General features: G+C 45.6%; 1 protein-coding gene across 1 annotated transcript; it reads right to left on the bottom strand.

The window, feature by feature from the left end:
• Positions 1 to 18,032: 18,032 nt before the first annotated feature.
• On the bottom strand, positions 18,033 to 66,373 carry mpx (myeloid-specific peroxidase; the record flags this gene model as incomplete). Its single annotated transcript, XM_084325038.1, has 15 exons — positions 18,033 to 18,047; positions 18,482 to 18,517; positions 18,810 to 18,847; positions 23,437 to 23,660; positions 25,759 to 25,996; positions 27,151 to 27,324; positions 28,131 to 28,389; positions 31,839 to 31,999; positions 32,656 to 33,019; positions 33,365 to 33,571; positions 54,711 to 54,840; positions 55,033 to 55,165; positions 63,525 to 63,700; positions 63,891 to 63,978; positions 66,298 to 66,373. 15 exons carry the CDS (start codon positions 66,371 to 66,373, stop codon positions 18,033 to 18,035), a joined length of 2,319 nt encoding a protein of 772 aa, XP_084181164.1.
• Positions 66,374 to 72,089: the final 5,716 nt, after the last annotated feature.

Raw genomic sequence — 72,089 nt, 5'->3', positions numbered from 1 at the left:
ACTACCTGTCTGTGCCGTTCCGTTTGAGGTCGGTTACAAACCATAACATGATTAGGACCTGAGTTCACTGCCCATGACATATCTTTCTTCTGCATCAAAATAATTTATAAAAATGGAAAGATATTAAATTAAAACATCTTGCCCCAGTCAGCCTTTCTGTTACGTTCTATGGTAGCTGTTGGAGGGTGAGTGATCTGCACGTAGACAAAAATACTCATAACTCGCTGAAATATTGACGGATTTACAAACGGTTTGGTTTATTACAAGCATTATTAACGTGGCTATGATTCATAAGGGCTGCAAACTAGTCAGCTTTAGGTTACCATTTTTTCCCAAAATGTGGCAATGAAGTGAATTGTGTAAAATGTGGAGTGTTGCTCTGGGAGGATTCACTATTTTCACCCTATAGCGTGTTTGCATCCCTGATTTCTTGTGTACTGTTTTGGCAGGATCATCATAGTAATACAATATTTGCGTTTGAAGGTTCCTCTCTATCCTGGGCTTCATCATCAACATTGACATGTTGATGTTGATGGTTCCTGATCTGCTTGAGGGACAGCGATATGTCCTGACGTACAGGTTCAGCCAGGACCACTTGGAACTTCTCTTTAACTCCATCAGAGCGGGGGGGCAGGTGGCGCACGGAGATTACGTTCGTCACCAACACCGGGAGACACTAGGATTCACCTGTTCGAATCCAGCTCCCGGCGTTGCTATCAGCTTGGCTGGCCTCTCACACTGATACAATTGGCTGTATCAGGGGGTGGGAAAGCTGAAGGGTGGGTCCTGGGCGTTGTGGACAGCGACCCCCACAGTTCGGTCGGGGCGCCTGCTCAGCGAGGGTTGGAACTGAGGAGAGATAGTGTGGCCTCCCACACGCTACACTCTCCCCGGTGAGAACCTGCACGCAGGGCCGCCTCAGGGGGTGTGCGAGCAGTGCGGTCGCACAGGGCCTCGCGGGAAGGGGGGCCTTGCAATTTTTTTCTTTTTTTTTTCTTTTTTAATTTTTTTGCGAGGCCCCCCTTCCCGCAAGGCCCTTTTTCATCACAGACCTAAAATCTAGTTTTGCTTATATGCTTATATATTTCACATTAGACACGTTTGTAGAATGTGTCTGACTTCCTGCCTCTGCGGCTCTGCAGACTGCAGTTTTCCGGTTTCTGCGGATTTGCTGCTCTACAGATTTTAGGATAGTGTTTCCGGCCCGTCCGCCGACCGCCGTAATACCAAATAGAAGAAGAAGACACACGAGGTAGATAATTCAGCGCTATTCAGAGGAGCGAGGCGAGTGGATGTCTTTTCAAAAGAAGGAGAAGAGAACTTGTGAGCAGATAAATCTGTTAGGCAGCAATACGCCGAAAGGTGTCCAGTCTGCCGGAAAGTACTCGAAGAAGAAGAAGAAGAAATTACACCGTGGGCCAAGAAAGTCTCCTTCCAACTTTACCATTGGCGCCGCGTTGATACTGCGTTATGGTGAGTCAACCTATGATTATATTCCCGCCGTGGACCTGACCTATCTCTCTTTCTCTCTCTCTGGAGCCAAACTGGTCGACTAGCTAATATAGTACTACTAGTAGCTAACGGTGTGTGCCTGGTGAGAGCACCTGGCTGTATGTAGCCGCATAGCTTGCAGAACGCAGAAGCAAGCTATGCGGCTACATACAGCCAGGTGCCTGATTGAGCTAACTGTTAGCCAGTTAGCTGTTTAGCGTCAGCTGGGAACGTTCGTTTGATGCTATCAGTTAGCCTTGAGAATAGCAGGCCCTGGCACTCTGACTACGACATCATCTTTGACAGAAGATGTAGTCGGGCCTGCACCATGACAAGGCTCTGGCCATAGCTTATTTGTCCCGACAGCAAGAGGCCTTTCGTCAACGTGGAGACCTGTGTTGCGGCCTTTCGCCCTGCGTTCCTCGTGCAGGTAAGATTAATGAAAATGTCATGACATTACCCCACTCTTCCTTCCTTCCCCTCCCGAATGTTTTGTTAATAACGATGTTTTTTTCCAGGCAAAACATATGCTACTTCACAACATTTGGAGATACGACATGTGCTGTGTGTGAATGGTCGTTTGTGTAGCTTGGGTAGCGTTGGGCCGTTGGCCAAAGCTGTGTGTGGCCTGGTGTCACAGTACCTGGCTAGCCTATTTAGCTGATGTCGGCCATTGGCTCCTTGCTGCTTTGGTTTCTCTGGTATAGACCCTCTTCTTGTTGGATTTAAGTGTTGATCTTTGTCTTTTTGGATCTCTCATACATGCTCTAGTCTCTCTCTAACACACACACACATGACAAACACACATGTTCTCTCTCTCTCTCTCTCTCTTTCTAACACACACAGTCTGCCTATGGCGGCCTTTCTCGATGGCTAGGCTGTGCTCAAGGATCTTCAGTCACAGTGCTCAGGTATTCTGCCACTGTGTACTCTCTGTTTAGGGCCAAATAGCATTTCAATTTCTTTCCAATGTGTCTCTCTCTCTCTCTCTCTCTCTCTCTCTCTCTCTCTCTCTCTCTCTCTCTCTCTCTCTCTCTTGGATTTAAGTGTTGATCTTTGTCCTTTTGAATCTCTCATACATGCTCTAGTCTCTCTCTAACACACACACACACACATGACAAACACAAATGTTCTCTCTCTCTCTCTCTCTCTCTTTCTAACACACACAGTCTGCCTATGGCGGCCTTTCTCGATGGCTAGGCTGTGCTCAAGGATCTTCAGTCACAGTGCTCAGGTATTCTGCCACTGTGTACTCTCTGTTTAGGGCCAAATAGCATTTCAATTTCTTTCCAATGTGTCTCTCTCTCTCTCTCTCTCTCTGTACACTGTATATTGACTGTAGAATGGGAGCTCTCTCTCGCTCTCTCTTTTGCTATATGTTGACTGTATCATGCCCCGCCTCGGGCAGCGCTATTATTTAAGAATATGTTGACTGTATAAAAAAAAAAAAAAAAAAATATATATATATATATTTTTTTTTTAACCTTTTGGGGGGGGGGGGGGGGGGGGGGGGGGGGGCTCGCGTTAAATCTCGCACAGGGCCTCGCATTTCTCCCAGGCGGCCCTGCCTGCGCGGCCAGGTTGGCCTGCCCCAGGCTGCACATGCGTCGGAGGAAAGCATGTGACAGTCTCCGGTCTCCCGGACCAACAGTAGGGGAAAGTACGCAACAACCAGGAAGGGTGGGATGGGAGAAAAATCGGGAAAAAGGAGGGGAAGAAAGATGAAAAAAAAAAAAAAAAATAATCCATCAGAGCATCCGGTAGGGTACATATTTACCAGCCATAATACCAAGTGACACGAAGTGTCAGCATATGTTTGTATTATTTTCAGTTTGTCTGTCCATATGTTTTTTTTTCTCAAGAAATGCGATTCTGAAGACCATTTTGAGTATTCAGAAAAATTTGTTTGTCTATCTGTTTGCAGAATTTGTCACCACTGTGATACAGACTGAATTGTATGATAATGTCATTCAACTTAATTTACCTGGAAGAATATCATTCAGGGGTGGCAATCTTTTATTTTTTATTTTTTTTGATGCTCGATTGTTGTACAAAATGGCGGCCTCGCTGTGCCACCACCGTCCAGGTAGCAAGATGGCGTTGAACGCTCTCGTCGCGGGCGCTAGCAAGCGGGGCTGGAGCAGAGGGGCAGTAGCTGGCTGAGAGCGTGTGCTGGGTGATGGCGACCTCTGCTGGACGGAAGAACTCCCGTGCTTGGCTGTCGACCGCCGGTGCAGAGCAGACGTTGACACGCCGGTGAAAGCTGGTTGTTGTCGGCCGGCGCTGAGTCGACGCGCATCCATACACTTGCCCTACCTTTGTTAGGGTTTGTAACCGACCTCAAACGCAACGGCACAGAGAGGGAGTTCAGAGTTAGCCAAAGCAAGGGCGTATTTATTTACAGAGTCACAAGATGGAATGAAGTTGAGCAATTGAACAAACGGGGAATCTGGCATGTGAAGATTGTTGCGGCTCTGCAGATACTCCCAGTAGGTAGTGGCGAGGAATTGGCTAGTGACGTTGAAGCGGCTCTGCAGATCCTCCCAGCTTTCACTCCCGGTGGAAACGGAGAGAGAGAGAAATCAGAGTTAGCCCAGCGCACACACAGAGGCAGAGAGGTGACTGATCCAGTATAAATCCAAGTGACTTGATCTTCGGTGTACCACACACAAGTTAGCAGAGTCCAGAGAAAAAACAATACGGTATCTTCAGTGTTAATCTAACACAAAAATTAGGTGAGTCCAGTACAAACAAAAACGGGATTTCTTCGGTGTTCACCAAACACACAAAAAACTGATAATCCAAAAGATAGTTTCCAAAAACTCACCAGAGCGCAACGCGAGAAGCGGGCAGATTACGAGGCATAGCTCCGAACGGGGAACCAGGTTCTCCACAGCAGTTCTCCACAAAAGATCCTGGAGAGCAAAAAGACAGCAACAGCGACGGGGAAGGCAGGTGTATGCAGGTGTAATTAAAAACGACCCAACACCGATAGTAAGGGGTTCTGAGCATATAAAGCCTTCAAGGGCGCTAATTACAAGCTGTGACAGCTGCGGGATGAGATTGATACTTGCTCTAAAAGCGTGTGGCGGGGAAAGCACCAATCAAACACGGCAGGTTAAAGGAACGGAGCGCGTGACGGGGAATGCATTAATCACATAGTACCTTAAAGGAACGGAGCGTGTGGCAGGGAGCGGACCAAAACCTCACAGTACCCCCCCCTCCACGGGAGCCACCCGGCGACCAGCCCGACCCGGCTCGCACGATGGAAGTCGGTGATCAGGCCGGGATCCACGATGAGCTGGCGGGAGACCGAGCTCCGTTCCTCCGGACCGTACCCCTCCCAGTCCACCAGGTACTGGAACCCCCGACCCCGCCGTCGAACGCCAATCAACCGGCGGACCTGCCACTGGGGGTGACCGTCCACCATCTCGGGAGGAGGTGGTTCCGGAGCTGGAGGCATCAGGGGACTGAGAGAGACAGGCTTAACCCGGGACACATGGAAAACGGGGTGAATGTGCATGGACGCAGGAAGCTTAAGACTCACCGCCGCCGGACTGAGTACCTTCAGAACCTCAAAAGGACAGACGAAACGGGGGTTAAGCTTCTTGGCCGAGGACCGAAGTGGAAGGTCCCTTGCGGAAAGCCACACCCTCTGCCCAGGGCGGTAAGCCGGCGCAGGAACCCGGCGCCGGTCAGCCCCACGACTGGCGCGCTCCGATGACCGGAGCAGCGCGGTCCTGGTTATCTCCCAGACCCGACGGCACCGGTCGAGGTGGTCCTGTACGGAGGGAACTGCCACCTCCGACTCCTGTGCAGGGAAAAGAGGGGGTTGGTAGCCCAGGGATACCTCAAAGGGCGAGAGGCCGGTGGCGGAACTGACCATGGAGTTGATGGAGTACTCGACCCAGGGAAGGAAACGGCTCCAAGAAGCTGGTCTCTCGGCAGCCACACACCGAAGAGCAGACTCCACACTCTGGTTCATCCTCTCCGTTTGTCCGTTAGTCTGGGGATGATAACCAGAGGAAAGACTGACCGTTGCCCCCAATCCCTTGCAAAAGGCCCGCCATACCTGGGAAGTGAACTGGGGCCCCCGGTCCGAGACTGGAGTCTCTCAACGTGGTTACCAGCAATGGTGAGCAGGACAGGGCAGGTGCGTTGAGTGATGTCAGCCAGGCGGTGTTGGTCCAATGCGAATACCTCCAATGGCCTCACTAGGTCCTCAAGTGGAATGTTGGCCCGGGTAGCAAACTCGAAGTCTAGGAAACTCTCGTCAGCCCCCGAGTTAATGAGTGCCTCCACCGTGGCCCGTTGGTCCGCCCAGGCCAGGGTGACGCTCATCAGACGGCTAGGTGGTGCACGTCTCTGGGAACGAGAAAAACGGCTCACCAGGATCTCCCGGGGTCCCGGCGAGCCTGGTCTTTTGGCCGGGTGGGGCAGTTGGCGATACGGTGTCCATCCCGACCGCAGTAGAGGCAAAGGCCGGACCTGAACCTCGCCTCCCGTTCAGCTTGGCTAAGATGAGAACGTCCCAGCTGCATGGGTTCCTCCCCGGGCACCGAACGGGAGGGAAAAGAGCCACCAGTCGTGTTGGGAGCAGGGCGACCCGCAGTACCGTCACGAGTACGGGGGGTCTGGAGTACCTCTGGAGGTCCCTGTCGGATTCTCTCACGTCTTCTCTCCTGGAGGCGTCCGTCGATGCGAATGGCGAGGCTGAACAGGTCCTCGAGGGACTCAGGTTCCTCACGGGTCGCGAGCTGGTCCCTGACAGCGTCGTTGAGCCCCCTCATGAAGGTGAGACGAAGTGCTTGATCGTTCCAACCGCTCTCCGTTGCCGCCAGTCTGAACTCCAGCACGTAGTCGGTGACCCCGCCACTGCCCTGCCGGAAGGTACCCAACCGGGCTCCAGGGTCCTGGCCACGGGACACTGAAGCTATTCTCTGGGTCCCCAAACAGCCCACCTGCTACACGGTTATACTGTGGCGGAACGTGGTTGACTATACCACCGGTCTTCTTCAGCGCCTCGCGCTCGGGGTACACTGGAGTCAATATAGCCGTTAGCAGCATGCTACTTATACCGTCACACTGCTACTATAACCCGCTACCTATGGACGTTAGTCTTTGGGTTCAGTTTCTCTTACCCACGCACTATCACGGATACTTCTAGAATAACCCGTCACTAGCAAGTATGTCTCGTCACCCGTCGCTCGCTCCGGCAGGGCTCTCTGGTGGTTCTTTAACGGGACTATTCCAAAGCACCTCCCGTTGTAGCTGCGACCGTTCACGGCTACATCCCAAGCTGAAGAGGTCTTCCGGTTCTCCACACCTCCAGGTGATTCCCTCTTCCTCGTTGCCTGCCTCTCTCTCGTACACTCTCTGCCTGCCACCGCCCCCTGCTGGTACCGCCAACTAGTCACACAGGGAAAAGGATGGTAGAATATGATCCAGTAATACTGTTTATAATCCATATTCCAGCTGGTAGAAGGAGGAGCCCGCGTCATTGTTCGTGAGAATATCAATGGAAACTAGTCAACATGTCTTTGTGCACAAAGGGGAGATAAAAGGCAAGTCAGCACTTCTGAATAATAGCCATATTTTCAGGGTGCTACATATGGTTATTTAAATAGTACATGCACCATAGACATTAATGTTATCAGTAGCTGAGCTGCCTGGGGCAAGATGGCCGCCCTACAACGACGTCGCTCTCCATTGGCCGGCAGCGTGGGTAAGCTATCTAGTGTTCTATATATATCTATGGGTAGCAACCCTAGCTCATGTGGGAATGTGGGTACTGAGTGGGGGTGTTTAGCTGTCAATCACTCATGGCCCACTCAGCTTGGGGCTCCTTGTGGACTTGACCAAGGTGCCCTGGGGTTGGTGGGCCCATGCCCATGGTGAGGGGCGGGTCTAAGGGGATGAGAGAGTGGTGCGGTCTCTCTCTTCTTCTTGGTGTCTTTCTGACAGAGAACGGAGCAACATGCATCTTAGCGTAGCTACGCGGTATGCGTCTATACTTTTACCAACGGATTTCCAGTTCCGCGTTCGCGTTCTGCGATCTGATTGGCCACTGACGTTTCTCTCTGCGCCAATCCGTTTCCATTAATTTGTACTAAGCCGCCAGGCTATCTTGCAGTGGAACAGTCTTCTCCAGAGTCAGACAATAAGATACAAATGTCATCTCTTCTGCGTTCAGTAGAAAGCTTATCCACTGCAAGATAGCCTGGCGGCTTAGTACAAATTAATGGAAGCGGATTGGCGCAGAGAGAAACGTCAGTGGCCAATCAGATCGCAGAACGCGAACGCGGAACTGGGAATCCGTTGGTAAAAGAATAGACGCAACCGGTATTGTGTTGATTGATTGATTGATTGAAAACTTTATTAACAGATTGCAGAATGGGTACAATACAGTACGGCTCAATACACACAATTGTTAAGGGGATGCAGACCAGAAAAATACTTTCCTCTTGTTTACATCAGGGTCCCCCATTTTCAATTCATCCAGACATTTATGACATACAAGATATACAAATATACAGTACTGTTTAAGAGAAAGAGATCATAAAAGGATGATTAGATCTTCACTTTCACACACTACAGGAGATGGCATATGTGAAAGACCTAAAGGTGGAAGTCAAACACAGAAAAGAAAGATTTCAGATGCTGATAAAGACAAAGTTAGGGAGCACATCAAGTCCTTTCATACTATAGAAAGTCATTATTGTCGCAAAGAGGGGTTATGCTAAGGATGGCACCAGTGTGTCAACAAGCCAAGCAGGGGCGGATTTAGGATTGTAGGAGATCCGGGGCTTAGCCTAGATAGGTGCCCGCGGTAGCGGGCACAGATTCTTTTTACTTCGACACCACAACCTTTAACTTATACCACCACCTTAAAGCGGACAAAAGGCACTAGAGAACACTTAAATTCACACCCTTTAATTAATGAAGCAAACTATAATAATTTATAATAATAATAATAATAATAATAATAATAATAATAATAATAATAATAATAATAATAATAATAATAATAATAATAATAATAATAATAATATAATAATAATAATAATAATAATAATAATAATAATAATAATAATAATAATAATAATAATAATAATAATAATAATAATACACTGTGTTTGTATAGCACCTTTCATACAAGAATTGCAGCTCAAAGTGCTTCACAGCAGTACAAAAAGACAGGCAGAAAATTAGCACAACATTGGCAGATCAAGAGCAATGCATAAAGTGCAGACATAAAGCATAAAATAGATAGCAGTAAAATAGACAAAGTCAAGGTAAGACATAGAACATTAAATCACATCGTTTTTCATATTAGGATCTAAGATCTAGGGTTAACTCGCCGAACGTTGAGCGCCAGGACCCCCGAAAACCAGAGTATAGTCGGGTTTTCATCGTTGTTTCTTTTATTCGATATTTCCATTCATAAAGACATGCCGGCAGCCTGTGTTATCACTGGGGATGGGTCTGAGATCTCAAAAGTCCAATACCGCCGCCTAACACCTTGCAGCCGCTATTGCACTCCATTTGAAACGATGTGGCTTGGTGTCTGTCATTTTGGAAATGACACCAGACCACCCTGAAACTACACTCATATTCCTGACGGTATAAAACGGAAATGTATGGATGGAAAAATGATCTGTTTTTTGCATCTTGACCGGAAGAAACTCAATGACAATCGACTATATTATTAGATCCATAGCTATAATATATAATATAGCTTTAGGCCTGCAAACACAGCCACGTATCCCCATGTTAAAAGGCGCTGGCCTTTCAACAGTAACAGTAAACAGCGCCATCTGGCGCTGAAAGTGTTAATATGCGTCTTTGTTTACGGTTTGATTATCACTGATACAAAGTAAAATAGTGCAGTGCAATAAAATAGTTAGTAAAATAGAAAAAAATAATGCAATAGTGCATTGCAATAAAATAGTTATCATCGTATTTTTTCGGGAGGCCGGTAAGGAGTGCATTACAGTAGTTGAGTCGGCTTGAGATAAAGGCATGGATCTGGTTTTCAGCGTCCTTTTGATTGGAGCGTAACAGTAAGAAGCATTTTGTATAAAAGTATTCTGTACTTCTGTATGACAACTATTAAAGAAACTTGAAACTTGAACTTGAAACTTATAAATGGCCGTACTTTAGCTATGTTTCTAAGGTGGAAGAATTATGTTTTTGTCAACTTGTTGATTGTGATTTAAAGCTTAGGTCTGAGTCTACCATAACACCAAGACTTAACTCACTCAAATACAGTTAGCAGCTGGATAGACTACAGATGGAAATTAGCTTCTGCTAAATCTGGTGCAAACATATTTTCATGTAACAATGATTAATTGTCCAATTGTCTTTTTTTTTTTAAATAGATTCGGGGCTTTTCAGAAAACATTCAGGGCTTGAGCCCAAGTAGCCACCCCCTAGCCCCGCCCCTGAAGCCAAGATGTTAGGCACGGCCAAAGTCTTTTCACATGTTTTCAGCAACTATTTTCTAAACATGTAGAATGTGTTGGAAACAAATGTCAGATTTTGCTTCACCCAGACTTTAAAGGTGCTATATAGATAACATCCACTAGATGCACTAGAGCACCAGCATCTCATTTATCCAATCAGGTGCATTCCATATGGGAAATGAGAAGTAGGGAGAAGATACATGCAGGCAACATGTAAACAACATTAATTTTGGACCCACACATTTTCTTTTAATTATACATTAATTAACCAATATTTATTTTGAGGGAAAAGCAATATTCTTATGCCATACCTTTTCGAAAATCTCTGTGGATGGATTATTTAGGGGGGGAAATATTATATTAAAATGTTATCTATAGCACCTTTTAAGTTGATAATAGCCATAGATTAAACATCTTATATCTGTTGATATATGGTTCTGAAAATGATACTTGTACTATTTACCAGTCCTTCAAGGATAAGAGATGCAGCTTTGACCAAATCAATAGTCCGCTGTGTGCAATTTTGGCCAATTGTTGCCCCCTGCATCAGTTTAATTGTATATATTCTGTAATGTTGTTTCTGTTCATGCATATCATATTGCATAGCTGTTCATTTCTATTTACCAGTAATGGTATTAATCAACCAGAGGTTTGACTAGCCAAAAGTATGGTATGATAACTGCATTCAGAGTTGATCAATTAACCCAGAACTCTGTTCTCAACCTCAATATTAGAATAAGAACATATGAGGACATACACACACAGGAAAAGTCGGGCATTACATGCAAACATTAGGCGTTGTGAATATGAGAGAGATGTAGATGGTTTTGTATTGTTGTGTTAAGAGAGAGATCTGTGCAAAGGAATTCAAGTAGAAGTTGCAAAGGAGAGTAAGGGAGAGAGAAAGATAAGCTGATTAACAGAAAAACACACCCCATTACAATGTCTGCAAGACAAAGTGCCTTTGGTCCCTTCCCCTGTCTCCCCCCCTAATTGTGCCATACCGTAGTTTTTGCTGAAACAACACCACTGGTCACATCTCAAAAAGACCCACTTCTCACATGGTGACTGATGTTACGGCTCTTTTAGACTTGGATCAGAGGTGCCATGACCACATACATACACTACACATACACACTGTACATAGTTTAATATCTGATACGTCCCCTACCCGGGGACCATATATTAAATAGATTTTTGGAACAGGGAGATGGAATAGGGGCTTGCTCCGTCCACTCCACGCATCGACCTGGTCTTGCAGTATCTCCAGGAAGTTCTGACTGGGAACATCACTGCCTGGTTTGGAAACAGCACGGCACAGGACAGGAAGGCCCTACAGAGAGTGGTGTGCTCAGCAGAGTGTACTACTGTCACAATCACGGCGAGAGCCTCCATCTCTCCGCCTGCTTCCACGCCCTTATATGGGCAGCTGCCGACTCATCCCCACGCTGTCATCTGGCAACAATCAGCTCAGCTGAGAGTCGTCAGCTCATCACCAGCCTGGATATCAACCCTGATCATCTCAGTGTTATCCTATCAACCTATAGGTACGAGGATGTACCCCACCTTGCTGCTCTGTCTGTACTGCCTGCCTTGTCCTAACCTCTGTTCGCCCTGTGCCCAGGACCGTCACTCTCGGCCGACGCTGTCTCCTGACGTACCACCCGCCCGGACGTTCCTGAGAACCTCAAGCAAGAGTCACTACTTGTCCAAAGTCGCACATTCTTGTATATTCTCTATTGCCTTGTCTGCTTGGTACCCAAAGGAATTAAAACCTACCTAAAACGCTCCATTCTCTCTCTCCCTGTGTTCTGCTATTGGGCTCCGCCACCGCTCCCCTAACAACTACGGGTATTGCACTAACACCCCTGCAGGACTTATACAATAGGAGGTGCAAATCCAGAGCCTGCAGAATAATGAAGGACCCTCACCACCCCCCCCCCCCCCACACACACACACACACACACTAACACTGAACCTCTCCTCCCAAATGTCAATTCACACTAACTTCAGAACATCCTGAACAAGGGCTCCTAGTCAGATTTGTGAAAATACCAAATAATTAAGCCCACAGTGCATCAAAACGTTTCACTGTAGGCCTATAGTATTGTACAGTTACTGGAAATTATTCTTGAGCGAAGTAGGCATAGGTATAGGCAGGGGCGTAGCTGGGGGGGGGTAGCTTAGGATGATTCCAAGGGCCCAGCACTGGGGGGGGGGGCCCAAAAAAAAAAAAAAAAAATTTGTTTTACTAGACATCACTCAGGTGTATTATTGATGCTCTCATTGATACTATGTTTGTTTCTGAAGTGTGTGTGTGTGTGTGTGTGTGTGTGTGTGTGTGTGTGTGTGTGTGTGTGTGTGTGTGTGTGTGTGTGTGTGTGTGAGATATATAGAGAGAGAGGGGGGGCTTTGGTAGACTATTGCATTGGTCCATTCATTGAAGATGAACGCAATGCGACATCCTTTACTAGGCTCACCCACCAACAGTGCAGGTGCTGAACTGCTGATCCGAATGTATAGGTAAAAACCATATTATGCGTTTTCATCAATAAAAAAATGGCCAAAAAAAATCTGCTTGCGCGCTTACGTGCGCTCGCATTCACTGGGGGCCTACAAATACATTCTTTCATGGGGCCCAGAATCTGGAGCTACATCCCTGGGTATAGGCAACAGAGTACAGACTTTGTACAGTATGAATAGAGTATAGACCATGAGAGCCTAGAGTATAGAGTATAGACCATGAGAGCCTAGAGTATAGAGTATAGACCATGAGTGCCTAGAGTATAGAGTATAGACCATGAGAGCCTAGAGTATAGAGTATAGACCATGAGAGCCTAGAGTATAGAGTATAGACCATGAGAGCCTAGAGTATAGAGTATAGACCATGAGTGCCTAGAGTATAGAGTATAGACCATGAGAGCCTAGAGTATAGAGTATAGACCATGAGAGCCTAGAGTATAGAGTATAGACCATGAGAGCCTAGAGTATAGAGTATAGACCATGAGAGCCTAGAGTATAGAGTATAGACCATGAGAGCCTAGAGTATAGAGTATAGACCATGAGAGCCTAGAGTATAGAGTATAGACCATGAGAGCCTAGAGTATAGAGTATAGACCATGAGAGCCTAGAGTATAGAGTATAGACCATGAGAGCCTAGAGTATGACTCTAGCAAACCAGGTTAATGTTGCAGATGCACATCTGGAGAGTGTCTCTTGAGGCAACTAAAAAGGAAAGGAGAGGACAGTGAGGAGTTCAACTTGTTTTAATTAATCATTTTGTCCTCAACATTAAACGTGAAATAACAACAGATTTAGAAAGGCTTACAACAATGTGTGTGAAACAATACAAAACAGCTTTTACAAACATGGCCTAAAGCACAAACAATTCAACATTTTACATACAGTGCCCTTAATATTTATTCAGAACAATAAAGTCTGATTTTTAGCTCCTGGTAAAAGGCACCATCCATTACAGAGTAACTGAGGATGTAACAGTCAGATATCTTATAGTGATGGGATATAGAAGTTGACACAATAATATTTCACATTCAGTTGTTAATATTTCAAAAACGTGGCATAACAAAAATATTTAAATGAGGAAATATATTAAGAAAAGTGTGAAGTGGCTTTGAGTACCTTGAAAAGTGCTTTACAAATCAAATGTATAATTTATAAATTTGTATTTGATAAAAATTCTGTAATCGGCACACCTTTTTTGAATAGCAAAAAAGTGTAATCGTAATAGTACAAAAGTTGGCATATGAAGAAGATGATTATTATAAGACAGAGTGGTGGCTATAACAGGTCAGACCCAGCAGCCAGGCAGCCAATCAGGGTGTTGGTTTGGGGGGAGGGAGGGAGGGGCAGTCAGCCAATAGGGTGCTTATTTGGGAATGTTGTCAGCCAATCAGGTTGCTGGTTTGGAGTGGTGAGGTGGAGTGAAATTTGTTCCGTTTCATATACAAATGATAAATTATTATTTATCCATTCTAGTTCCACTGATCAATGTTCAGCAGGAATAGTAGTATATAATATATAGTACAGCATAGTATATAGTACAGAATAGTACAGCATAATAGTATACTATAGTATAGTTTAGTATAGTATAATATGATATTGTATAGTATATAGTATAATATAGTATAATATACTATAGTATAGTACAGCATAATATAGTATAGTATGTAGTATATAGAAGAACACATTTCACATCCAAAGCACAGTCAGTACGCTGTTTTTGGGAGATTGTCATCCAATCATAGTCTTGGTTATAGGCGGCAGTCAGACAGTCAGGTGGTGGTTTTGTGGTCAGCAGGAACTCTGAGCCTGTGTCCCTGCGCCAGGTGCAGCACTGTCTCCGCTGGCTGCAGCACTATAATAATAATAATAATAATAATAATAATACATTTAATTTATAGAGAGAAGCGCCTTTCTCAGACTCAAGGACACTTTACAAGAGAGAGAAGCTATATAAAAGAGGGGGTAAAAATACAGGAAAAATAAAACAAATGAAAGAAAAACAATAATAATAATAATAATAATAATAATAATAATAATAATAATAATAATAATAATAATAATAATAATAATAATAATAAGGAGGCAAGGTGCTGTTCAATTGGACGAAACAGTAACAGAAAAAATAAAGAAAAAACAAAAACAACGGGATCAGTAGCTTAAAAGAGTCAGGGGGGAAGGGGGTGGGCTACTTGGGAGCAGGGCCGTGTTGCGCGAAGGCAAGTGTGAACAGGTGTGTTTTTAGGTGGGTTTTGGAGATTTTTCTCCCATCCCACTGTTAGTCGTTATGCCAATTCCCAACTCCCTTCCTGGTTGTTGCGCACCCCCCCTACTGTTGGTCCGGGAGGCCGGAGACTATCACATGCTATCCTCCGACACATGCGCAGCCAGCCGGCAGCCAGCCTGGCAGCTCAGATTCTCACTGGGAGAGTGTAACGTGTGGAAGGTCACACTACCTCCCTCCAGATCCTTCCTTCGCTGAGCAGGCGCCCCGACCGAACTGTAGGAGTATTTTTCTGTTTACAACGCCCAGGACCCACCCATCAGCTTTCCCACCCTCTAATACTGCCAATTGTATTAGTACGGACGACCAGCCAAACTGAAAACAATGTGGAGAGCTGGGATCGAACACGCGAACCCAGCGTCTCCAGCATTGGTGGTGTGTGCCTTGCCCACTGCACCACCTGGCCGCCCTGGGTTTTGAAGAGGTTGATGGTGTCAGAGCCTCGGATGGAGGGGGAGAGGAAGTTCCACAGCCTGGGGGCAGCTACAGAGAAAGCTCGGTCTCCCAGTTGCTGTTGAGTTGGAGGAAGTTAGTGGTCATCCATGTTTTTATGTCCTGGAAGCAGACAGTGAGGGATGGGGGAGGGAGGGGAGCAGAGGGTTTGGTGTGGAGGTAAAGCTGCGTGTCATCTGCGTAGGAGTGGAAGTGGAGGCCATGTTTCCTTATGATCTCACAGAGTGGGAGGAGGTAAATAGTAAAAAGGAGAAGACCTAGCACCGAACCCTGGGGAACACCCTGTTTAACAGGTGCTGGAGCTGACCTGGACCCCCCAGAGGGAAACATACTGCCACCTGTTGGTTAGGTAGGATGAGAACCAGGACGGGGGGTACCAGTGATGCCAAGGACACTTTCCAGACGGTCTAGGAGGCTTGAGTGTGAGATGGTGTCAAAAGCAGCTGAAAGGTCTAGGAGGATGATGATATTGATGTTGCCAGCATCAGCAGCCATGAGGAGGTCATTAGTTACCTTGATCAGGGCGGTCTTGGTGCTGTGTTTAACCCTGAACCCAGACTGGAGCGGTTCGAACGGGTCATGGTGTGCCATGTGACCCTGTAGCTGGGCGGCTACTGCACGCTCGAGGACCTTACTGAGGAAGGGGAGGTTGGAAATGGGGCCAGTGCAGCACTGTGTGTCTGTTGGCTGCAGCACTGTGTGTCTGTTGGCTGCAGCACTGTGTGTCTGTTGGCTGCAGCACTGTGTGTCTGTTGGCTGCAGCACTGTGTCTGTTGGCTGCAGCACTGTGTGTCTGTTGGCTGCAGCACTGTGTGTCTGTTGGCTGCAGCACTGTGTGTCTGTTGGCTGCAGCACTGTGTGTCTGTTGGCTGCAGCACTGTGTCTGTTGGCGGCAGCACTGTGTGTCTGTTGGCTGCAGCACTGTGTGTCTGTTGGCTGCAGCACTGTGTCTGTTGGCTGCAGCACTGTGTGTCTGTTGGCTGCAGCACTGTGTGTCTGTTGGCTGCAGCACTGTGTCTGTTGGCTGCAGCACTGTGTCTGTTGGCTGCAGCACTGTGTGTCTGTTGGCTGCAGCACTGTGTCTGTTGGCTGCAGCACTGTGTCTGTTGGCTGCAGCACTGTGTCTGTTGGCTGCAGCACTGTGTCTGTTGGCTGCAGCACTGTGTGTCTGTTGGCTGCAGCACTGTGTGTCTGTTGGCTGCAGCACTGTGTGTCTGTTGGCTGCAGCACTGTGTCTGTTGGCTGCAGCACTGTGTGTCTGTTGGCTGCAGCACTGTGTGTCTGTTGGCTGCAGCACTGTGTCTGTTGGCTGCAGCACTGTGTCTGTTGGCTGCAGCACTGTGTGTCTGTTGGCTGCAGCACTGTGTGTCTGTTGGCTGCAGCACTGTGTGTCTGTTGGCTGCAGCACTGTGTGTCTGTTGGCTGCAGCACTGTGTGTCTGTTGGCTGCAGCACTGTGTCTGTTGGCTGCAGCACTGTGTGTCTGTTGGCTGCAGCACTGTGTCTGTTGGCTGCAGCACTGTGTGTCTGTTGGCTGCAGCACTGTGTGTCTGTTGGCTGCAGCACTGTGTGTCTGTTGGCTGCAGCACTGTGTGTCTGTTGGCTGCATATATCGGTATCGGTTGATATCGGTTGATATCGGTATCGGAAATTAAGAGTTGGACAATATCGGTATATCGGTATCGGTAAAAAAGCCAATATTGAGCATCCCTAGTTGTAATGGTTCTGTTTGTTATAAACCTCCTGACTGAGGGTTGTAATGTTTCTGTTTGTTATAAACCTCCTGACTGAGGGCTGTAATGGTTCTGTTTGTTATAAACCTCCTGACTGAAGGCTGTAATGGTTCTGTTTGTTATAAACCTCCTGACTGAAGGCTGTAATGGTTCTGTTTGTTATAAACCTCCTGACTGAAGGCTGTAATGGTTCTGTTTGTTATAAACCTCCTGACTGAAGGCTGTAATGGTTCTGTTTGTTATAAACCTCCTGACTGAAGGCTGTAATGGTTCTGTTTGTTATAAACCTCCTGACTGAAGGCTGTAATGGTTCTGTTTGTTATAAACCTCCTGACTGAAGGCTGTAATGGTTCTGTCCGTTATAAACCTCCTGACTGAGGGTTGTAATGGTTCTGTTTGTTATAAACTTCCTGACTGAGGGTTGTAATGGTTCTGTTTGTTATAAACCTCCTGACTGAGGGTTGTAATGGTTCTGTTTGTTATAAACTTCCTGACTGAGGGTTGTAATGGTTCTGTTTGTTATAAACCTCCTGAATGAAGGCTGTAATGGTTCTGTTTGTTATAAACCTCCTGACTGAAGGCTGTAATGGTTCTGTTTGTTATAAACCTCCTGACTGAAGGCTGTAATGGTTCTGTTTGTTATAAACCTCCTGACTGAAGGCTGTAATGGTTCTGTTTGTTATAAACCTCCTGACTGAAGGCTGTAATGGTTCTGTTTGTTATAAACCTCCTGACTGAAGGCTGTAATGGTTCTGTTTGTTATAAACCTCCTGACTGAAGGCTGTAATGGTTCTGTTTGTTATAAACCTCCTGACTGAAGGCTGTAATGGTTCTGTTTGTTATAAACCTCCTGACTGAAGGCTGTAATGGTTCTGTTTGTTATAAACCTCCTGACTGAAGGCTGTAATGGTTCTGTTTGTTATAAACCTCCTGACTGAAGGCTGTAATGGTTCTGTTTGTTATAAACCTCCTGACTGAGGGTTGTAATGGTTCTGTTTGTTATAAACCATGCTTGTGTCTGAAGAAGGGTTGAAATCAACCAGGCGCACAGATGAGGCACAGCATGGCTGGAGGGCCATCGGGCCCCTTACACCTGGGGGACCTAATGAGGGGCACAGAGATCAGAGTGAGAGTAAGAGCTAAGCACAAGAAATAACACTTGTGGTGCTTCGGCCCTGGTCTGTTCCCAGCTTTTAGACCAATGTTGTTTCAATATAATAACAACAAATAAAAATAAATATGTTTAGTGAGACATAATGAGGATTTAAAATGCAGGCTAAAAGTACAACTGCTTTTAAAATTGGTGAAAACTGCCAACATTTTCTTAAAAATGTCCAACAAAGTCTACCTCTGTCAGAGTTTATAGTCATAGTCTACTTCATGCTAAGGTGCATCTGTTGGACTCAGGTTGGCCCAATGCTTGCTAGGGTACTTTTCAAAACCATTCACCAAAGCTTTACACTTACAACTATTTTTTTTAAATGAGATGGTTTCATCTCAAGGGGATATTCCCAATAAAGAAATTTCAATAGTTACCTTGTTCTCCTGGTGGTCCTGTGGGTCCTGGGGGTCCTGGGTGAGTGGAGGAGACAGTTCAAGGACTCAGGTTATATTTTAGAATGATTAGATACAAGCTCAGATTTATAATAAAACACAAGATACTTGTGCCCCAATGATAAGGATAAACGCTCAATGAAGAAACCCACTCCCCCGTACCAAACATTTACATCCAATCAGGTCCCTTCTGGTGTTAAGTCCCACCCCCCAACATCCTGTTTAATTCAGAAAACATTAAAATCTCAGTGGGCTCTCGAACGGACAGTTAAGATTAACCACTAGCAGTGTAATGTTGCAGGAATCTGACCTCATTTGTGTTGATTTCAGCACAGTTGTCACCTGAACCTGCAAAAAAAAGGTGGAGGGCATGTTATTATTAGACAGAGAAGAGGGCATGTTATTATTAGACAGAGAAGAGGGCATGTTATTATTAGACAGAGAAGAGTGCATGTTATTATTAGACGGAGAAGACGGCATGTTATTATTAGACAGAGAAGAGGGCATGTTATTATTAGACAGAGAAGAGGGCATGTTATTATTAGACAGAGAAGAGGGCATGTTATTATTAGACAGAGAAGAGGGCATGTTATTATTAGACGGAGAAGAGGGCATGTTATTATTAGACAGAGAAGAGGGCATGTTATTATTAGACAGAGAAGAGGGCATGTTATTATTAGACGGAGAAGAGGGCATGTTATTATTAGACGGAGAAGAGGGCATGTTATTATTAGACAGAGAAGAGGGCATGTTATTATTAGACAGAGAAGAGGGCATGTTATTATCAGACAGAGAAGAGGGCATGTTATTATTAGACAGAGAAGAGAGCATGTTATTATTAGACGGAGAAGAGGGCATGCTATTATTAGACAGAGAAGAGGGCATGTTATTATTAGACGGAGAAGAGGGCATGTTATTATTAGACAGAGAAGAGGGCATGTTATTATTAGACGGAGAAGAGGGCATGTTATTATTAGACAGAGGATAACTAACACTAATCCTAACCAACACTAACCCTAACTAACACTAACACTAACTAGCACTAACCCTAACTAACACTAATTCTAACTAGCACTAATTCTAACTAACACTAATCCTAACCAACACTAACCCTAACTAACACTAATCCTAACTAGCACTAATTCTAACTAACACTAATACTAACTAACACTAACTCTAACTAGCACTAATTCTAACTAACACTAATCCTAACTAACCCTAATTATAACTAGAACTAACCCTAACTAACACTAATCCTAATTAACATTAACCCTAACTAATGCTAATTCTAACTAGCACTAACCCTAACTAACACTAACGTAAGGTTATGTATATAACCTTACGTTAGTCTGCAGCGTCAGTCTGCACGCACTTCACTTCGTGCACGAGCACTGAATAAAAAATTCCACAATGTACCTTTACATCCCAACATTCGTCTGGCCACACCCCTATCCGCTTACCTTCATAAGCAGGTGTGTGGTCACCTACTCGCCTCCTTCCCAAACTTTCACCACAAGGTGAGATTAAGGGCCGCAGTGGTGTCCTGACGCTGAGCGTCACCATAATTCATAGAACTTGGTTATATACATAACCTTACGTTCTATTTCATTATGGCTCCGCTCAGCGTCAGTCTGCACAAGAGGAGCTGAGCGGAAGCCAGAAGCACGACAAATGTACCCCGCTGAGGCCCCCCACAACCATCAGACCGGGGAGGACAGAGCCCCCCGACCCTCCCTAATGGAGGGATACCCTCCCTATTGGAGGACGGGAGGGAGACGGATCCAACCGTGCGAAGAGGAACTCAAGCAACTCAACGCACAGGGTGAGCAGACCGTGGCTTGACCCCACGACTACGCACAACCCGCATGCCACCAGGGAACGAACGGAAGGAACAACCTTCGTTACTGCCCCCAAAATCACGGGGGCAAGAGCAAACTCAACCCCGTGGCAAGGCCGTAGCAGCGGAGCGCGAAGGAAGACCCCGACCCACTGAAGGGACTGGGTCCCCTGGAAAAAGGGGGCCTGAAGAGGTCAATGACGCCAGGCATCAAGACCCCACCAGGCGGTCACTTAGTGATACCGCCTCCCACATCGCCAGCGTATTCGGATAGGGCCCCTCCAAGAGCAGGCCCTTTCCCCCCAATAGTACACCGCCTGGCACACTGACCCTGCAACACAGGCAGTCAGCATGGCCGTAAAGCACTCAAAGTTTAACCAACGGAAGCAGGCAGTGCACCGGGGAAACCAGGCAGCAGGCTGTAGACCCGAGCCTGGAGCACTGCGGACGAGACAGGCGCCAAAGGGGTCAACTGAAAACAGCCCCCCCGGTGGAAGGGGCGTATGCTGGCGTTGTTGCGCACCATGACAAAGCCTCCATCAAAAAAAAACCACCCAGAGGGGTCGAGGCAGAGAAGGCTGACACGATTGGCAGACGTCATGAACGTGCAGGGGCACACTCAACCGGGAGTTGACTCTGCTCCAACACACCAGGGAATCAACCACCCTCGTGGTACCGCATACGGTGGTTGTTCCCATAACCCCTCAAGAAAAAAGGGTTATCCCAGGCCTACGGTTTCAACGAAACATTACTTCGGACTGGGCCCGGCGGCTCGGGAAGCACACAGGGTTACCAGAGGAGGTCCAGAAGACCACCCCAACAGCCCCCTCTTTGCCATGCGTGAGAGAGGAGCGAAAGAATGGAGAACCAGCCCCTTATAATAGTGCCAGGTACAACGTGTACCCAACAAAGGGTCTCCATAACGCCTAACCCCGTGACACCCGGGCCGACCCGGCATTTTTCCCCCTGCATCCCCATCATATGTTTGGTGAATAAACACACAGTTTGTTAACAAAAAATACAGTCCCCCTTTAGGAGGGACTCTTTATTTTTGAACAAAAATCATAGAGGGGCCGGGAAGGGAACAGGGGGGGGACCACAGAGGGAAAAAGTCAATAAAGTTTAGCGACACCTGCCACGAGCCGCTCGGGGCTTCCCACCCTGTGGAGCCCCGGAGGGACGGTAAACGATCGGCGGCTGGTCTCGACGATCCCTACCGTCACCTCCGGGCGTAGATGGGCCGGCTGCAGTGGCGGAGGCGCCCTCTCTCCTCCTGGCCTTCTTTGCCGAAGGTCCAGCAGTGGCGGTGGTAGCAGTGGCGGCCACGGCAGAGGAACCTCGACGACGCGGCGGCCGTCTGACTCCACCGGCAACATCGGGCGGGGGGAAATGAGGCTGGAGCACGGAGCGCTCCTCCTGCATCTCCCTGCAGGTTGAGGTCATCAGCTGCAGTGCCGACCCGAATAGTCCAGCCTCGGAGAGGGGTGCCGTCAGAAGTGGAGTCCTCTTCTTCTCCGGCACACGCGCCTGCTCCAGCCAAAGGTGGCGCTGGATCAGAGTGGCCAGGGCGCGCACTTTCCCAGCGGCTATAGCCTGCGGCTGAGTCAGATGCAGGATGGCTCCTGCCGACTGGGCGAGCTGATCATGCTGTAAATCAGTCAGCTCCGTGCCGCCCGTCAATATCCCGGACATGAATCTCGCCAGCTGCGCGATGTTAGAAGTGGCAGCTAGAGATTGTGTTCCGGTGATAAATGACTGGTCGCTCCAAAATGCCAACAGCCTCGCCGATTTCCCTTGGGGAACCGGCTTCCGTAACGGCTCCCACACCACCTCAGGACAAAGGAGCGCCGCCATCGGCCTATCAAGCCGAGGCACGCCCTCCTTCATGCCTTCCACCAAACCCACCACCCTCGTGACTTGCACGTAGGCGGGGTAAGGCCCATGATGTGGGAGACCACCTGTCCCTGACGGACGTAGGCCGCCATTGAGTTGAAAAATTGGTAGACAACGTCCACCCCTCTCACCGGGCGACATTGCCATAGATGACCTATGAGATCGTCAGGGACAGGAACAGGCAGTGGCTGCGGCAGCGGCACGCCGTTTGCGACTGCCGCCGCCGCCATGAGCTCGGGGAACAAAGCATGCAGTTCCCCCTGCATACTTTCCTCCTCCGAGCCCGCGTCCCTCACATGCAGCAGACTACTGGTCAAGGAGCCACATTCTGATGTGGCTGATAGCAGGGCATCCCGCCGCCGAGTCGGAGGTTCTAACCCAACATCCGCGGACGAGGAACCCCAAGGAGACATCTCACCCCCCTCCAGTGTTACCTGGACGGGCGGGAGACATGTCTCCACCGGGCCTTCAAACAAGAACCCGTCCGCCTCTATAATGTAGTCCTCTGTTTCCATCGGCCATGTAGAGACAGACGCATCCTCATCCGGCTCCAGCAACTCACCAAAACCAGGCCATTTGCGTTTGCGTCTCAAATCCCCCGCAACCAAAGGAGCCGGCCGCCCAACAGCGGACGACTCCCCGGAAGCAGAGGAACCAGAGCCGGAACCAGGCCATCGCACAGGAGACGGCACTGGTGCACCAGCTCCTTGGAGAGGCAAACTACCCATCGGACGCCTACCGGGCGTGGCTGCCGACTACGAGAGAGGCCTCAACCCCGCTCCAAGACGTACGACAGAGGCGGCGATGGAGAACCGCTGGTGAAGAGTGGCGTTGCGAGCGCGACCCTCGGAAGTAGACATTATGACTTAGCTTTTTTCTTTCGAATATATGAGAGAAGAAAAAAACAAGAAAAAATGTAAACACGTCTCAACTTTCTTCAGCTAACAACCTCGTCAAGTGTGGGATCTACCGAAGGCACTTCCTTGTGGTGAAAGTGAAGAAGGAGGCGAGTAGGTGACCACACACCTGCTTATGAAGGTAAGCGGATAGGGGTGTGGCCAGACGAATGTTGGGATGTAAAGGTACATTGTGGAATTTTTTATTCAGTGCTCGTGCACGAAGTGAAGTGCGTGCAGACTGACGCTGAGCGGAGCCATAATAAAATAGAACCATAACTAACATTAACCCAGACAGCCGGTCTGTTTACCTGACCCCTGGCAGACTGGTTTCTCTCTCCAGGCCGACAGGTCCAGATGGCGGAACCGTGGGTCCGAACAGTGGATCAGCGGGTTTTTGGTGGTGATGATATTGAAGACGTCCAGCTGAACGAAGATGATGCCGGTGTTGTCACAGATGATCCGGGGCAGACCCGCAGTGCGCAGGGCCTTGAGCTGCGCCGGGCGGAAGATACCCGGGTTCTCGTACCACATCCTGGGGAGGAGGAGTGGAGGAGGAGGAGGAGAGATGGAAGGGCATGATGATGAAATTGTGTTATATAGTTATCTATCAGGGGTGTAAAAAGTACCCAGAAATTATACTTAAGTGAAAGTATGGGTACCGTCTCAAAATCGTACTCAAGTGAAAGTCAGAGTATCTGGCTAAAAACACACTTGAGTAAAAGTCAAAAAAGTTTCTACTTTGAAATGTGCTTAAGATAGATAGATAGATAATCCCCTTGGGTAAAAAAAATTACTTTTTTATTGCAAGGGATAGACCAGGGGTCTCAAACTCATTCCATCGTGGGCCAAGTTTTCATTTTAACTACACATTGCACCAGGTGAGTTACTGTAGTTGTAGACAGTGGTGCAGTGCTGGGCAACCGCGGTCAAACGGCGTTTGGGCTTCGAAGTGCGCGCATCCTATTATTATGCAAAGTCTAGGTGATAAGTGCCTAGACTTTGCATAATAATAGGATACCGTTTGGCCTCCGCCCATATTACGACTGCACCCCTGGTTGTAGAGGTGAGCCAATTAGTGAAATCACCAGCTGCTGTTTAGGCAAGGCTGGAATGAAACCAAGCATACGCTCACACAAGGACCAATCAGCATGGGTATGGGCGGGTTCATTTTCCATTGATGGGGATTTGATTGGCTGTTTTTAAATAATGTGCGGCCGCAGGATTAATAACGTTAATGTTAGTTCGGCCAGAGAAACAAATCCCTACTAATTAAAATTGTTGGACCTGCGAGATTTGTACTTTGTACTTTGTAGGTCTGCATTTTAAATGTAAGGAGTAAAAAGTACTTTTTTTCTCTCTGAAATGTAATTGAGTAAACATACAAACCTAATAATACTAGAGTAAAGTACAAATCCCCCAAAACAGTACTTAAGTATTGTAACTAGGGATGTCCGATATTATCGGCCTATCGATATTAACGGCCGATATTGGCATTAAAATGTAATATCGGAAATGATCTGTATCGGTTTTCAACACAAAAAAAATATTATTATTATTTTTTTAACATTTATTTAACCTTTATTTACCCAGGCAGGCAAGTAAGAACAAATTCTTATTTTATTTATTGTCAAAAGTATGCATAATGTTGTGTTAATAATATGTAATGAGATATGTAATGTTACCTGAAATTATTCCGTTTTTTTGGGGGGGAAACCCTGCATATATCGGTATCGGTTGATATCGGTATTGGAAATTAAGAGTTGGACAATATCGGTATATCGGTTATCGGTAAAAAAGCCAATATCGTGTACATGTACTGGGACTAGTGCCCACCAGTTAAGATATTCTGGAAAGAGGTGACCCAGCAATTATCAAATCTCTTAACTCTGAATATACCTGTACACCCCTCTGTATTACTGCTGAATGATGTTTTTGAGTGTGCAGTACATCCACAGCTAAAGAGATTGGTTTTATCGGGTATCACAGTGGCTAAAAAGCTGATAGCATCACGATGGTTCCAACCGGAAAAAAATTGCCGAAAGGTCTGGATTATTACATATCTCGATGTGATCTATCAAGAAATATCTACAGCAAGAATTTTGGGTCTCAATGAATCCAAAATGACATTGTGGTTAGAAGTGGTGGAGAAAATAAAAGCTAGCATATAATGGTAATGTCTGGTTAGGAGCGAGGGAAAATGGATGGATTATCCAATGGGGGGTCCGGGAGGGGGGGGTACGAGCTAGACCATATGTGTGTAGGTTTTTAGATAACAGGTATTAAGGGTATATCCTATATAAGACAATTAACTAAAATGTGATTTCATTGGATGTGCACTGTCAACGAATGCTTGTATATCTTATCGTGTGTTGTCATGTTTGTTTAAAAAAAATAATAAAAAAATAAAATACAAAAAAGCCAATATCGAACATCCCTATGTTGATTATGATTCCGTTTTTTTGGGGGGGAAACCCTGCATATATCGGTATCGGTTGATATCGGTATTGGAAATTAAGAGTTGGACAATATCGGTATATCGGATATCGGTAAAAAAGCCAATATCGAACATCCCTAATTGTAACTAAGTACAATTACTCAAGTACTTTGCACCCCTGCGGATATCTATGCACCTGTCTCCCTGTCGTATCCTCTGGAACTGGTTGGCGATGAGGCAGGAGAGCAGGGGCCCCACGCGGCCCCCCTTCACGAAGGGCTCCGACACGCCTCCCATCCACACGTCGATGTTGTCCGGCGTGCCGTACAGCTTCAGGAGGCGGCGCGCCAGCTGCTTGTTGTTCACCACCTGCGCCAGCTCCTGCTGATTCCGCGGCTGCGACAGACCACAGAATTTACGCCACGCGTTATAACCTAGAGAGGAAGGAAAAGATGGAAGATTAGACAGACAGACAGCGAGAGAGAGAGAGAGATTTGACATCCCTAGTTTGGGGTTATGGGTAGGGTTTGTGGTTATAGGTTATAGGGTTTATGGGTTATGGATAGATTATAGGTTATAGGTAAGGTTAGGGTTATAGATTATAGGTTATAGGTAAGGTTAGGGTTATAGATTATAGGTTATAGGTAAGGTTAGGGTTATAGATTATAGGTAAGGTTATGGTTATAGAGTATAGGTAAAGTTAGGGTTATAGATTATAGGTAAGGTTAGGGTTATAGATTATAGGTAAGGTTAGGGTTATAGATTATAGGTAAGGTTAGGGTTACAGATTATAGGTAAGGTTAGGGTTATAGATTATAGGTAAAGTTAGGGTTATAGATTATAGATAAGGTTAGGGTTATAGATTATAGGTAAGGTTAGGGTTACAGATTATAGGTAAGGTTAGGGTTACAGATTATAGGTAAGGTTAGGGTTATAGATTATAGGTAAGGTTAGGGTTATAGATTATACGTAAAGTTAGGGTTATAGATTATAGGTAAAGTTAGGGTTATAGATTATAGATAAAGTTAGGGTTATAGATAAGGTTAGGGTTACAGATAGGGATGCTCGATATTGGCTTTTTTACCGATACCGATGTTCCGATATTGTCCAACTCTTAATTTCCGATACCGATATCAACCGATACCGATATATGCAGGGTTTCCCCGTCCAAAAAACTGAATAATTTCAGGTAACTAATAATTTCACTGGATATATATAACAAATATTGTTATTGTTTTTTTTTTGTTTTTAAACCGATACCGATATTTTCCGATATCACATTTTACTGCCGATATCGGCCGATAATATCGGTCGGCCGATAATATCGGACATCCCTAGTTACAGATTATAGGTAAGGTTAGGGTTATAGATTATAGGTAAAGTTAGGGTTACAGATTATAGGTAAGGTTAGGGTTATAGATTATAGGTAAGGTTAGGGTTATAGATTATAGGTAAGGTTAGGGTTATAGATTATAGGTAAGGTTAGGGTTATAGATTATAGGTAAGGTTAGGGTTATAGATTATAGGTAAGGTTAGGGTTATAGATTATAGATTATAGGTAGGGTTAGGGTTATGGATCATATCATACGAGGCAGGCCGTGGTCCCGTGCTCTCTGCATGTTGAGTGAGCCCAGGTCCTGAGCCAGTTCCTCCACAAACTGGAAGAGTCGGTCCCTCAGAGCCTCCACCATCGTTGGGTTCTCCTGGACGTTGAGCTTAGCAGGACGGCCCAGCAGCCCACGGAGGAACGGGTCGATCCCCCCTGGAGGAGACACAGACAGTTTATTATCCTGTCCTTAACCCTAACCCTGGAGGAGACACAGACAGTTTATTATCATGTCCTCCTTAACCCTATATCTCCCTCTGAGACACACATACATGTAGACATGAATATCTCCCTCTGAGACACACATACATGTAGACATGAATATCTCCCTCTGAGACACACATACATGTAGACATTAATATCTCTCTGAGACACACATACATGTAGACATTAATATCTCTCTGAGACACACATACATGTAGACATTAATATCTCCGAGACACACATACATGTAGACATTAATATCTCTCTGAGACACACATACATGTAGACATTAATATCTCCCTCCGAGACACACATACATGTAGACATTAATATCTCCCTCTGAGACACACATACATGTAGACATTAATATCTCCCTCTGAGACACACATACATGTAAACATTAATATCTCCCTCCGAGACACACATACATGTAGACATTAATATCTCCCTCTGAGACACACATACATGTAGACATTAATATCTCCCTCTGAGACACACATACATGTAAACATTAATATCTCCCTCTGAGACACACATACATGTAGACATTTCATCAGACGGTTCAGAGGTCAGGGTCAGCTGTGGCGCCCATGGAGCTACCTGCCTTGCTCAAAGACAGCTCAACCGGGATGAACATTGAGCCGTTGCAGGGGGGGGGGGGGGGGGGGGGGCTGTGACCTTGCAGGGGGGGGGGGGGGGGGGGCTGTGACCTTACAAGGGCATCCCCTCTATAGCCACTAGGCTCCTCTCCTCCTCACCTTCAAACACAATCCGCCAGGGGGTGAAGAAGGCCTTGAAGAGTGGGACGCTGGCAAACTGTGGGTGCTGCCTGTAGTTGGTGTCCAGGCGGGGCAGGACGGGCTGGATGGTGAGGTGAGCGAAGCGGTACGCCGCCGTGGCGAAGACGTTGGAGACTCTGGGGTCAACGTTTGGGTCGTAACCCGGGTAATGGCCGAGCTGGCGCCGCATGGCTTCGTCGCCAACAATGTGTTGCAGGTAGTCCCTGAAAACAAACACCTGCAGGTGGGATTAGAGGGGGTGTAAAAAGGAAAGTAAAAAAATTATACTAATTTTATACTAAAGTTACTATCATTTGTGGCCACCTTATGTAGCCTGTCACTCTGACTGTCTATTCTTCTGATAGCAGGTGTTTAATCAAAGATGCGCGCTTTCTAGTCTTGCACAAGGACCAATCAGCATGGGTATGGGCGGGTTAATTTTCCATTGATGGGGATTTTATTGGCTGTTTTTAAATAAAGTGTGGCCGCAGGATTAATAACGTTAACGTTAGTTCGGCCAGAGAAACAAATATACTAATTAAAATAGTTGGACCTGCGAGATTTTTACTTTGTAGGTCTGCATTTTAAATGTAAGGAGTAAAAAGTTCTCTGAAATGTAATTGAGTAAAAGTACAAGTATACAAACCTAATAATACTTGAGTAAAGTACAAATCCCCAAAAACAGTACTTAAGTATTGTAACGAAGTACAATTACTCAAGTAGTTTGCCTGCAGGTGGGATTAGAGTCACAGGTTGACAGGACTCCCGTAGATCGACAATACTGTGTTTCTGTGCATAAAACTATGGAATAACACTTTTGTTGAACTTTTGTGGAATACTATACGGATCATCCCTTTATCCCTAACCTAGTTCTATCTCTGTTGGAATAGGTATAGCCACATGGTATGATTTTGGTATGATCTGAAGGATATGGCTGGTTTCCATTGAGTATGATAAATAAGTACTATAACACTATAGTGCTATAACACCTTTTAATTCTAAAGTACGTAGGTAAACACCTTTTAATTGTGTTTAGTCTTTTAGACAGACATTTCACTCCCATTTTCTGTATAAGTTCAGGGTCTGTGGGAGATAGCGAAGTCGAGGTCAACATTCCAGAGAGAGACAGAGACAGCGAGAGAGAGAGAGACAGCGAGAGAGAGAGACAGCGAGAGACAGACAGAGAGAAAGAGAGAGAAAGAGAGAGAGAGAGAGACAGCGAGAGACAGCGAGAGAGAGAGAGAGAACGCGAGAGAGCACGAGAGAGCGCGAGCGAGCGGCGGCTAGGTGGTGCAGTGGGCAAGGCGTTCACCACCAATGCAGGAGATGCTGGGTTCGAGCCCAGCTCTCCGCATTGCTATCAGCTTGGCTGGTCGTTCATACTAATACAATTGGCAGTATTAGGGGGTGGGAAGCTGATGGGTGGGGATCGGACGTTGTGGACAGCGACTCCTACAGGTCTGTAACGATCCCATACTCAGCCCTCGTTTGGGCTGTGGGGGAGAAGGAACATTGGAGGCCTACCTTCCTCCAGTCTCATACCACCCTCTAGTGGTCACCAGCAGTTGGTGCAGACATTGATTACATTGTTAACTCACATGCTTACTTTGATTAATGGGATGATTAATGGGATGTCACTGTGTGTGTTGTTGTTGAACTTCCCCACCCTGGTGTGAATTGGCTTCCCTGGTTAGTGTTTTGGTATATTGCTTATTGTCTAGTCAGTGGTTAAATGTTTGTTTTGGACTGGCCTGGCCAGCTGTTGTCAATCATCGTTAGTCTTGGTATTTAAGTGTGTGTCTTCCTCTCTTCTGGTTGTGGCGTCATCCCTCCATGTTACCCCCAGTTACCACTTTGTTCCCTTGCCGTCGTGCCTCCTGTCATCTCTCCTGTGCCTTGCTGTTTTTGTACTAAGTGTTGTAAGTAGTTTGAGTATTCCGTTTTCGTTCTCGTGCCTCAGTTCGTCGTGTATTCGCGCCAGCTCGGCTGTGCCATTTATGTTCCGTTTTGTAACGTGTCGTCTTCCAGTAAAGTCTATATGTATACACGTTATCCGTTATCCTGCCGTCTCTGCCTCCTCCATTCCTGTCCGCAACTGAGCTCTCCTCGCCTTCCCTCACTACCCCAATCGTAACACAGGTCGGTTGGTGCGCCTGCACAGCAGAATCAGGAAGCGACGGGGGCGGCGTGTCCCTCCCACGCAGACCCCCGCCGCTGAGAGATCGTGCTGTGCAGGTGAAAAGATGCGACGGCTGCTTCCTCGAGTACCGGAGGGGACACGTGATGTAAGGCTTCGTCCACATTGCAGCTGGCTTGTGGGAGGCATGGCCTAACAGCGTTCGAGACAGAGGAGGGTAGAATTGGACGATACGAAATTGGGATGGGAGAAAAATAGAAAATGGGAGAAAAGGTAGATAAAAAAAAAGAGAGAGCGTGAGCGAGAGCGAGAGAGAGAGCCGTTGTCCAGGTGATGAAAGCGAGATAACAAATTACAAAAAGACAGTATCGCTCTATAGGCCAGTTGAGTTTGGATAGCGACCACATCAAGAAGAGCAGAGCCAGCCCTCTGAACGAGGGCTTGGGGTAAAAGGAAGCCACGAGCGAGAAAAGACCAAGAGGAGATAGGCCGCTAGCGGGGAGCTAGGAGAGAGAGATAGCACCACCAAGAGAGAGATGTTTCTTAACCTTTTAAAAACTTTCAATTGGTTTCATTCTGTACGAGATGCTATGTTTATGGAAATAAACATCCTGCTGATATGAGAAGACGACTCCCAAGTACATTCTTGTTCTGATGCATTAACGGGGAGAGAGACAGTGTTTTAGCCAGTCAGTGCGTGGGGGGACAGAATTCCACCAAACGATTGCCTCAACAATACCAAACAGATACACAACGCAGATGGCCAGGAGAGGAGATGGAAGCTGAATCAAATCAACGAAAGGCTGAATACACTGATATCCATCATATCTCTGCTGTGTAGCCTGACCGTGTGATTTAGTTGTATCTATATTGTAATAGGTAGCCAGACCTTGTGATTTAGTTCTATCTCTGCTGTGTGTGTGTGTTACCTGTGTGTGTGTTACCTGTGTGTGTGTGTTACCTGTCTGTGTGTGTGTGTGTTACCTGTGCGTGTGTTAACTGTGTGTGTATGTGTGTGTGTGTTACCTGTGTGTGTGTTATCTGTGTGTGTGTGTGTTACCTGTGTGTGTGTGTTACCTGTGTGTGTGTGTTACCTGTGTGCGTGTTACCTGTGTGTGTGTGTGTTACCTGTGTGTGTGTGTGTGTGTGTGTGTGTGTGTGTGTGTGTGTGTGTGTGTGTGTGTGTGTGTGTGTGTGTGTGTTACCTGTGTGTAAGCCCCCACGATCTTTCTGGCCTCTTGGTAAAGTGTCTTGCTGTGTGTTACCTGTGTGTGTGTGTGTGTGTGTGTGTGTTACCTGTGTGTGTGTGTTACCTGTGTGTGTTACCTGTGTGTGTATGTGTGTGTGTGTGTTACCTGTGTGTGTGTGTGTGTTACCTGTATGTGTGTGTGTGTGTATGTGTGTGTATGTTACCTGTGTGTGTGTGTGTGTTACCTGTGTGTGTGTGTGTGTGTGTTACCTGTGTGTGTGTGTGTGTGTGTGTGTGTGTTACCTGTGTGTGTGTGTGTGTGTGTGTGTGTGTGTGTTACCTGTGTGTGTGTGTGTGTTACCTGTGTGTAAGCCCCCATGATCTTCCGGGCCTCCTGGTAAAGTGTCTCACTGTCCCACTGGGGGTTAATCTTGCGCAGCTCTCCGGCCAGACGGTTGTGTTCACGAAGAAACAAGGTATGGATGGAGGTCAGGGCAACGTTCTCATCCACACGCACATCCCCTGCAGCACACACACACACACACACACACACACACACACACACACACACACACACACACACACACACACACACACACACACACACACACACGCACACACACACACACACACACACACACACACACACACACATACAGGTAACACACACACACACACACACGAAGCACCTAGAACTCAATATCCTTATTTATACACCTGCATATAACCCATAGCTCTGTATGATAGCATTTACAAATGCTGTATATACCATATGTATGTGTATTCTCACCGCATATATCTATCCACACCTGTCTGTACATACCTGCACACAGTCCTTTTACATATCTGTAGATACTATATCTATATCCGTACATATCCCTCACCTACTCTGTCTGTCTGTCTGTCTGTCTGTCTGTCTGTCTGTCTGTCTGTCTGTCTGTCTGTCTGTCTGTCTGTCTGTCTGTCTGTCTGTCTGTCTGTCTGTCTGTCTGTCTGTCTGTCTGTCTGTCTGTCTGTCTGTCTGTCTGTCTGTCTGTCTGTCCGTCCGTCCGTCCGTCCGTCCGTCCGTCCGTCCGTCCGTCCGTCCGTCCGTCTGTCTGTCTGTCTGTCTGTCCGTCCGTCTGTCTGTCCGTCCGTCTGTCTGTCTGTCCGTCTGTCTGTCTGTCTGTCTCACTGACCTGCGATGAAGCATGGCACTTCCTTAGCATTAGAGTCGTTGGTGGTTCTCTGGCGCGTCGCGCACATGTTGGCGGTCAGGTTGGTGAACGGAAGCAGCTCTCTGCCCTTGTCTTTGAAGCGATCGTTGACCCGCATGCGCCCGAGGTCGTTGGTGAGGTCGCGCAGGTCCAGGGCGAGCTTCTCCTCGGAGCCGTACAGCTGGCCCAGGTCCAGGAAGGACGTCAGCGCGTTGATCTGCTCCCGCTTATTGGCCACGCCCCCAAAGTTGAAGGCAGAGTAGCCGGTCCCGCAGACGGGCGCCGATCTGAAGACAGGAAGACAGCTGTCATGACCCGTGGGGAGGCGGGGGTCCCCCTTAGGAATCTGGGGGTACAGAGACAGACGGGTGGTTAGACAGACAGCTAGTCAGACAGAGTGGTAGTTAGACAGACTGCTAGTCAGACAGACTGCTAGTCAGACAGACTGCTAGTTAGACAGACTGCTAGTTAGACAGACTGCTAGTTAGACAGACTGCTAGTTAGACAGACTGCTAGTCACAGACGGATATAAAAAAGTCCAACATTGAGTGAGTAGTACTGGGTGGCGAGGCTGGGCGTGTGTTCAGTACTTGGTGGAGAGGCTGGGCGTGTGTTCAGTACTTGGTGGAGAGGCTGGGCGTGTGTTCAGTACTTGGTGGAGAGGCTGGGCGTGTGTTCAGTAGCTGCTCACCTCAATGGGGAAGCAGGGGTCGGAGCGTTCACAATCCTCATTGCAGTTCAGACCGTTGCTGAAGGAGCGTAAGCTCGGGGAAAAGGGCGTGAAGGTCAGGTCATGGTCGTTCCACTGGCCAAACAGAGTCATCAGCAGGGTGCGCTCCCGGTCGCTCACCACAGCGATGTCGGTGGTTCTCAGGATGTCGTTGGACACCTGGCGAACCTGCAGGAGGGGGACACAGGTTATCTGACTGCACTGTGTCCCTTACAATGTTTAAAGGAACACTCCAACAATTTGGGAAATTAGCTTATCGTCTTCGCCGGAGTGAGACAATGAGATAGATAGCAGTTTCCTCTCTGTGCCTTCAGTAGAAAGCTATCTGGCTGCACGTCAGCCTAGCTTAGCACAATGAATGGAAGCGGACATGACCAGGTAGCCTTCGGGAGAGGTGTTAGTTGGACAATGCCTAGGCTACCCGGTCATGTCCGTGTGTTGCTTTAAAACCACTTAACGAGCTGTCGCACGTTGCAACACATTTTACAGCCACCTGTCGGCATCACACTGTGTTATTGTCTCTAAACCAACACATCGGTTGAAAGCTAAAATGGCCACTGTTTGATTGACACACCGATTGACCTATTACGTGCTTCCAATCTCGGGTTATAAGACCAAACAGCCAAAAAGTGACCGCCTACGGTTTCACCACTGACGCTGAAAATTATTGACAGTTTGTGTAGCCAATGAAATTCTGAAAAGAATGACATCTTACTTGAGTTGGTTTTCTGAGACCGAGAAGCGATAAAAGCGGTAAAAGCGTACCTTACGCAAGAGAATTAACGTGCGCCTCCCTCTCCAGAGCGCAAATTGCGCTGATCTATTGTTGTCGCTCCTCTGGGGGTAGAGTTTCTTGTTTGTGTTTGTGTAGGGACGGGGTGGGGGGGGGGTGTATGTGACAAGAAATTAGTGGGGGAGGGGGACTGAGGTAGTGCTGACTCCTCTCACTAATGTTTGGAAAAACGCCTAAACATACAAGTCAAGTCAAGAGTTTTATTTGTCTCTGCATACAAGTATACAATGAAATGCGGGTGGTCTTGCCCGCGATGATGTGCAATACAGTGGTACAACATATAATAGAATCCAATAAAAAACAACATTGTGCAATAAACAGGTAACAGGTAACATGGTGTGACATCTCGGTATCTGTACATAGTTATTTACAGAGCATATAGGACATGCTAGTTAGCTTTAGTAGTGCAATACACTGTTCCTGTTGTTATACTAGTTTAAAGTGGCCTTTCCTCTTGGCCATAAGTGTGCGTGTGTGCTGCATGAGTGTGTGCCCGCTCTTGTTAAAGTGTTAAAGTGGCTGCTAGTGTGTGAGCGTGCACAGCGTGCGTGTCGTGTGTGTGCTCATGTGTGCTTGTGTGTGGATAGTTCAGTGTTCTGTGTTCAGTGGTTCAGTGTTCTGTGGCACTCAATGTTCATTGTTCAAGGCTCTGATGGCCTGGAGGAAGAAGCTGAGCCTAAGCCTCTCTGTCCTAGTAGCTGGGGTTCGCAGGCGTCTGCCTGACCTCAGCAGCTGGAACAGGCTGTTATTGGGGTGGTGGGGGTCTTTCATTATCCTGCAGGCTCTGGATTTGCACCTCTTGTTGTATAGAGCCTGCAGGGGAGGTAGCGCAATACCCGTGGTACGCTCGGCTGAGCGCACCACTCTCTGTAGGTGTAACCAGGTCAATTGGACATTGTTTATTATTATTATTGGGGTTTGAAATGTCACCAAATCCTGTTTATAAATGTCTCCAAGGGTTACTATTGTTTATTATTTTATTAAGGATTGAGATGTTATCAAATCCTGTTTACAAATGTTTACAAGTGGTTATTATTATTTATTATTTCTTTATACCAAAGGCACTTTTATTTGAACGTAACGTTCAAGAGTGTAGCACTTCCGGGTCAGGTATTCGCGCGTGTTAGGAGCAGCCTTCCGGTTTGGGTTCAGTTTACGACACAAACTCAACATGGAGGTATGTGTATTACTGTGGCGCGCCGCACTATTGTGTTTCATACTGTTGTATATATTTTGTATAAGAATTGAATGTCGATAATAATTACTTGCTAGTTGTGACGAACGGTGTGGTTGTATGGTGTGCACAATTGAAGGTCTTGGTCGGTGTACTTCATCGAGGCAATATAGTTAACTAGTGTTCTCTGTCCACAGACGTATTGAGAGCACACATGTTGACGCTGTTTTCCTATTGTGGCAATTCCACCATTCGTTTCCATGCAGGTATGTGTTTCGATATGTGTTTATTGTGCCTTAATATGTGTTTATTGTGCAATATATTGTTTATGCAGTTTACGACACGAACTCAACATGGAGACGTATTGAGAGCACACATGTTGACGCTGTTTTCCTATTGTGGCAATTCCACCATTCGTTTCCATGCAGGTTGGTGACTCCATTGCAGATCACCAAATAAAAGACTGAACAGTGTCCATGTGTGCTGACTCCTCACTTCGCATCACAACCAGAACACAACGCAGGAGAACACGGACAGAACATCCGTTACATTGGAGCCGATGACCCGAATTAATCAAGGAGATCGACATCAGATCGTTCGCCGGGGGAACTGCAGACTGTAGACTGCAGACCACAGTCAACCAACACAGCCTTCATCAATGATGAGACGCTGCCATCTAGTGGCCGGTGAAAAGAACCTCACCCTACGGGGCTTCAGTCAGTGAAGGTATGTCACAATAGACAGTGGTGAAACGCTGCCATCTAGTGGCCGGTGAAAAGAACTTGTCATCCTACGTGGCTCAAGCATAGTGGTATGCACAGCAGACAGTGAATGGCCCTGGAGAGGTGGAAAGGCTACTGTTTTGTAAATTGTGAACAGACAATGAATGAACTGAAGAAGAGAAAGACATGAAGATGAGGATGCATGTCAGTGGATGTGCAGAAGACATTTAGATATTAATTGTATATATAATATATAAGGGTTTATTTATTTGATTGGTTAACCCCTTATGTAAAGTCATTCCTATTCAATTTTTTTTTTCATTTTCTTTCTACTACAGTATTTAAAATACCTGAACAGGTTATTTAATTTTTTTCTTCTTCTGTTGAGTCAGAACACCTAAGGGTGAGAGTAGGACAATGGCAGAAGGGGGGAATACAGATGTAGTAGTTGATATTGAATTGATTGGGGAGGGGGGATTTTACAACCGGCTCTCAGAGACGGAAGCAACAGGACCAGATCCAGTGACATTTGACACTCCACAGTTTACCTCCACGAGGTACGTGAATCGTGCCAGGCCAAGTCTACCCCCAGTTGATGGGCGGCTAACAGGTGAAAGGCCAGGGTTAGAGTATGTGGACCGTGCCAGGCCAAGTCAATCACCAGTTAGTGAGCGACTAACAGGTGAACAGCCAGGGTTAGAGTATGTGGACCGTGCCGGGCCAAGTCAATCACCAGTTAGTGAGCGACTAACGGGTGAACAGCCAGAGTTAAGTGCGCTCATCACACAGCTGGCAGAAAAGATTGGCGAGTCCATCACAGCTAAGTTGCAGTTTAGCAGGAGCACAGACACCATTAGGTCTATTGAGCGTCCCTCAGAGGTGACAGTGCCACACAGAATAGTCGTGCACTCAGACGCCAGAGAGCCCCCCATATTCAGGGGTGATAATTCAGACAAATTCACTGTTTATGAGTGGGAGAATTTGGTTACCTCATACATGAGGAAACGAGCCACTCCAGTTGGTGAGCAATCACAGGAGATTCTATCTAAGCTCATGGGTAAAGCAGGGGATGTGGTAAGGATAAAGTTGCGTAACAACAAGTCTATTGACCACACAAGGAACCCTCACATGATTTTTGACATACTAAAACAACATTTTAGTGAACTCTCATACTCGAGCATGCCCCTGGCGGACTTTTATAGTACACTACCAAAGCCTGGTGAAGATGCTATGGAGTTTTGGATCAGGTTAAATAGGACAGTAGAAGTAGCTGATGAGTGTTTGAGAAGGCAAGGCCGTAGTATCGAGGACCCGAGTCACGAGGTCAGCATGATGTTTATCAAACACTGCCCTGATCAGTCATTGGCTAATGTTTTTAAGTTCAAGTCTGCTGGGCAATGGTCTGCTTGCGAGATCCAGGAGAGACTCGATGAGCACATGCAGGACAGGAAGTCTCGAACTGCTGCAGGTGGACAGTTTGAATTAGGTACGGTAGAGCGCAGGGTTCGTTCCCAGTGTCATGTGCCTATAGTCAGTGACGCACCAGTATTGAGTGCAACAGCCTCTGTGTTTCCGGCACCGTCCCCAGCACCCACAGATGGTTCCGGAGGTGGCCATGACTACATGAGGAGTCTAGTGGGTTTGTTAGACCGCCTAGTTACAGTGCAGACTCAGGTGCCAGCCAGCGCCACAGCTCGGGTGCCTGACACACAGCGCCGGTTGTGCAGAGTTTGTAACTCTCCTGACCATTCCACTCCTTCCCACTGCAGAGGGGAGAACAGGTGTCTAGCATGTTTGTCTCCCGGTCATTGGAAGAGGGATTGTCCTCAGCAGCACAACCAGCGGCAGACTCCGCCCGGTGACAGCACTGGTGGTCAGTCTCGTCCTTTAAACGACTAAACTCACACCTAGAGAGGGGTGGTGTGGGTGGTATGGATGAATCCCTCACTGATGTCTCTGATCTTGCTCACTTGTATGAAGACAAGTGTGCCAAAGCACCTAAGGGTTCTCGTACGATCATTCAAGCAACTCAAAAGATTCAAGCTTTCAGTGACCTGTTTTATGCTTCAGTCCTTGTCAACCAGAGTGTTCAGCTTAGAGGCATGTTGGATACTGGCTCTATGTTGTGCAGTATCAGTGAATATGCAGTGGAGAAGCTCCGCTCTGGGGGCGTTTTACCTGGGAAGCAGCAGCCTGAAGAAAATATTGTTTTGATTGGCTGTGGTGGTCTGGAGACGAGGCCTGATGGGTTTTATGATTTAGACATGCAGCTTTATGGGGTCTCCTTTACTGTACCCACTTTGGTCGTGCCCGGTCAACATGATGACCTGATAGTTGGCACGAATGTCCTTAAACATGTTACCCACGTCCTGAAGGGTGGTAGTGAGTACTGGGATCTCGCATCGAGACCAGAGCCTCAGTCAAGTCCGGAAGTGGAGCAGTTTCTGTCCATGTTTACTAATGTGGAGCGCTGGAGGGGCGGTACGGTTCCCGAGAAAATTGGTACTGTGAAGCTCACCCAGGCCGTGACGCTCCTACCGAGACACGAGCACTTAGTCTGGGGCAGACTCCCCGCTAAGGTGCCTATGTCACCTGGGAGCACTGTAATCGTGGAGCCAACAGACTCCAAGGCTATGCCACGGGGTGTTCTTGTGGGTCGGCTCGTTACACCACTCTGGGGAGATAGGTGGGTGCCCATGACTGTTGTCAATCCGTCTGACAAACCTATTGTAGTATCTTAATAGAAGAGACCATGGTAGTGCTCAGTTGTGCTTTATTCACAGTAGGGTATTCATACAGGTAAACAGTGAAACCGCAGCCAGTCCCCCTGGCTGCTACCTTATTCTGACCCAGAGCGCTCCGAGGCGCCTCTGGTTCACGTAACAGTAACCAATGATAAGCAAGACATGTGACACCTTAACATCAGGGGAGTTGTAGTCCTACACTACACTACACTCCTCCCCTACCCTGATTCCTGAGATTACAGATTTAATCTGTCTGGGGGTTTTGCATTTCGTTTTGGTCTACTACTTCCCCTGACCTGAGGACCATCAGGCCCTAGTATTACTCGCTCTTCCGTTTCAGGCTGTGGTAACTTAGTTGACACCATTTGATTCACATGTCTTTTACATACTTTGTTCTGAACCTCAACCATGTATGTAACCGGGCCTAATGGCCTCACAATCCTCCCATGAACCCACTTTTCTCCTTCCCCTCCCCCATAGTTTTTCACCAACACCCGCTGGTGAGGTTGAAATGATCGGACCCTCTTCTGCGGTCCCTCTGGGCTCCGCTGTGTGCTCTGTTGTCCCGTCTCTGCACCGCTGGGCTGTATCAGCGACAGTCTCGTTCTCAGTTTCCGTCCCAAGAACAGTTCTGCCGGTGTTTTACCTGTCACACAATGGGGGGTGCTCCTGTAACAAAACAAAAAGTCTTGAATAGAGTGCTGCGTTGTGATACTCTGACTCTTTGCTTTTTCCAGCGCCTTTTTCAGATTCTGCACCAGGCGCTCTGCAGCCCCATTAGAGGCAGGGTGGTACGGCGGCGACCGTGTGTGTTTCACCCCATTGTTCCTGAGAAAGTCCTGAAATGTCCGTGACTGAAATGGGGGGCCATTGTCTGACACCAGTTCCTCTGGCAGCCCATAGTTTGCGAAGAACCCCCTCAGAACCTCCACTGTTTTCTCCGCTGTCGTTGTCATCATCAATGACACTTCCGGCCACTTAGAGAAACTGTCTGTTAACACCATAAACTTATGTTTGCCTTTGTCTGCAAAATCCACGTGGACCCTCTGCCACGGTCTCACTGCCCCAGTCCATGCATGCACCGGAGCCGTCGGTGGTGTGTTCCTAGTCAGTTGACAAGGGTTACATGTGGCCACCAGGTTTTCAATGTCTCTGTCCAGGTTTGGCCACCAAAAATGGCTACGTGCTCTGGTCTTCATTCTCACTATACCCAGGTGATCGTCATGTAACTCTTTTAACATTTGTGACCTCAGTACGGGAGGAATGACCACTCTAAAACCCCACATCACACAATCACTCTCTACAGACAGTTCTGTACATCTCACCCAGTATGGTTTTAGTTCCTCCTCCGTGACATGCTTAGGCCACCCTTTCTGTGTGAAATCTTTCACTGTTCTCAGTACTGCATCACTCTTGGTGTGCTCTGCGATCTCTCTAGCAGAGATAGGGATCTCATCTAAGAACGAGACTCTGAAGTCCGGGCTACACTCTTGTGCCTCTGCCTGCATCGGTAACCTAGATAATGCATCCGCATTCCCATGTGTCAGGGCGGCCTTATACTGAATATCGTATTGGTAGGCTGCTAGAATTAGGGCCCATCTCTGCAGTCTTGCTGCTGCTAATGTGGGAACACCTGTCTTTGGTCCTAAGATCTTGACCAGTGGCTGATGGTCTGTACAGAGGGTAAATTTTCGACCATACAAATATTCATGGAACTTTTTTACTCCAAAAATTATACTGAGGGCCTCCTTCTCTATTTGCGCATAATTTACCTCTGCCTTGGACAGGGTCCGTGAGGCATATGCTATTGGCTGCTCACTGCCATCTGGTAACTTGTGTGATATCACCGCCCCTATCCCGTATGGGGAAGCATCACAGGCCATTATCACTGGTAACTGGGGGTCAAAATGCGCTAGCACTGGTGCTGCTGTCAGCATCTTCTTGGTCCTCTCAAAAGCCTCTTGACGCTGCTTTGACCAGACCCATTCCTGTCCTTTCTGTAGTAGTTCTGTCATAGGTTTTATCTGTGTAGATAAAGAAGGCATGAATTTCCCATAGTAGGTTAACAAAGACAGAAACGCCCTCAACTCTGTGGTGTTTTTGGGCACCGGGGCCTTTTCAATGGCCTCCGTTTTCTCCTGAAGGGGGTGTAACCCCTGTGCATCTATGCGATGGCCCAAATAGCACACACTGTCCTGAAAGAAAGCACACTTTCCCTTGTTTACTCTCAGCCCATATTGATCCAACCTCTGCAGTACCCTTTCTAGATTTTTCATATGACTGTCTGTGTCATTGCCTGTCACCAATATGTCGTCTAGAAAACAGACTACCCCATCTAACCCTTGCAGCACTTGATCCATTGTTCGTTGAAATATGGCTGGAGCGCTGGCTACCCCATAAGGCAAGCGATTGTATCTGTACAACCCTTTTGGTGTGTTGATTGTTAAGTATTTCTTGCTCTCCTCTTCCAATTCCATCTGCTGATATGCCTGTGTCAAATCTAGCTTTGTAAAATGTTTCCCTCCTGCTAACTTGGCAAATAGGTCTTGTGTTCTGGGAAGAGGATACTGATCTACATCCAGAAATGGATTTACTGTTTCTTTGTAGTCCCCACATATGCGAACTGTGTTGTCTCTCTTTGGAATATTCACTATGGGTGCTGCCCACTCACTGTGTGGCACTGGAGAAATAACCCCTTGCTTCTCCAAGTCATCTAGCTGTTTGTTTACAGCTTCCCTCAAAGCATAAGGAACAGACCTGGCTTTGCAAAACCTAGGTTTTGCATGTGGGGACACATACATTTTAGCCTTAACCCCTGTCACTTTACCCAAACCATTGCTAAATACCTGCGTATATGTCTGACACAGGGACTCCACCGGATCCCCTATCCTGTTGACCTTAGACCAGTCTAGGTTTAATGGTCTTATCCAATTACGACCCATGAGTGCAGGACCCCGCCCCCTGGCTACCACTAAGGGTAACTGCAACTTCTGTTCCCCACTCTCAACTGTGACCATTATCTTCCCCATTAGCTCCAATGGCTCATCTGTGTACGTTTTCAACTTAGTCATACATGGAAGTAATGTTACATTTTTGAACTTGGCATGGTACATACTCTCTGATATGACTGACAACGCGGCACCTGTATCCACCTCCATACATATTTTCTGATCATTACATTTCACAAACACATTGTATGGTTTCTCATACTCACAATCCATATTAGGTCGGACTGTATACAGTCCCATTTGAGTCTGTTCCTCTGAACCGGACCCGTACTCTGCCTGTTCATGTTCCGTCTCTGAGATCATGTTGACTCCTCCTCCTCGCCCGCCTCTGTGCTGGGCCGTGCGCGTTGCTCTCCCTCGCTGATCTTGTCCGTTGAATTGGCCCTTCTTCCTGCAAGCCCTCTCCAGATGCCCCGTCGTCTTGCAAAAACGACACTGGAAATCCTTGTAGCGACAATCTCCCGCCGAATGCCCTCTCCCGTTGCAGCGGTTGCATTCCGACGCATTGCCGCTCTTCTGCTCTGTTCCTGCCCTCTGTGGTCGCTGTCCTCCCGTAGCGTCTTCACGTTGTCTTCCCGTCATCTCCACTCTGTCGGTTCTGAACTGCGGCTCTGGGACAAACCTTTTCATGCTGACCACGGTGCATTCATAGTTGTTGGTGATCTCCAGCGTCTTGGTCCACGCTAAAACCCCATCACAAGCTGCATTCAGCAGCTTACTGCGCAGATCGTTACTTGTGATACCGCAGATAAACTGGTCACGAAGCTGCTCTTCCATTGATGTTCCAAACGCACACCAAGAAGCCAACCCTTTTAATGCCGCCACATATTCCGTGAGCGATTCACCAGAGAGCTGTTTGCGATTTCTGAACGTATACCTCTCTGCTAGCACATTCTTCTTTGGTGAAAAATAGGCTCTCACTGCCGTTAACAAGTCCGGCGCCACCAAATCCTTGAGCAATGTAAACGTTTTAGCTCCTACCATGGAGAGAAACACAGCCCTTTGCCGGCCTGCCGCGATGTTGTTTGCGATGAAAAACTGCTGAAGTCTCTCTTCATAGGCTTCAAATGTCTCTATCGTCTCATCAAACACCAGTCCCGTTTCTAGACTGTACAGCGCCATTCCTTTTTGCACTTCCCCGCCACGAGTTTCAAGAAGAAGAAAAAAAACGTGGAAGCTAGCTTGACTATTATTCTTTCTTCGGCTACAAGCCTACAACCTCTATTTCCGAGGTGGACACAAACTATTGTTTTCCTTTATCCTCGTCGCCACTGTAGTATCTTAATAGAAGAGACCATGGTAGTGCTCAGTTGTGCTTTATTCACAGTAGGGTATTCATACAGGTAAACAGTGAAACCGCAGCCAGTCCCCCTGGCTGCTACCTTATTCTGACCCAGAGCGCTCCGAGGCGCCTCTGGTTCACGTAACAGTAACCAATGATAAGCAAGACATGTGACACCTTAACATCAGGGGAGTTGTAGTCCTACACTACACTACACCTATCACACTAAAAAGGAATTGCAAGTTGGCTGATGTTTCAGTGTGTTTGGCGATTGAGGACTTAGATGCTTTTCAGGGACTGCAGGCAGTTTCGGAAAGGCGAGAGCCTGACGCCCCTGGTTGTGCCGGTCCTTCGGCCTCGCCGGCTAGGAGTTTGTCAGAGCTCGGGCTCTGTGACATTGACATCAGTTCTTGCCAGGTCAGTGAAGCCTGCAAGTCTCAGCTTGAGCAGTTGATAATTGAATATAGCGACATCTTTTCCAAGGACTCGTTAGACTGTGGTGAGGTCAAGGGATACACTCATCGCATCCGTCTTGTGGATGAGCGCCCCTTTCGATTGCCCTACAGGAGGGTCCCCCCGGCTCACTATCAGAAGCTGAGACAGGTTCTTACTGATATGGAGGAAAAGGGGATTATCAGGAAGTCCTCGAGTGAGTACGCTTCACCTCTTGTAATGGTCTGGAAAAAGGACGGGGGGGTTCGTATCTGCACTGATTTCAGATGGCTGAATGCGCGCACCTTGAAGGACGCTCACCCCCTGCCACACCAGTCTGATTGTCTTGCCGCGCTTGGGGGCAATTGCCTCTTTAGTACGATGGATCTCACCTCTGGCTTCTTTAACATCCCAATGCATGAGGATGACAAGAAGTACACGGCTTTCACAACCCCCCTCGGGTTGCATGAGTACAATCGCATGCCACAGGGTCTATGTAATAGCCCTGCAGCCTTTATGAGAATGATGACTGGAATCTTTGGGGACATGAACTTCACAAAAATGTTGTGTTACCTTGATGATCTCCTGGTCTTCGCGCCGTCAGAAGATGAGGCCCTGTCTAGGCTCCACACCGTGTTTCAGAGGTTGAGGGAGAACAACTTGAAACTGGCTCCCAAGAAGTGTCACCTTCTGCAGCAGGAGGTTAGGTTCTTGGGCCATGTGGTCGGTGGTGGGGGCGTGTCTGTTGATCCCTCCAAGGTGGAGGTTATCTCCAACATGACAGTACAAGATCTCATGGAAGTTGATGGGTGCACACCCTCTGTCCGTAGGATCAGGTCGTTTCTTGGGATGGTATTCTATTACCAGCATTTCCTCCCAAACTGCTCTGCTGTTGCGAAGCCATTGTTCGCCCTTACGGCTGGACAAAAGAGGAAGGGGAGGTCCCCTAAGGACAAGAAACCACCTGGCAGCTTTCGTAGGCTCACCCCGGCCGACTGGACATCGGTCTGTGGGGAAGCTTTCGACAGGCTGAAAACAATGTTACTGGAGTGTGTCGTGCTCGCCCATCCAGATTTTGAGGAGCCTTTTGTCCTCTCAGTTGATGCGTCATTGGACGGACTTGGCGCTGTGCTGTCGCAGGTACCTCGAGGTGAGTCTAAGGCCAGGCCTGTCGCTTTTGCAAGCAAGACCCTCAGTGCTTCACAGCGTAAGTATCCAGCGTATAGACTGGAGTTCATGGCCTTGAAATGGAGCATATGCGAGAAATTCAGCCATTGGCTGAAGGGTCAGAGATTCACAGTTTGGACGGACAATAACCCGTTGACTTATCTGCTTACGAAGCCAAAGCTCGACGCATGTGAGATTCGCTGGGTGTCTAAACTTGCGGCTTTTGACTTTGATCTCAGACACCTGCCAGGGAAGAAGAATGTGGTGGCGGACGCTTTGAGTCGTGACCCGTTCGCTAAGCATGTTAGTCAGAGGTTATTGAGGGAGTCGTACCCGGCTCTTGTGCAGGAAGCGGGGGCAGTTGAGGGGGACTCTGTGCAAGATGTTTTTAGGACCAGTTGTCTGTCCCAGACGGTGAGTAGCTCACTACTCGGGTTGGATTGTGGGACAGAGGAGATCAGAGCCCTCTGTCAGTCTAAATGTGATTGGATTGGTGCTGCTGAGTCCAGAGCGCTGGGGTTGGTTCAGAACATCCAACATCTGTCCGAGGGTCAGGATGTTTTACCGATGTTTTCAGTTGAGGAGCTCCGGTTGAGTCAGGAACGGGACACATGCATCTCTAGGGTGCTGCCCTTTGTCGCTGTTCGAAAGCGACCATCTAGACGGGAGAGGCACGGCGCTGACCAGAAGGTTCTCAGACTGTTGAAACAGTGGGACAAGCTGGAGGTCCGTGATGGTGTCCTATACCGTGTGACGAGGGACCAAGTGTCCAAGCAGAGGAGAACTCAGTATGTGTTGCCGCTGAGTCTGAAGGACAAGGCATTGTCTGGCATCCATGATCTGGCGGGTCATCAGGGCCAGGATCGCACTCTTTCTCTTGCCAGGCAACGTTTTTATTGGCCAGATATGGAGAGGGATGTCAGAGCATATGTCAAGTGTTGTCAAAGATGTGTGTATGGGAAGTCCCCGGAGCCTGCTGCTCGTGCGCCCCTTGAAAGTATCAAGAGCTCCGCGCCGATGCAGTTAGTGTGTATGGATTTCTGGTCCGCTGAGGACAGCAATCAGCGGTCAGTGGACGTGTTGGTGGTGACTGACCATTTCACCAAGTTGGCGCACGCGTTCCCATGCGCTAATCAGACGGCGAAACAAGTTGCCAGGAAGCTCTGGGACAACGTGTTTTGTGTGTACGGGTTCCCTGAGAGAATACACGCAGATCAAGGTGCCAATTTTGAGAGCAAATTGATTGCTGAGCTCCTCAGGTTGGCGGGAGTGGCCAAATCCCACACAACGGCCTATCACCCCATGGGTAACGGTGGGACAGAGCGCTTTAACCGCACTCTGGGTAACATGCTCCGCTCTCTCCCGCTTCGGAAGAAGCACCAGTGGCCGCAGCAGGTCCAGACACTCACGTTTGCGTACAATGCCACTGTTCATGAGACTACGGGTTACGCGCCTTTCTTTTTGATGTTTGGCCGCGTCCCTAGACTACCAGTGGATGTCATGTTCAGGCAGGTCCTGAATGACCCTGGAGTTGTAGATTACGATTCCTATGCTGGCTCCTTGCTTTCGTGTCTGAAGAGTGCCATGGAGATCGCTCAGAAGCACTCCACTGTTGAGCAACAGCACCAAACCCGACAGTACAACAAGCGTGTCAAGGGTACACACCTGTCTGTGGGGGATCGGGTTCTGGTAGCAAATCAGGGAGAGCGGGGAAAACGGAAGTTGGCTGACAAATGGGAGGATGGAGTGTATACAGTTGTTGGTGTCAATCCCAGTATCCATGTCTATAGGATTCAGGGTGTAGGGGGGCGCACAAGGGTAGTGCACAGGAACCGTTTGCTGGAGGTCAACTTCTTGCCATTTCCTGAGCTAGAGCAGGGGGAGGACGCCAGTGAGATTGGTCAGGCGTTTGATGACGGAGAGTCCGATGAGGGGGACTGTGATAGTAGTGACAATATGGATCCTGTATCTGGAGTTTGGTCTGAGGGCGGTGTTGCACATGACCTGACCGACTCTGTGGAGGTAGAGGGGCCTGTGGTCTCGTCACTTACAGACTCTTTTGATTCTGTGTTGGCTGTGACAGATGGGATAGATCAGGTTAGCCCAGTGGCCAGTCCTGCAGGGGCCATTGCTCAATGTACACCTGACACACAGGCACAGCACACAGAGGTTTCTCACTCACCTGACATAGTTGTCATAGCTCACACCGATTCAGAGGCAGATGCTTCTCACTCACCTGACATAGTTGTCACAGCTCACACTGATTCAGGTGCAGGGGTTTCGCACTCACCTGACATGGGTGTTGCGGTTCCCACTGATTTACACCCTCACGTAGGGAATGATGGTCGGGTTAGGACACGTACAGGGAGAGTAGTGAGATCAGTGAACAGGTTGATAGAATCTATGGTTCAGATGCCATTTCTGAGAGGGGTGACTGGTTGAGTTGAGGTGGAGGTTAGGGTTCACCAAAGCCATTTTTTTTTTCTTTTGTATTGCTGGGTTGAGTAGGTGTCTATCAGACAGCTTTGAGGGCCATGAGTTGTATGGCGTATCAGGCGTCATATTGATCTAAGGGAATTTTGAGATCTGATCAATTTTTTTATTCTCTGAACGTCTTTTGGGGGTGACTTTTGAGTCGAATGGGGGACTAGGTCCTTTTTCTCTGGTGCCAGGTCTAGGTTAGTGGTAGACTACCTATATTTTTTTTCTCTTTGTATGTCCCCCTTGCTCTGCTGACACAGGATGTTGGTGAAATTTCAGGAGGGGTGAATGTAACCAGGTCAATTGGACATTGTTTATTATTATTATTGGGGTTTGAAATGTCACCAAATCCTGTTTATAAATGTCTCCAAGGGTTACTATTGTTTATTATTTTATTAAGGATTGAGATGTTATCAAATCCTGTTTACAAATGTTTACAAGTGGTTATTATTATTTATTATTTCTTTATACCAAAGGCACTTTTATTTGAACGTAACTTGGAAAGTTCACGTTCAAGAGTGTAGCACTTCCGGGTCAGGTATACGCGCGTGTTAGGAGCAGCCTTCCGGTTTGGGTTCAGTTTACGACACGAACTCAACATGGAGGTATGTGTATTACTGTGGCGCGCCGCACTATTGTGTTTCATACTGTTGTATATATTTTGTATAAGAATTGAATGTCGATAATAATTACTTGCTAGTTGTGACGAACGGTGTGGTTGTATGGTGTGCACAATTGAAGGTCTTGGTCGGTGTACTTCATCGAGGCAATATAGTTAACTAGTGTTCTCTGTCCACAGACGTATTGAGAGCACACATGTTGACGCTGTTTTCCTATTGTGGCAATTCCACCATTCGTTTCCATGCAGGTATGTGTTTCGATATGTGTTTATTGTGCCTTAATATGTGTTTATTGTGCAATATATTGTTTATGCAGTTTACGACACGAACTCAACATGGAGACGTATTGAGAGCACACATGTTGACGCTGTTTTCCTATTGTGGCAATTCCACCATTCGTTTCCATGCAGGTTGGTGACTCCATTGCAGATCACCAAATAAAAGACTGAACAGTGTCCATGTGTGCTGACTCCTCACTTCGCATCACAACCAGAACACAACGCAGGAGAACACGGACAGAACATCCGTTACATAGGGCCTTCTTGTCCTGTGCCGTGCTGTTTCCATACCAGGCAGTGATGTTTCCGGTCAAGATGCTCTCTACAGCTCCTGAGTAGAAGGACTGGAGTATCTTCCCCGATACTCTGAACTTCCTTAACTGTCTCAGGTGGTAGAGGCGCTGCTTCGCTTTCTTTACTACTGTGTCTATGTGTGTTGACCATGTCAGATCCTCTGAGATGTGGACCCCCAGGTACTTAAAGCTGCTCACCCTGTCCACGGTAGCCCCGTTAATCATCAGCGGTGTGTGTGTCTCCTGCTGTCCTCTCCTATAATCAGTGTTGGGCAAGTTACTTTAAAAAAGTAACTAGTTACAGTTACTAGTTACTTCTTCCAAAAAGTAACTAAATTACTTACTCAGTTACAAATTATAAAAGTAACTAGTTACTTCAGAAAGTAACTATTGCGTTACTTTCAAGATTTTTTTTTACATAAACAACATACACAAATCTAAACTATTTTAATGTTGCTGTGGGACAAAGTGAGACTAGCCTCCAATCAAATGCCATGTAGGCTATGTAGATATTATAATTACTATGTTTATATAGTGGATCATACAAATACAAACAGAATAGATGTTTTGGAACTTTTGATATGTATTGCCCCTCAACAGGCCACAACTGGGCAACATTAAATTATGCTTGTTAAGCACTATACCAAAAATAAATAACAAATATATACTGATTGATTGAACATTTTAATTAACAGATTTCAGAATGGGTACAATACAGTACGGCTCAATACACACAATTGTTAAGGGGATGCAGACCAGAGAAAGACTTTCGTCTTGTTTACATCAGGGTCCCCCATTTTCAATTCATGACATTTATGACGAAAGTCTTTCTCTGGTCTGCATCCCATTAACAATTGTATGTATTGAGCTGTACTGTACTGTACCCATTCTGCAATCTGTTAATAAACTTTTCAATCAATCAATCAATCAATGACATACACAACATACAGATATAAGAATCTAATCGAATCATCTAAACTAATCTAATCATTACATTTAAGACATGCATGACATACAGATATATTATATCTCTGAGCAGTGCACCTGAAGCTTAAACCAGGAAGTGCAGCACTGTTGATAAGGCTGTCAGCACTGCAGTAGAGCCACTCAGTGCCCTGCGCTGCAAAGAGTGAACACAAAACGCTCATGGACCCGCGGTCTCATGTTGACTGAGTCGCTTGTGTTGTTCGTTGGATTCGTTTTTGAGCTCAAAACGTACACTACACGGACCGCGGTCTCATGCTGACTGATCACTGATCAGTGATCGCTTGTCTTGTCGCGCTGTGTGTCAGACTCTGGATGCTTTAGACACCCGCCCACCTCCACCTCTGATTGGCTTACCATGACATTGTATTCAACCTCAGCCAATCGTCAGCATGTATGCTTGGCTCGCGCACTGTCCACTAAACAAGGAAGAACATATTATTGCCTCTCGGCGCAGAGATATGTCTGATGAAAGAAACAGGTTCATTCATAGTAACGCGCCGCATTTTTTTGTAGTAACGGTAACGACGTTATTAAGATTGGAAGAGTAATCCGTTAGATTACTCGTTACTGAAAAAACGAACGCCGTTAGTAACGAAGTTACTTATAGTGCCGTTATTCCCATCACTGCCTATAATCCACGATCAGCTCCTTGGTTTTACCAATGTTCAGGAGCAGGCTGTTGTCCTGGCACCAGCGTTCCAGTACCTCAACCTCCTCCCGGTAGGCCTTCTCGTCGTTGTCCGAGATCAGCCCCACCACCACCGTGTTGTCTGCGAACTTCACTATGGAGTTGGAGCTGAACTTGGCCACACAATCGTGTGTGTAGAGTGAGTACAGCAGGGGGCTTAGAACACAGCCCTGGGGGGACCCGATGCTCAGGGTGATGGTGTTGGAGGTCTGACCCCCCACCCTGACCGCCTGGGGTCTTTCACTCAGAAAGTCCAGTACCCAGGCGCTCAGGGCGGAGCTCAGCCCCAGCTCGATCAGCTTGTCCACCAGTCTGGTGGGGACTATGGTGTTGAACGCTGAGCTGTAGTCAATGAACAACAGTCTCACATAGCCCCCCTTCTGACGGTCAAGGTGGGAGAGAGTGCTGTGCAGTACCTGGGAGACCGTGTCGTCAGTGGACCTGTTTGTCCTGTATGCAAATTGCATAGGGTCCATATCACTGGGGAGGGAGGCACAAATGTGGTCCTTGACCAGCCTCTCGAAACATTTCATGACCACAGAGGTGAGTGCCACCGGTCTGTAGTCATTTGGACATGTTGGGGAGGGTTTCTTCGGTACAGGGATGATGGTAGACATCTTGAAGCAGGCAGGGACCACTGACTCCGCCAGGGATTGATTAAATATGGCGGTGAACACCAGGGCAAGCTGGTTGGCACAGGACTTAAGTATGCGTCCTGTTATACCATCTGGGCCAGCAGCCTTCCTGGTGTTCACCTGCATAAACATTCTTCTCACACTGTGTTCCGACAACGAGAGAGCGTCCCCCCCCCCCCCCTCCACAACAGCCGGCGCGCCAGTGACGTCACTAGCCAGAGGGCTAGCGGCGACACTGTCTGCACCGAACCGAGCATAGAAGGAGTTGAGTTTGTCCGCGAGAGAGGCGTCGTCGCTCCCCATTGAGGGGGCGCTGACTTTGTAGTCAGTTATTGTCTTCAGTCCCCGCCACAAGCCTCTTGTGTCGTTTTGTGCCATTTGTGTCTCCAGTTTATCAGCATATGTCCTCTTAGCAAGTTTAACAGCCTTGCGCAGAGTGTAGACTGAAGCCTTGTACTCCTCCATGTTTCCTGACTCTCTGCCCAGGTTATAAGCCGTGGTGCGAGAGTTCAGGGCTGCTCTAATAGTACTGTCCACCCACGGTTTCTGGTTTGGGAAAACCCGCACCTTTTTCGTGGGCACAATACCATCAGCGAGTGTTGATATGTAGCTCACAACGGTCTCAGCGTACTCGCTGACGTCACTGGCGCTGCCTTTAAACATGTCCCAGTCCGTGTCCGCGAGCGCATCCTGGAGCGTGGCCTCTGATTCGTCAGACCACTTTTTTGTCTCACGTGACACGACGGCGTCACGTGATCTTTGTTTGTATGCAGGGATTAATAAAATGGAGTCGTGATCGCTCGTGTTTGCAGCACCCATCAATGGCGGAGCCGCTACAGCTTTGTAGCCGGCTCTGAACGGGGTGTAACAATGGTCGAGTGTGTTCCTCCCCCTCGTGGAGCAGGCGATGTGCTGGAAAAAGGACGGCATCACTTTCTTCAGATTCGCCTGGTTGAAATCACCAACCACTATCATCGCTGCGTCCGGATGTTTGATCTGGTGCATGTTGAGGTGATCGTGTAATTCCACCAGCGCTTTGCCAGTATTTGCCTGTGGTGGGATATATACGACGGACATGATGACCGCGGTAAACTCACGGGGGAGGTGGAACGGACGGCACAGGATTGAGAGATGTTCCATATCTGGGGAGCATGAACTTGAGAGGACATGTACTTCCTTGGGATTAACCCAGAGATTGTTCGTGAGGATGCAGACCCCACCTCTGATGCTCTTCCCAGAGGCTGCCGTGCGGTCTGCTCTCAGGACGGTGAAGTTGTCCGATGGAGAGACGCTGTTGTCCGGAGTCGCTGGCTTGAGCCATGTCTCCGTGAAACACATGATGTTAACGTCTCTCATCTCCCGTTGGAATCGGACCCTCGCTCTCAAGTCATCTATCCTTCCCTCCAACGAACGTGCATTCGCCAGAAAGATGGATGGAATTGCTGGACGGTAAGCAGATCTTTTTAATCTAAGCCTGATACCTCCTTGTCTTCCTCTATGCCTCTTCCTGCCGTTTCCTTTGTTGCCGTTCTCCCGCTTGATTTCTGTTAGCCATTCTGGGCATAAAGTGTCTCCAAACTCCTCTTTGAGTCCGGAGTTTAGGTCCATAAGTGTCTAGCGGTCGTATGACATACCCGCCAGTGATGTTTTAATAAAAAAAGTAGAAAAAACAAACATAATAGCAAAAAATTTGCACAATCGTCGCGGAGCTAAACCAAAGGCGACTGACCGGGGTCGCGCCATATTCATATTCATATTCATATTCATACATTACATAAAGATGTGTAAAACAAACACTAATTTTTTCTTCAGTGTTTCCTTTCAAAAGAGGCCAGACTAGCGTCCAATTTACTTTCAGTATGCAATCGACAGGCGTTTTATGCAAAATTTGCAGGACTGTTAACCATCTGTAGTGTGGCAGTGAAAGGGTTAACCTTCTGTAGTGTGGTAGTGAAAGGGTTAACCCGTTGTCGTGTGGCAGTGAAAGGGTTAACCTTCCATATTGGCGCAGTGAAAGGGTTAACCCTTTGTTAGTGTGGTAGTGAAAGGGTTAAATGAACATACTGTATTTCTCAACAGGCTGTTCGCACGCTTCCTGAAATAGAATGCTGTAGTTTGCTGCTTTTTGAATTTGTGACCAAATTCAGGACAACATGCCGATTTTGTGGGACAGTAAAGTAATAATGAATACAATATGTAAGAATAAAGCTTTACATAATGTATAAAACATTTGATCTATTCTTCTACATATATAAGCATTTCGATTAATTAATTAATTAATTAATTAATTAATTAATTAATTAATTAATTAATTAATTAATTAATTAACCTCTTAACCTCACCTAAGTGAAAGGATTAATCTCAAAGTGCTTGAGGGTTAATCCCTCAATTTAGAAATGTTTTAACAAAGAACTAACACACTAAAATTACTTTCTGTTTCATTGTACGAGATATATAATAGAATAATATATATTTTGTATGGCCTTAGATACAGTGTTTTTTCACAAATTGCACATTGGTTGTATCTATATTAGGGCTGACCTTGGTTAGTCGAATAGTCGACTAATCGATCGAAATGAGCCGTAGTCGACTGCCAACCTCAGCTCTATCTTTAATCTTTCAAAATGTTCAGTTGCTATCGCATGCACTTATCTGTGTTTCACTACACACATGAGTGCATGCTTATCAACTGTCCGCATGTTTTTACTGCAACATTACTATCACCGACATCTAAGAAGGGAGATCCCCCCTTGAATGGCCCTTCTAAGGTTTCTCTCCTCCACATTGCCTGTGGTGCATTTTCTCCTATTGCTAGGTTTTAGTGAGTTTTTCTTTACCTTCGCGTGGGGTCTGTCTGGGAGGCCTATTGTTTAATAACAGCGCAGCAGTGCTGCTTTTGCTTCCGCGTTTTCCCTGATTGGCTGCGCCATGCCCCGCGGCAGGCGCGGCAACCGCAGAGCGGAGCGGCAGAGCGGCAGAGCGAGCGGAGCGGCAGAGCTTGCGGAATTATGTAACCGTCCTAATCGGCCATGATTTTCATTCGGCGCTTCAGCTCACCTGGCAGAGCAGAGCAGCGGTCCTGTGATCCTGCGGTCCGTTGTTGACGAGTTCGAATCCCATCAAATTTTTTTTTTTTAACGTGATTTTTTTTTTAACGTGTATTCTTTCGCCGGTTAAGGTTAGGCATGGTTAAGGTTAAGGTTAAGGTTAGGCATTGTTTCGGAGTTGGTTAAGGTTAGAACGGTTAAGTTTAGGCGCTGTTAAGGAGCTGGTTAAGGTTAGAGTTTGTCTTAGAGAATGGCAATATTCTATCTATGGTTAAGGTTAGGCATGGTTAAGGTTAAGGTTAAGGTTAGGCATTGTTTCGGAGTTGGTTAAGGTTAGAACGGTTAAGTTTAGGCGCTGTTAAGGAGCTGGTTAAGGTTAGAGTTTGTCTTAGAGACAGCCTATTTCCGCACTGCCGCTCTCCCGCGTTGCCGCGGTCACATGGTCAAATTGTCACATTCTTGCACTGCTGCGCTGTTAAAAAGCAACACGCGTCTGGGAGTGTTGCATTTATTTAAATATTTTTTTGACCTTATGGTGTTCTTGTTTTGTTCTTGACTTATTGGGATGTTTCTTCTTGACTTGTTTAAAGAAGACGTGTCCGGCCCATGGGGACATTAACGTGTGTTGTCGGGCCTTACAAATACATTTGATTTGATTTGATTTGAGTCTAATGAACACACTAGACAAATATCAAGATGTATCCATCAGTGGACCAATTGCATGCTTTTGCAGAGGACAAGAAGCCTTCAGTCGACTCCTTCAGACATTAAGCACCCCCACAGCCCAAATGGAATGATCCCCCCAAAAATAAAAAATAAAATTTAAATATTTTTATTTATTTTATTTTATAAAAAGAAATGTCATTAGTTTCTGTGAATTTCGGCCAATCAAAGTTGACTATACAAATCCTTAGTCAGGGACAGGCCTAGTCTATATCTTCTATCTATGTCCGTACCAGGGGGAGCAGGAAGTTGTTGAACTGCCTCTTCCTGTCCCAGCCGTTTGGTTCAGACACCCCGTCATCGTACTGGGCAGGCAGCAAGCGAGCGAAGGGTGTGTTTGAGGCTCCAAGACGAGGGAATTTCCTAAAGATAAGATACAATTTGTTAAGACAAGAACTTTGTGTAACACCAAACAAATATGAATGACTTGAACAACATCCTTTCTATCTATCTACCAATTTGTACATAGTCTACTACTACTGCTGCTACTACTACTGCTGCTGCTGCTAATGCTACTACTACTACTACTGCTACTAGTATGAATGATCATCTTACATGTTATTGCAGACACTAGTCGCTGTGCGGTACTTGTCCAGGTTCTGGGTTGTGCGGCAGGGTGGCATGGCGACGCGCGCAGTGCAGCCAGTAATCCTCGCGAGGGCCTTTAGATCCTCAGGACTCAGCAGGTCTAAACAACAGGACAGACACAGGGACTGAATGTGTGTGTGTGTGTGTGTGTGTGTGTGTGTGTGTGTGTGTGTGTGTGTGTGTGTGTGTGTGTGTGTGTGTGTGTGTGTGTGTGTGTGTGTGTGCGCGCGCGCGTGTGTGTGTGTGTGTGTGTATGCGTGTGTGCGTGCATGTGTGTGCCGTCGACTAAAGACGCACTTCTTCAACCATTATCTGAATTAAAAAAAAAAAAAAAAAAAAAAAAAAAAATCTAACCCTAACTAACCGTACTGTCATGCACTTGTCCTAATAAACTAACCTACACTGTAGCACTCAACACTTTGATGAACATTGTTGCTCAGCTGATAGAGTTGTGCCCTTCCTGATGGCTTGTCGTACAGAACTTGTAAGTCGCTTTGGATAAAAGCGTCAGCTAAATGACTAAATGTAAATGTAAATGTAAATGTGTGTGTGTAGATGGAGTGGTACAAGCATCAATTGAATTTTTTTTTCCCCTTTTTCATAAAATACAAATAAACAAATTTCACTTGTATTGCAACAGTGGAAACTGGAAGTGTAATAGAGAGTCCGAATGCAATGTTGGTTGCATTGGAATATGGCTAGCTTGGTGTTATCTACAAGATAGAAACAGTGGTGGTTTGTTTTTGTGCATTTCCAAATTGTGTCAACAATATGTTGCCCACTTCCTATAGCGCTCATAGACTGATATCAGATGGCTGTAGGTTAGTGGTCCTGATATCAGAGGTCTATGGCTGTAGGTTAGTGGTCCTGATATCAGAGGTCTATGGTTGTAGGTTAGTGGTCCTGATATCAGAGGTCTATGGTTGTAGGCTAATGGTCCTGATATCAGAGGTCTATGGTTGTAGGCTAATGGTCCTGATATCAGAGGTCTATGGTTGTAGGTTAATGGTCCTGATATCAGAGGTCTATGGTTGTAGGTTAATGGTCCTGATATCAGAAGTCTATGGCTGTAGGCTAATGGTCCTGATATCAGAGGTCTATGGCTGTAGGCTAATGGTCTTGATATCAGAGGTCTATGGTTGTAGGTTAATGGTCCTGATATCAGAAGTCTATGGCTGTAGGCTAATGGTCCTGATATCAGAGGTCTATGGCTGTAGGCTAATGGTCCTGATATCTGTGAGGTTTTGTCCGCTCCCCACCCACTCGCTCTGTTCCTTTAAGGTACTGTGAGGATTCTGTGATGATTGGTCCGTGGCCGAACGCACACTTCTAAGTCAAGTATCAATTACCATCACGCACCTGATGTGTGTTCTAATCAGCGCCCCAAGAGGCTTTATATACCCTGATCGCCCTAATATCGAGGTTGGATCGTTTTGAATATTCCCTGCATCTGCCTTTCTTTCCCGTCGCTGTCTGTTGCTCCCCAGGACTCTCGTGAAGTATCCCTGTTGGAGAACCTGCTTCCTCGTACGAAGCTACGCCTCGTTTATCTGCCCGCTTTACGCGTTGCGCTCTGGTGAGTTTTTGGAAACAGTCTTTTTTGGATCAATCGTTTTTGTGTGTTTGTGAAACACCGAAGAGATCCCGTTTTTGTTATACTGTTCTCACCTATTTTTTGTTGTTGGATTTACACGTTGGATTACCGTATTGTTTTTTCTCTGGACACTGCTAACTGTGTGTATCACACCCAGTGATGCCACAGATTACTTGTAAAAGTAATCCGATTACTGATTACACCTTTAAAAAGTAATCTTAGTTACTTTACTGATTACTTGATTATCAGAGTAACTTAGTTACTTTGAAAGTAACTAGGTTACGAAGTCGTCGTCCCTGCTGCTGCCACAACATAAGAATGACAAAAAAAATTTAGTAAAATGTACTCAGTTTGAGTAAAATGTACTAATAGGGCAGGTAGGCCTATCTTGCTATCTATAGATCTATAGATTTCACAAAAGATAAATGGTCAATAACACCACATGTAGGCTGATATGTAGCCTACCTTTGAGGCCTGCCCCATTCAGATATGGTTCTACGTTATTATTATTTATTATTGTGTGAATGAATGAATGAATGAATGAATGAATGAATGAATGAATGAAAACTTTATTTAACAGATTGCAGAATGGGTACAATACAGTACGGCTCAATACACACAATTGTTAAGGGGATGCAGACCAGAGAAAGACGTTTGTCTTGTTTCCATCAGGGTCCCCCATTTTCAATTCATATAGACATTTATGACATACACAACATACATGACATTTATGGCATAGGGACATATAGGTATTTAGTACTGATACATTTGTGACATAAGCGGTATTCAAATATACAGTACTGTTACCCCTAGATCATGACAGAGTATATACATATGATGGGGAGGGGACTGTACATTAGGAGGGGGTGGGTGGGTGGGAGGGAAATATATACGGCGGGGAGGGAATATATATACTGCAGTGTTGTCAGTGTGCTACTGACAACCTACATACTGCAGTATGGTGTAATGTTCCATGTTCATGAATTATAGTGCAATGCAAAAGATGTTTAACTCAAAGGTGGAACATACTGTTTGGCTGGTGGTGCAGCTCCGAGTCCTGTAGAAGTCGACGGTCGTGCTGTGCTGTATATTCCATATGCGGATGCGGTAGACAGTATTTTGTTTCCTCCGCAAAGTGAATGTTTTTTTCACCTGGCTTAACAAACGTTAAGTAGACTAGTGAACTTCCAGTGCAAGAAAGCGTTACGAATACGAGCGCGAGCTTCTCCCTGCTAGCGCGCAGTTTAGGTCAGCCTGAAAATAACAATAACAGCCGCGCCCACCAGCATGGCTCAACACGCCAGGTTGCGTGCTGTGACGTCACTCCCCAATACAAGGAAAAGCTTTCCAAACATATATTTGACTGTCGAAAACGAAAGAAAATACTGCATTCCGCCTGCATTATGATGAGATAGTAACGAAATAGTAACGCTGCAGCCACTTGGACAAGTAACTGCAATCAGATTACTGGCTTGTAAAGATTAACGCGTTAGATTACTATTTTCGGGGAAAAGTAATCAGATTACAATAACGCGTTACTTAGTAACGCGTTAGTTCATGGCAGATATGATTTCTGATTCTCTGCCATGAACCTCCTTTCAACAGGGAAAGCACCAGGGAATGATGGATACACCTTAGAGTTTTACAAACAGTTTCAACACAGGCTAACCCCACTGCTTACACTAGTATTCAATGACATAATAGTTCATCAATCCATGCCTCAGAGTATGTGCCAGGCTACTATCTCTTTGTTACCTAAACCTGATAAAGATCACTCACAAATGGGTAATTATCGTCCCTTAAGTTTAATGAACAGCGATTATAAGCTATTTGCTAAGATCCTGGCCATGCGCATAGAGACAGTCATGCCTTCACTGATCCACCTTGATCAAGTAGGGTTTATTAAAGGCCGCCACGTTTCTAATAATATGAGGAGACTATTTCATGTCATGTCAAAAGCGGGCAACCTACAACAACCAGCGGTAGCTTTATCCTTGGATGCTGAGAAAGCTTTCGACAGAATAGAATGGCACTATCTGTTTTATGTTCTTACCAGATTCGGTTTTGGACCCACGGTCATACATTGGGTGATGGCGCTCTACAACAAACCACTAGCTTCAATTAAAACAAATGGCATTATATCTCAACCGTTTCAGCTATTCAGGTCCACCCGACAGGGTTGTCCGGTTTCTCCATCACTCTTCATCCTCGCCCTCGAACCGCTGGCATGTGCCATACGAGCAGAGGAGAAAATCACGGGCATCAATATTGGGGGGCATGACTTTAAAGCTAATCTGTATGCAGATGATGTACTATTAACACTAACACAACCCTGTCAATCAATCCCACAGGTGATGAAGCTGATTAAAGCATTTGGGGAGTTTTCAGGATATAAGGTGAACTTTAATAAGAGTGAAGCTATTCCTCTGAATAACCTGACCCATCCTTCACATATTGGTTCTGCCCCCTTACAGTGGAGATCACAAGGTATGAGATACCTCGGAATAAACATCCGGACACCTATAGACACGATTTTTGATTCTAATGGTCCACACCTCTTGAAGACAATTAGGGAGGATATTAAGAGATGGACAGTGTTACCCATTTCATTATGGGGTAGAGCAGAGATAATAAAAATGAATATTTTACCTAGAATATCATTTCTAATATCAGCTGTTCCACTCAAATTCCCCTCGTATTGGTTTAAAGAGATAAATAAGCTATTTACAGGTTTCTTATGGAGGGAGAAGACACCTAGAATCAGCTACAAGAAATTGATGAGACCAAGAAATAGCGGTGGACTTAGTATTCCGGATGTTTACTCATACTATCTCTCTTATAATGCCAGATTCCCCTTGTCATGGGGTTACATATGCAAGACCGAAATAGGCAGTTGGAAATGGATTGAGGAGAATATTTTATCAGAACTTAGTAAGACGGTATCCTTGGTATCATTATGGTTTCACCCCAAACCTAACTTTAAAATGGATAACCCAATAATAAGATTTTCATGTGAGATAATCAAAACCCTACAGAAACGGCTAGCCTTCAAAGGGATCTCTTTACCTTCATGCCCCATATGGTCTAACCCCCTGTTAATGGCTGGGGGCAGCACACTAGTAAATACTTCATGGCAGGGTAAAGGAATACATCAACTAGGACAGATTGTGAAGGATGGAGAGACGATACCTTTTAATGAATTGAAAGATCTGTATAATTTAAGAGATAGTGAATTCATGTTGTACTTTCAGTTGAGATCTGTAGTAAGATCAGTATCCATGAAAAATAGAGATATGGGGATACATAAGGATTTGGATGACAAACTAAGAAGGATCGCTTCAGAAAGGAGGTCAGTATCTAAGATCTATAGGTTACTCTCACTTAGCTCATCAGATGGCCTGGCCTCCATTAAACAGCAGTGGGAGAGGGATTTGAAGGTCTCCTTGACTGCTCCACAATGGGAGACGGTTTTAAAAAATACAACAACATCATCAAAATGTGTAAGATATAAAATGATACAATTAAAGGTAGTTCATCGAGCTTATATTACACCATGTAAAATTAAAAAAATGGATCAAGCCATCTCAGATTTGTGCTGGCATGGATGTGGGGAGGTAGGAACACTCATCCACATGTTGTGGCATTGCCCCACAGTGAAGAGTTTTTGGCACAAGGTCATTTTAAGACTATCCTCTATTCTCAGTGTTAAGATACCCTTATGTCCAAAAGTCTGCCTCTTGGGCATAGGGGTAGTTGGTATACAATCAGCACTTACGCAACGCATCATTACACTAGCACATATGTCAGTTAAGCGTACTATCATGATGAACTGGAAGATCCAAAAGCCAAATTGTTTCTGTATGGACACCTGGATGAGGGATTTCATGGACCTATTGACAATGGAACGAGCAGCCTCAACGCTCACTGAACATGACCATGGAGAGGACGGTCCCTGGATCTATATAAGGACATATTTGGAGAATACTTATGACTGAAAGCAGGAGTGTTTGATCTGCACCCCCCCCCACCCCCCCCCCATTTTGTTAGTATGTTTTGTCTGTATTGTACCGTTTGTGAGTTTTGTTTTGTCTGTATTGTACTGTATTGTATTGTTTATTGTTTGTGAGTTTAGTTTTGTCTGTATGGTACTGTATTTATGTTGAGCTGTTTTGTGTTTCAAACTATTAATAATAAAAAAAAAAAAAAAAAAAAAAGTAACGCGTTAGTGGCATCACTGATCACACCGAAGATCAAGTCACTTGGATATATTGTTTGAATCAGTCACCTCTCTGTTTCTATTGTGCGCTGAGCTAACTGGGATTTCTCTCTCTCTCTCCGCTTCCACCCTGAGTGTATGCTGGGGGGATCTGCAGAGCGGCTCAGACGTCACAGGCAAATTCCTCACCATCACCTTCTGGGAGAATCTGCAGAGCCGCAAACATTCTTCACATGCCAGATTCCCCGTTTGTTCTGTTCTCCACCTAATTCAATCTTGTGACTCTGTGAATAAACACGCCCTTGTTTTTGGCTAACTCAGAAACAACTCTCTCTGTGCCGTTGCGCTTGGGGTCGGTTACAAACCCTAACAATATCAGAGGTCTATGGCTGTAGGCTAATGGTCCTGATATCAGAGGTCTATGGCTGTAGGCTAATGGTCCTGATATCAGAGGTCTATGGCTGTAGGTTAATGGTCCGGATATCAGAGGTCTATGGTTGTAGGCTAATGGTATTTTCATAGTCGGGGCTAGCGTCAGTGAGGATGAAGGCCTGTGTAGCGTACTGCTGTCATATCAAAGAGATGGTGTGCTTGGACCAATTTGTATGTGTGTGTGTGTGTGTGTGTGTGTAATAATAATAATAATTTAGGACCTGCTCAGAGGTCATTAATCGGCATGCATGCGATGCATGTATGCGTTTCGTCTCTGCGATTAACCCATCCCATCGTCCTCCCCCCCCCAAGGGCAGCCGGGAGCAGACAGGCGCAACGTGAGCCGCGCCAGGGGACCAATCCAAGTGCTCCTGTCCGTCTTCGTCAAGGACGCCACAGCGTTAGCGATCTTGTTGTTGTGCATGTTTTTCCATTGGGTTTATCTTATCGGGGGGGGGGGGACCCTTGCGAGCACGGGGAGAACATGCAAACTCCACACAGAAAGGCCTGGGAGATACCCCCCACCTGAGTACCTGGCATCATGGAAACCTGGTCCCCAAGCGGGAATCGAACCCTGGACCTTCTTGCTGTGAGGCGACAGTGTTTAACCACTACACCACCGTGCCGTATAACACTGTGTGTGTGTGTGTGTGTGTGTGTGTGTGTGTGTGTGTGTGTGTGTGTGTGTGTGTGTGTGTGTGTGTGTGTGTGTGTGTGTGTGTGTGTGTGTGTGTGTGTGTGTGTGTGTGTGTGTGTGTGTGTGTGTGTGTGTGTGTGTGTGTGTGTGTGTGTCAACTTTTAGTTTTCATTTTTGGCAGCCTGGGTCATGTTCACAAGCTGGTGGTTAGGGGCCTTCAGACGGCCCACATCTCCAAGAGAAAGGCTAAACAGTTAGCAAGGTATTGCTCTATATCTGCTATTATTATTGGTAGCCACTCTATTTGGAGACAGCGTTGCTTTTTGTAACCATAGAGTAGATATCGTTTTACGGAAATGCTATTGCATCTGTTTTTGAAACATCATCTGTGTCAATATTGTATGTGTACGATGAATGCTGCACAGTCACAAACGTAATTGAATAACTCCCAATGAGATAATTGCACTGTTGGTGTTTATGTCCTTAACTCATTCTGCGGCAATCACGGAAAAAGTCGGGTTAACTCGCCAACCGTTCAGCGCCAATCACGAGATTTTTTTTTTTTTTTTTTTTTTATCTTTTCCCCCCTCCTTTTTCCTCCGATTTTCTCCCATCCCAATGTTAGTCGTTATGCCAATTCCCAATCCCCTTCCTGGTCGCTGCGCACTTACCCCCCACAGTCAGTCTGGGAGAGTGGAGGCTATCACGTGCTTCCTCCAACACACGTCTAGCCAATCAACCGCTTCTTTTCACCTGGCAGCGCGGACTCTCACTGAGAGGGTGTAATGTGTAATGTGGAAGGATCACACTACCCCCCTTAGATCCTATCCGCGCTGAGAAAAGTCTGGGTTTTAATTGTTATTTCTTTTATTAGCTATATCCATACATTTTCATCCATCCAGCCTGATGTTATCATTGGGAATGTGTCTGAGCTCGCAAAAGGGCAAATACTTCCAGCTGGTATTGCACTCCATTATAAATGGTGTAGTTTCTTTTCTGGGACGATCCGAGCCGTGTGGGCGGGGTTTAGGTGCTCAGGCGAGGTAGGCCTTTGCAACGATGGTATGGAACAGTAACCCCGCCCGCCCGTCAGTGTGTAACGCTCGGTAATGTGGTACGGACCTCCATGAGCAGTATTTGGAATGGCGATCAGATAATTGGATTATTTCTTTTGCATTACATCAGATACAAGGTAAGAACACTATATATAAATTTGATCGTTGATCTGATATTTATTTCTACCCCGATCGAAGCTGTCTCTGTGTGTGTGTGTGTGTGGCTGTGTGCCGTTGGGTGGCAGGAGGGGGGGGGGGGGGGGGGGGGGAGCCCCGCGGTCCAGGGCTCTTTTCATTCTTGCACGAGGAAGGATAATAATGATGATCTAGCGTTGATTTCAGGAAGATTCGATAATCAGGCAGAATGAGTTAATGTGCTCTGTATTTATGTGGACATAAATAAAGCATCTAAAATGTGTGTGTGTGTGCGTGCGTGCGTGCGTGCGTGCGTGCGTGCGTGTGTGTGTGTGTGTGTGTGTGTGTGTGTGTGTGTGTGTGTGTGTGCGTGCATGTTGGGAGCCCCACCTGTTGCATTGAGTGCGCGCCTGTGCACGTGGCGGAACTTGTCCCGGAGGAGGCGTAGCGTCTGCTCCAGGTAGTCAGCTGACCTGACGGCCGAGCGCGTGTCTCTGGCCGGCTGCTTCAGGAGACGGAGGGTATCAGAGGGACTGACCTTCTCCCTGCGTACCCTGCTTAGAGAACTAGCACAGCAAACACCACATTATATCGTCTGTCTGTCTGTCTGTCTGTCTGTCCGTCTGTCCGTCTGTCTGTCTGTCTGTCTGTCTGTCTGTCTGTCTGTCTGTCTGTCTGTCTGTCTGTCTGTCTGTCTGTCTGTCTGTCTGTCTGTCTGTCTGTCTAATCTATGTATATATGTTGATGGTAACTCACACGTCTCTGGAGTATTTGTAGGCCTCGTCCACTATGCGCTTGGCCTCCTTAAAAGCACTCTGAAGGAGCGGGCTTCCCAAACTCTCTCCTGCCAACACACACATGCACAGGTTAGATGAACCTATAACTGTCTCTTTATATGTTAGAGTTAGATGAAACTATAACTGTATCTTTATATATGTTAGAGTTAGATGAAACTATAACTGTATCTTTATATATGTTAGAGTTAGATGAACCTATAACTGTCTCTTTATATGTTAGAGTTAGATGAACCTATAACTGTATCTTTATATATGTTAGAGTTAGATGAACCTATAACTGTATCTTTATATATGTTAGAGTTAGATGAACCTATAACTGTATCTTTATATATGTTAGAGTTAGATGAACCTATAACTGTATCTTTATATATGTTAGAGTTAGATGAACCTATAACTGTATCTTTATATATGTTAGAGTTATAACCTATAACTGTCTCTTTATATATGTTAGAGTTAGATGAACCTATAACTGTATCTTTATATATGTTAGAGTTATAACCTATAACTGTCTCTTTATATGTTAGAGTTATAACCTATAACTGTCTCTTTATATATGTTAGATTTATAACCTATAACTGTCTCTTTATATATGTTAGAGTTATAACCTATAACTGTCTCTTTATATATGTTAGAGTTATAACCTATAACTGTCTCTTTATATATGTTAGAGTTATAACCTATAACTGTCTCTTTATATGTTAGAGTTATAACCTTGTATTTTATTTTTTTATTCTTTTTTAAACAAACATATAAACAAACATGACAACACACGATAAGATATACAAGCATTAATTAACAGTGCATATCCAATGAAATCACCATTTAGTTAAATGTCTTATACAGGATATACCCCTAATACCTGTTATCTAGTACCCTACACACATAGCTCTAGCTCGTACCCCCCCCCCCCTCTCGGACCCCCCATTGGATAATCCATCCATTATAACTTGTTCCTACCAGACACTACCTTTATATGCTAGCTTTTATTCTCTCCACCACCACTTTTTTTTTTTTTTTATTTTATTTTTATCTTTTCCCCCCTCCATTTTCCTCCGATTTTCTCCCATCCCAATGTTAGTCGTTATGCCAATTCCCAATCCCCTTCCTGGTCGCTGCGCACTTACCCCCCACAGTCGGTCTGGGAGAGTGGAGGCTATCACGTGCTTCCTCCAACACACGTCTAGCCAATCAACCGCTTCTTTTCACCTGGCAGCGCGGATTCTCATTGAGAGGGCGTAGCGTGTGGAAGGATCACACTATCCCACTCAAGTCCTATCCGCGCTTAGCAGGCGCCCCGACCGAACTGTAGGAGTCGCTGTTTACAACGACCCGGACCCACCCCGCCAGCTTCTCCCACCCTCTAATACAGCCAATTGTATTAGTGTGAACGGCCAGCCAAGCTGGTGACAACCCCGGAGCTGTGAGCTGGATTCGAACAGGCGAATCTAGCCGCTCCGGGGTTTGGTGACGAACGCAATCTCCGTTACGCCACCTGACCGCCCTCTCTCCACCACTTCTAACCACATTGTCATTTTGGATTCATTGAGACCCAAAATTCTTGCTGTAGATATTTCTTGATAAATCACATCGAGATATGTAAGAATCCAGACCTTCCGGCACATTTTTTCCGGTTGAAAAGAGTTATAACCTATAACTGTATCTTTATGTTAGTTATAACCTATAACTGTCTCTTTATATATGTTAGAAGTTATAACCTATAACTGTCTATTTATATATGTTAGAGTTATAACCTATAACTGTCTCTTTATATATGTTAGAGTTAGATCAACCTATAACTGTATCTTTATATATGTTAGAGTTAGATCAACCTATAACTGTATCTTTATGTTAGTTATAACATATAACTGTCTCTTTATTTATGTCCATATAAATGACAGTATTATTGTCATTGTTGTCATGGGTTAGGAGTTAGGAGTTGACAATGTTGCTGTATCAACTATACAGTTTACAGTATGACTCTGGGAAGCATTACAGTAAAAAGGAAACAATTTCCACACAATCTTATACAGTATGTACAGTCTCATGAAGTGAAAACATATAAACAGTATTTGGATGGTAGTGTTTTAAATGTATCACACCAGTGTTTAATTTTAATTGATATTGTTATGCTATTCAGATATTCATATGATACTGTAGCTGTGTGTATCGTTTTGGTGGAAATGATCCGTTTTGAAAAAAGAGAACATGGTTTTGAGTGCAGTGTTTAAGTTAATTTTGTGGAGTTCTGACAAAATGGTTAAATCTTTTCAGTTTTGTGTTTAGAGTTTTGAAAATGTTTGCTATACTGTATAGTTTCAGGAAACACTTTCAAACAATTGAGAATAACTGTAAATGTAAATGTTTACCTGAGGGGGCGGAGTCACCAGGCATCTGGCACAGAGCCAACAGCAGTAGGCAGATATGCACCTTCATCTCTGACATGATGACATCACAGAATACCACTTCACTCACACGATGACATCACAGAATACCACTTCACTCATCCAGACAGAAGGTATAGCTGTCTCACTCACTCACTCACTCACTCACTCACTCACTCACTCACTCACTCACTCACTCACTCACTCACTCACTCACTCACTCACTCACTCACTCACTCACTCACTCACTCACTCACTCACTCACTCACTTTACTCTCTCACTCACTCAATTTACTCACTCACTCACTCACTCACTCACTCACTCACTCACTCACTCACTCACTCACTCACTCACTCACTCACTCACTCACTCACTCACTCACTCACTCACTCACTCACTCACTCACTCACTTTACTCTCTCACTCACTCACTCACTCACTCACTCACTCACTCACTCACTCACTCACTCACTCACTCACTCACTCACTCACTCACTCACTCACTCACCCACTCACTCACTCACTCACTCACTCACTCACTCACTCACTCACTCACTCACTCACTCACTCACTTTACTCTCTCACTCACTCAATTTACTCACTCACTCACTCACTCACTCACTCACTCACTCACTCACTCACTCACTCACTCACTCACTCACTCACTCACTCACTTTACTCTCTCACTCACTCACTCACTCACTCACTCACTCACTCACTCACTCACTCACTCACTCACTCACTCACTCACTCACTCACTCACTCACTCACTCACTCACTCACTCACTCACCCACTCACTCACTCACTCACTCACTTACTCACACAATTTATGCCGCTCTGCCCCCTACTGGCATCACACAAGCATGGACATAATTAAAACCAGACACTCTTCATTTAAAGTAATTAAAACCAGACACTCTTCATTTAAAGTAATTAAAACCAGACACTCCACATTAAAAGTAATACAAAATAGTCACTATTCATTTAAAACAATTAAAACTAGATACTCTTCATTTAAAGTAATTAAAACCAGACACCCTTCATTTAAAACTATATAAATCAGGCACTCTTCATTTAAAACAATTACCAATAGACACTATTCATTTAAAACAATTACAAATAGTCACTATTAATTTTAAACAATTAATACCAGGCACTCTTCATTTAAAACAATTACCAATAGACAATCTTCATTTTAAGTAATTAAAACCAGACACTCTTCATTTTAAAACAATTAAAACCAGACATTCTTCATTAGTAATTAAAACCAAACATCATCAATGTAATAAATGATGCATCAATATAACCTCGAAAATCCAATTGATCTTGATGTAAGGTTTAATTAAGTATAACCTGTTCTGAATCAGTGCTGTCATATTTCTAACCATTTTTCACTTTTAAAAAGGGTACCAAAATAATCTGCATAATTAATTGAACTGTGGTCAAAATGTTAAATATTACAATGTGTCCAAATTAAATTGACTTGTATTAAATGGTTAGGGTTATTCCACCACACAGAATCAAAACCAAACACACTTGCTACTTCTATCAGTGGTAGAGGAGTTTAGCCTTAAATAATATTAAACACTCAATCCACAACCTCGACTTTAGCAAATAATCACATTTATGCAAAATAATTTACATAGAAGATAATATAATATGGTGTCGACATAAATCAAATAAAAAGCTGAAGAGTTTTCCTACCTGTCTGGCTGATTGAGGACTGTGAGTTATGATGTGTGTGGATGTGTGCTATGTGAGGGTATTTATAGCAGGCTGCTCAGATGTGGTCGGGTCAGTGGTAACTGGTATGTTTAGGCTGGTTTAGGATAAAATAACTTCCCTCTTCCTTATCATCACAGAGTCACCTCTTCTGATTTGTATTTCTTTTAAACAGTGAAAACAGTTACTCTTGCTAAAAACATTTTTTATTTAACCTTTATTTATCCAGGAAAAAGTCTCATTGAGATTAAAGAACTCTTTTACAAGAGCGTCCTGGCCAAGATAGGCAGCAGCACAGTTACAATTTCACATTTACAGACGAAAACTATTTAAAAAACAAACATAGCAAATAAAACAAAAACAAGTACAATTCACAGAACCATTTAAACTAAAGTCAGTCAAAACATCTGCAGCCAGATGTGCTGGATTGCATATCGCTTAGAAGTGTTTTAAAAGCAACCAGTGAGACCAGCTCATGCAAGTTCAGGTGGTTTTGTAGCTGATTCCAGGTGGAGGGAGCTGCACACCTGAACGCCCTTTTCCCCAGTTCAATTATGTACCATGAGTACATCATTACCATGATGTCATACATTAGTATAGGGGTATATCCCCACAGAGAATGGAACCCCTAACTCAGTGTTGATGCCTTTTACTGTAGTTTAGTTTAGTTTAGTTTATTTGACAATTATAAATAAAATATAATATAAAATACATGTTACAACAAGTCATGCATCCTAAGATTATCAAGGATGGCACAAAAAAAGTCTGACTTATTTCCATTGTCATCCTTGGTCTCAACAGCACATATATTTACATAAACATGATCATCATCAGCCTACTACAGTAACAGATCATTTTGACCACCGATTGTTTCTGGAATATGTTAGTGTAAGGGATAGAATTAGATTTTTCTAAAGCAGAAGAGATTTTGCTCTTATTGCAGTATATTGCAAAAGGTTACACCATGCTAACAGGTTGCGCCATGCTAACAGGTTACACCATGCTAACATGTTACACCACTCTAACTGCTGAAGTTGGGTAAGTAATAGGTGACAGGAGCTGGGAATACTATGTTTAGCATGGTCAAAGATGAAAAAAGAAAAATAAAGAAAATTGATATTCTCCTTTGGTTCATCACAAAGCATAACAGACACAATATTTCTGACACTGGGAATACATTCCCTGAGATGTCCCTAGATACCAGGGGTGTAAAGTACTTGAGTAATTGTACTTCATTACAATACTTAAGTACTGTTTTGGGGGATTTGTACTTTACTCGAGTATTATTAGGTTTGTATACTTTGTACATTTTAGAGAAAAAAAACATACTTTTTACTCCTTACATTTAAAATGCAGACCTACAAAGTACAAAGTACAAATCTCACAGGTCCAACCATTTTAATTAGTATATTTTAATTGTTTATCTGGCCGAACTAACGTTAACGTTATTAATCCTGCAACCGCAGGTAAACAGCCAATCAAATCCCCATCAATGGAAAATGAACCTGCCCATACCAATGCTGATTGGTCCTTGTGCAACACTAGAAAGTGGGGATCTTTGATTAAACACCTGCTATCAGAAGAATAGACAGTCAGATCCGCATTATGCTGTGGTTAATATTGTGATATTATTCAGGGTACTCCAGTATTCTGTCTTTAATATTGTGATATTATTCAGGGTACTCCAGTATTCTGCCTTTAATATTGTGATATTATTCAGGATAATCCAGTATGCTGTGGTTAATATTGTGATATTATTCAGGATGCACCATTCTGTTTTTAATATTGTGATATTATTCATGCTGTGATGTGAATGCCGTCCATGTTAGTTTACCTTCAATGGAGAAGTGCATTAAATCATTTTAATGCAAAAAAAGTGTCCTCTGTTCTTTCATTTCAGCATTGTCTATCGCAGAACACATTCCATTGTGAGTGTATGCTTGGTTTCATTCCAGCCTTGCCTAAACACCAGCTGATGATTTCACTAATTGGCTCACCTCTTCAACTAACTCACCTGGTGCAATGTATAGTTAAAATGAAAACTTGGCCCACGATGGAATGAGTTTGAGACCCCTGGTCTATCCCTTTCAAAAAAAAAAATTTACTTTTACTTTTTAGTACTTAAGTACATTTAAAAGTAGGACTTTTTGACTTTTACTGAAGTGTGTTTTTAGCTAGATACTTTGACTTTTACTTGAGTCCGATTTTGAGACGTTACCCATACTTTCACTTAAGTATAATATCTGGGTACTTTTTACACCCCTGCTAGATACCAAGAACATGCTAATGGGCCTTGTAGAAGTGGAGCAATCTTCCATTTACTTAGGTATGTATTTTTTGCCGGATTGTCAGAAAATGGGCTCCGGGCTTAAGAGGTTAATTCATCTTTCATTAGACACGAGGGGCCTTCAGTACCTCTCCCCAGCACTATACTAAGTCTTTAACCCTTTCACTGCCACACTACAGAAGGTTAACCCTTTACTATCACACTACCGACGGTTACCGGCATGTGTGTGGCAGTTCCTGTGTGTGCCGCCCATCGCATGTGTGTGTCACTGCATGATAAATAAAGACTTCTTCAAAAGTCCAGTTTATATATATTATTATATATTTAACCCATAAGGACCCACGGTGACGCAGGTGTCACATGTACTTTACATGTTCTGGAAATTCCCATATAAAGCTTTTTCCTTGATTTTACCTCATGAAGTCCCAAAGGGACACCGGTGGAACATCCTGGTGGGGTCATGTGACAGATCATGTGATGTTGTGCTCCCATAACCACCTTTCCACAATGCTGATTGATGGTGGTGACTAAGCTGACTGTCATGGTTTTTGCCTTATTTCACCTTTCTGTGAGGGACAGCTGTCTATTTTTGCTTTATTTCACCTCTCTGTGAGGGATAGCTGTCAATCCCTGTTCCCTGTGGTTAATTGCCTCATGGGTCGGCAGGTGTGTGGGCTTGATTGCACCTGATGCAGTGCAGCTGTGCCTATAGCCATGTGGCGTCTATTTAAGTTTGGATCTCGCAGTGTCAACTGCTTTTTCATATCCGATAGTGTTGGCTGTCCTTTTGGTCACGCTCATTATATTGAAGTGTAGTCTGATCTCTGATTCAGAATTGAGCTTTATGGTAGTCATTCTTATTTTAGGCTACTCACGTGATTCTACACATAAACTCCCTTAGTGGAGGTTTATTGTTTTACTTTTTCCAATATAAACTCCTTTTATTAGGAGGTGTCCTTGTGGCTTATTTACTTTTATACTATACCTCTTTATTGAGAGTAGTCCTGTTTTTTGGGACTTGATTTATCAGTCAGTCACTTAGCACTGACTGAGAAAGTAAACATTACAGTTCTACTTTATAAAATGCTAATTGTAAATATGTTTAAGTCCACTCCACATTACAGTTCTACTTTTGTTTTGATGTGAAAAGTAATGCTGCATAAGATGACTGCTGAGAGCGTTGTTTCTTGACTCTCAGCTGAGAGCGTAGTGACTGCTGAGAGCGTCGTTTCTTGACTCTCAGCTGCGAGCGTAGTTTCTTAAAATTGTCAAGCTACAATATTATAAAATACAATATTATAAAATCCTGTCAGGAAGCGTGCCTCAAAGCATGAATGAACCGGCATTTACCAGCATTTCGAAGCACTTTAAACTTGAACTTTAGCGCACATAAAGTCACGCGGAAACAGCTGTTCCTGGAGGCAGTAGGGCGTACCTATTTCAAAGTGTCCACGCATTATTTCTCTCTCTACGCTCATAGCGAGGGGGGCGTACTAGCGTAGGTCAGTGGCCAATCAGAGCGCTAAACGGGAACCCGGAAACACGAACCGGTTGGTAAAAGCATAGACGCTTCCCACCAAGGGCGTAACTCTGTTGTCAGTGGTGGGGGGGACATATTTGGGGGCGTGGTCAGTGGCGGAGGGTGCTACGTATAGTTGTATGGTCGCGGGGGTGGGTGTATGGGGGGTGAAGGGGGAGATCCCCCCTTTTTCGTAGATTTTTTTTTTAATCAGTTGTGCAAGTCAATTTTGGTGAGTTGTTTCTATA

This window comes from Notolepis coatsorum, assembly GCF_963971535.1.
Source record: "Notolepis coatsorum genome assembly, chromosome: 11".
Lineage (NCBI taxonomy): Eukaryota > Metazoa > Chordata > Actinopteri > Aulopiformes > Paralepididae > Notolepis > Notolepis coatsorum.
This window is presented reverse-complemented; position numbering and strand designations above follow the sequence as displayed.